Below are 72089 nucleotides of genomic sequence, written 5' to 3'. Positions count from 1 at the left end.
ACAAACAACTTCTTAGTGCTTTGGAGCTCATAAACTGTTTAGTAAGTGTCAACAAACCCACCATGGTTGAGGAAAATACGTCAGGTTTTGAAAATAAATGCTCGGCGAATCCTGGACCAGGATAGCGCGATATATATAGTAGATGCATATCTACCCCTTTCTACACAAAGGTAGAAAGTAGATATGTGCCTCACGTTCAGTAGAAAGCACCAGCACATCATGGTGTATGTTGGTGGGCTCAGCCGGCAGCAGAGGATCTTGCTGAGGGATACATCTTTTTGAGGGATACATCTTGCTGAGGGATACATCTTGCCGAGGGACACATCTTTCTGAGGGATATTTCCTATCAAGGGGTATATCCTGCCAAGGGATATATCTTGCTGACTGAGATCTAGATGCAGTCACCTGTTTGTTCATGCATTGTGTATGTGTCTTGATGAGTACAAGCGGTTGTCATTCGTGTGTCGGCAGATCCGTACGTGAAGATCTGTCTGATTCAGAACGGAAAGCGGCTCAAGAAGAAGAAGACAAGCATCAAGAAGTGTACTCTCAACCCTTACTATAATGAATCCTTCTCCTTCGAGATTCCCTTTGAACAGATTCAGGTGAGTTGACCTTGTTTCGTGATGGTTGATTATATTTGCTTATATCACCCAAGTCCTCCCACACTGTGTCACCCAGGCTCACCCACACTGGGGTCAACCCAGCCTTTCCACACTAGGTCACTCCCAGTGGGATCACATGACCACCCCTCATACACTAAGTCACCACACAATGTCATCCCCACTAGTCAGCCCAGCCCTCTCCCACTTAGTCACACCAGCCCACCCTCATTGGGATACACTAGTCATTCCCCAGTGGGTCACTCCCACTGGGCCAACCCATTCTTGGGTTACCCAAGCCCTAAGTCGCAGTGTTATTAATTAGGGTCTTCTATTCCGGCCTGCAGAAGGTGAATTTGCAAGTGACGGTGGTGGACTACGATAGGATTGGCACCTCTGAGCCCATCGGGCGGTGCGTGCTGGGCATGAACGCCTCGGGCACAGAGCTCCGCCACTGGTCTGACATGCTTGCCTCCCCGCGTCGACCTATCGCGCAGTGGCACACGCTCAAGGACCCGGAGGAGGCAGACGCCATCTTAACGCAGAAGTAAACGGGTAGGTTATGGCAACACTGTTTTATCTGACCAAATAGCACACTAAAAGATTGGTTGGTCCTAGTGGCAACTAGAGTTTAAGTGCATAGTGTTAATAATTGTAAGTTCATAGTAACAAAACTGGTTGCTGCGAGTCAGGAGTCCTGATGCAGGCTACTGAATGGAAGAGGAAATCGTCCTAGAATCTGTGAAAATGCCTGGAGGTTTATATCACACTGAACCTGTCTCCTGAAGCCAACATCAAATGAATCATGGCATTTACATTGCAGGCGATGAGTCACAATAACATGGCTGAAGTATGTTGACCAGACCACACACTAGAAAGTGAAGTGACGACGACGTTTCGGTCCGTCCTGGACCATTCTCAAGTCGATCATCGACTTGAGAATGGTCCAGGACGGACCAAAACGTCGTTGTCCCTTCACTTTCTAGTGTGTGATCTGGTCAACATGGCATTTACATTCTTCTATCATATTTCAGAACTTTTTCTCGTGTTCAGAATCAAATAGAGTTGGTCAGTTCTATTGGAACTTCTATTGTTGGAGTTCAGTCTAGGCCTACTCTTTCCTCTGTTGTTTTGCCCAAGTCAAACATATTTACATCTTCCACATGCTCCATTTCAAACATCTTAATAATTGGATGTCATGTTGGACATTTTGACCTCCAGTCCAGGTTCTTTCTGCACTTGAGTTGGGTTGGTGAGCTCCATGCTCTCCTTCGGTGTGCCGAGTTTTCAACGTTTGACTCGGGTGACAATTTTGTACATCTACAGCCCCGGTTCTTGTTATTCTGGTTTAATTTATCTGGGAATTAACTATACCTTATACTGTACTTTATGACGGCCTTTCACAGATTTCTTCAGGTATCTTGAGCTTCTAGCGTTAATGTCTGTGTGTTTGTTCTCATTTATTAGTCACATCTCTCGGCTGTTTCATCGCGAGCAGAGATTCAGCCACCCTAAGAGCTTACCCCTGTGCCCATAACCTCAGGAAGTACGCGATGATAGCAATGTTCTTCTCTTCGATGACATGTAAGGAGATCCTGTCATGGCAGTTTGGAACTATAACTGAACATTTACTACTCGCTTCCTCATTGCTGTGCCCTATCCTCATCTTCCATGTAGTGGACCTATGCCGCCTCCTTATCATTGGATTGCATTTCAGCAGTTGGGTTAACCAGTCTTTGGCTATCACACCCAAAGCTGTTATCTATTATTATTTGTTTCATTATTTTTCCATATAACGGATTATTTCTTTCATTATTCTTTCTGAATAATGAAAGAAATCACTTGTAAAGGAGTAAAAATCACAACCCCTAACCAAAACATTGTCATCATCATATACTATAAAACAAAGAAGACCTCTGACCTCCTCATTAAAAACAGGCTGAAACCAACTAAGAACCCTTTACAGAAGTTGAACGTGGTATACATGTCCACCTGCCCCCACAAAGGACAATCTTCAATCTAAGTACTGTACATAGGTATGACATCAACCAAGCTCACAATGTGCTTGACCTGTCATCTTCAATCAGGTGCCCCTAAAAATCGCATGAGAGAAACCAAATGACATCACCCTAACAAGAGAAATGCTTAATAAAAACACCTGCATATTAGACAAAACACAAGATGTAAGAGGAAAGAACCTTCTTGAAGCCCATCACAGAAAAGTTAACCAACCCATCATATACAGTATACTCAAATAACATAGTATACTTTACCACCGTGAGAGCGAGAGCAAGGCCGGAACACGAAGCTGCCAATGATTATGTCGCTGCCCAAAACGTCATGCCCACAACACCTGACTAATCTTTGTAGGTATAGATTATTGACCCATGCTTCTTACTTTTATTACTCACCCCTCACCTATTTGTATGTACCTGACCTCCCAGCAGTTTGGGGACTTGAAGTGGGGAGAATTTGTTAACAGTATGTGTTAACAGGTTGTTGATTGCTGGTCTTGACTTTTTGATGTGTAGACTGCCCTCGCTGAAGATTGGACATTAGCGTGGCCCAACACATCAAAAAGTCAAGACCAGTAATCAACAACCAGTTAACACATAAGTACATTCTACCCACTTCATGACCCCCAAACCAACACACAGACAGTAGAAGCACGAACATAGGCTATTAATAATGGCCCTAATAATATCCATTATGTTCCATCCACCTGTTCATCTCAATTATGTCCTGTACCACCTCACCACAAGAGAATATAAGCTCTTGCTAAGGCATTGTAAGTTTGTCTTTGAGAATGTAAGGCGTGCCTTGTTAAATGCATCGATAGGTGTCAGACCATAATGTGAAAATGAACTTTGTAGACTTTATTTTTCTACTTCCATCGACACTGAAGAAAAACGTAAGAAATATTGAGAAGATTCGTGTTAGAATCATTAATCTTACCCCTTTCAGTTATATTCAACATTATATATATATATTATATATACAGACACACATACTGTACTGTATATATTTATATATATATATATATATATATATATTGTGAAACTACTTTTAACATCATTGTATGTTTATTGCAGTTGGGTGTCACCGGTAGCCTGAGAGGGAGCAAGATGGCCTCTACAAAACCCAGAAGACTGAGCAAACTCTTCAGAACTGAGGATATAAACATTATAACAGTGCTGGATCTACAAAGCAGGACCGAATTCCTCACTTTGTTCAGTGAACTGTGGTTCTTGATAAACGTTTCCTGTTATTAGACCAGGTTATAGTTGTATAAAAGCCCTTTCATGATATTTGCAACAACATTTTTTGTGTATTAAGATAATCAACAATTTATAGTTAGGATGAAGAATAAGGTAGAGCTATCAGGCTTAGAGTGTCGACAGTGAACTTAATGACTCTGTGTAAAGAAATATAAAATATTCTACTTATTAATTAAGTTAAATAGTCCAGAGATCATTTTTTTTAAGTGAATCATTCCAGGAGCTTTATAGGAATTCGGTCGGACGTCATCTTGCATGTTGAAGATTATAAATTAATGGAAATGACAAAAATGTCAAATTTGCAACAAATTCCTAATGTCTGCGAGAGAAGTGGGCCGCCATGTTATACAGAATAAATCTAGCGTAAATGACCAGAGCCACAGCCACAGGAGATTCCTCAGAGCAAATCAAACTATTTCCTACACCACTTCTGGATGTGCTCCATCTGGCTGCACAAGGTTTAGGCTACTACAATGTACCAAACAACTAAAGAGAGTCTCATGTCATATTTTAAATTACATTTTTTTTTATGAAAATGAATCAATTATGAATTTGTTTTGAGAGATCAACAGTAATCCATAAGGCTTAATCTACTGAATCTCTATATGAAGTTTGAGTTCGAGCTCTTCAACAAGCTCAACAGAGAGCTTGGGGAGGGTGCATGCAGCCAGGTGGAGCTTGCATCTCTTGTCTTCTACTGAGGTTGTTGCCACACTTGGGTTTCCATAGATATCTTGTATCGTATAATGCCTCAACCCCTTTCGGGGGGTACCAATATCAACCTGTCGCCTTTCTCACTTCCAAGACGCTGTCTATAGTATGGCTGCTGAAGGAGCTAGCTCAAGAGACCCTCCAGAATAGTCTTCTAGTTAGTCTTCAGGCCCACCTGACTAAGGAACCAGTTACTAGGCTAACTAGTGCACCAGCTAGATGTTAAAGGTAAAGACCTGATAAAGAGAGAGATGTCTTACTAGGCCAGAAACTAGCAGGGATTTTTTTTTAATAAAATGTTAACTAATACTAGCTTTGGGCTGTGTTAACTAGCTCTTGGGCTGTGTTACCTAGTACTAGCTGTTGGGTCCAGGTTAACTAGTACTAGCACTTAGAGCCAGGGACTATTGAGAGAAACAACTATAGCACTCGAGCGGTCCCAGCGAGGAAGCGGCAGAAGCTGTTCTGTTAATTAGTGAAGATTAGTAAATGTTGTTGTCGTTTATGATTTCGAAGTTACTTTTGAGTGGTGACTTTCCTTGATGCACAAGGTATGTGCATCCTGGCTTCAACCAAAGATTATTATTAAAACTCTATGGTGGTACAATGTAGCTGAGTAAAGAGAACCACTTCATCAGGGGGCAAATGTGGGGAAAATGATGCTATGTAACGCAGGATCGACGTTGTTCTAAGGTTGATTTAATGTTGGGCTAAGGTGATCGTACATTGTTCAAAGGTTGAAGCAATGTTGATCCAAGGTTTATTTTAATGTTCCAAAGTTGATGCAATGGTGGTCCAAGATTGACCTCTAGTTGTTCCAAGGTTGATGCAACATTAATCCAAGGTTGAGCAAACGTTTTCCATAGTTGATGGAACGTTGGTCCAAGGTTAATTTATCATTGTTTGAGCATGTTTTGTCCCCTGGGGTGCACCAGAAGGGCAAACTCTGTCTGGTCCAGTCAGACTTTGCCCATAATCTAATATTCAAAATGTCTCACATCATTTCTGGGTCTGTAATTGCCTTAGGAAAATTAAGAACATTTTGATGAAAAAGCAAAAAAAGTTCTGTATAAGGGTATAAAGGTGTATTTTTACCCCCTTCCCCCATCTCTCCCTCCCCAACTCACCCCTAAACATAAATAAGCTGAAGCATTTGTATACTACATATACATATGTATTACTTAATACTGGATTCTCCAAAACATTGAGCTCGGCAGTGGTGTATATTTTATCTGATAAAATATATTTCAGCATTTATGCGTCTATATTTCAGTTTACATGTGTATTGTCAATATACTCGTTTATACTTGTATATTTAACTGTTTTATTCATTTATTTATTTATGTAGATGTAGGAATTATGATTTACTGCCTTGAATAAGTAAAGTTTTGGATAATCAAGTGACATCATCATTCATGCTAGCCAATGAGAATTTTAATCTGCATTGTGTTTGCAAGTTAGCATTTGCAGTAGTGTTTTCATTAGGCTTTCATCAAATATTTGAGTATAGAGAAATCATTCATTTTATATATCTGCTATGTTTCGGAAAGTAAATGTTTATATTAAAGGATACGTAAACATGTATAAACATTGACAATGTTCCATTATAAACATGAATGTACAGTAACCTAATTAGGTCTATCTATCTACTCTCACATGTTCTTCTCTAGACACCAGACATAATAGGTATAAATGAGGAAACCCCCAATATTATTATAGTCCTTTCTTGTGTTCACAAGTGTATTTCTTACCTTGTGTAAGCTGACCGTGGGTTCAAGGTGCCATATAGACTTTATATATATATATATAATTTATATGTTCATTGAGTATCTGCTATACCTTGTATGTTTTATCAAAGCCCTGTGAGTCATTGCATCATTCATTATTGCTATTGAGCCTTTTTAACTACTTTTTTGATAGGAATTGTTGAACAAAAATAGTTTATAACAGCATGGAAACTTGAGTAGGGTCTACTGAGTGGAGTCTAAGATCTGAGAAAGTATGTACCCCCCCCTATGTATGATGTATGTTTGTACGTTGAAGCCACTATAAACAAACCTAACCAAACCCAATCTAACCCATTCTAACCAAACCAAACTTATCTTAGCCCAACCCAACCTAACCTAACTTATCCTAGCAAAAATAAGATACAAAATGTTGTTTTATATATGGTGTTGATGGTGTGTGACATCACTATGGTGTTCTAATGTTCATGCCAGTACAGGTTTTACACTACTGGATTACTTAGTGCAGGGAGGGTAGAGGTTCGTGTAGAGTTATGTCTCGCACTGTAGCAACTCCTTACTGCCCCATATCGCTACTTTACCTCAAATTATTTTAGCTTAAAACTATTGTAAATTAATTTTATAAAAACTGAGTCCATTTTAATCTTGTTTGAATTAGGATGAATATATTTGATAGGCCTGTAGACACAGGAGGTTGCATATAGGAAACGTGTTGGCTAAGATCGGAGGCAGTGAAACCTGGTATGACCAATGGCCTTCGAGTGGTCATGAAATATACCCCAATGATGATGTGGCCTCTGAGAGGTGTTTAACACTATGGTCAGCCCAGATATAACACATCAGTCTGTGACTTCCGTCAACTCTTTATTTTTGTCTTGGGTGTGATATCTTACTGGTGGAGTGTGAGGCTATGTTGTTAAAATTATGTGCACATTATCTCATATTAGATGGGGACAGGGTCCGGCCTGTTTCTCAACAACAATCCTCATCCATTGCCACATTTTGGTGTATTGTAGACCAGTTCCAAGTCCAGTCCAGTTGATAATGTTCTCACAAAGCAAACACACCCTATACGTGTGCACACGCACACATTCATTCACTCTTGCTTATTAATACTCAAGAATTCAGAAGAGAAGACTCGAGTAGGCATGACCAATCTTCCATCTTCATCTCACTTCTTCTGATCTTACTTGCACTCTCATCTAAGGAAAACATCTTCTCTGGGATCATCTAGGAGGCTTTTTTGCAGGGCTCGGTTAAGGAAGTTTCTTTTTTTTTTTTTAGGGATCATTTATAAAAAGTATCTATGGGACCCAAAATGAATGTTTGTCTCCAGGGCTAACGTACAGAGGATTGATGTGGAATTAATTTAGTGCACTTTTCCGGGGTTCATCAGATGGGGTTGCTCTGGGGTTCATCAGTGTTGTTCTCTGGGGTTCATCAGACAGGGTTGCTCTGGGGTTCATCAGATGGGGTTGTTCTTTGGGGTTCATCAGATGGGGCTGTTCTCTGGGGTTCATCAGATGGGGTTGCTCTGGGTCTCTCCAATGTTTACCCTCTAAGGAGGCTACAACAAGCTTCATACAAAAAGAACAAATGGGGTCTTCCACAGACCTTATTTAAGGAATATGCCTGATCGAGGGAAGGTTTGGGGAGGGGGGGAGGAGGGAAGGAGGTTTAATATGAGGGGTATTATTCAAAGGGTAACTTGATTATGGTTCATATGAAAGGTTTATTCTCTGGGACTAGTAAATGGGGTAACATATCTGGGGATGGGGTATGAGGGAGCTTGTTCTATGTATTTTCAACTGTGAAAGGAACACAAGGCAACACAACCCAACTTGGGGGGAAGACTGTGTTAGGCTCGAGTCAATGGATAGCTCTCTTGTCTACAATATAATCAGGGACTCCCAAGAGCTTTCTAGCGGGGTGCCGTCCTTTGTCTTGACCCAAATTGATCTCTCTCTCTCTGGTTCCTTTTGCTTCTCTTTATCCTTAAAAATATTTTCATCTTTCACTTTATTTGCAAATGTTCTTTTGCTCCCTATTGTTGAATGATTTATAACACCATTTCAGGTGTTATATTGACGTGGTGCAAGAGTGTAGCTGCCCTGCACTCCGCACTGTACCTCGCTCACTCCACCCCTCCACCGGCCTTCACATAACCTCAGTTTTTTGCATTATTACTGATCATTGACATTTTCTATTCTGCATTCCAGCTTCCTCAGACTTAGCCATGGAATTAGCAAACTGGTATATGATGCTGTCTGTCGCAATCTCTTCAAATTTACCTGAAGGTATATATTACAACCTTACGTGCGTCATTGCTTTGTATGTCTATATTTCTGTATAAAAGTGTATGTATGTATCCTAAACAAGAGCAAAGCAAAGCCTGAAAAAAAATGAATCCACTGCATTATAAATATATTATTTTCTGATACTGTTTGTGGCATAAATGTAATGTATCGCAAAAATGTGATGAAAATGATCCTGATGTTGAGTACTCAAGAGTGACAAGCAAAACATGTGGCAGATGATATTTAAGAATCTAATAATATGGTAAAGTTTTAATCATTAATGGCATAACTTTTTTACTAGGCCGGATCCTCTATGCATGATGAGATGAGCTTTAGATCCTTTTAAACCTCTTTATATGGCATTCCTGCGACAGAATGGTGTATGTCGTATCAAATTTCTAGTATAGTAGAGTTGGCACTTTTAAATTATTGTTTCTTGTGGTCACAACTAATTATAGTAATTCGTAAGTAATGTAATTAGAACAAATATTTATCTTGAGGGAAAAAGCATCAAAATAATTTATGAATAGGTTCACTCAGACAGTGGACCGAGAGCCTTACCGAAGAAGGGCTTAGAAGGTTGAAACGAACTAGTCCCGCCCTGGTTGATATGCCCCCCCTTCCTCTGTGTCTGGAATCACCCACACTCTTCTCCCTCTCTCAAGTAAAATAACAAAATATTCCCCTGCAAACTCCACCCTTGATCTTATTTCAGTTTGGGATTTTTGTTTGCCTTTATTTGAGAGCTTATTGTTTATATATCACCCAATTATAAATAATTTCTTTTGTGGCATTAGTCCTCCCCAGATAATGTTTAATGTAGATATATAAATGATCACGCGAGGAGAGACTAACTTAACCAGCACGTAGAGACAAAATCAGAAAGTGAGATGTGATCAGGTGTGGAGTTAGTGGGTGTGTGTTGTGTCATGTGGATGGTTGTATGTACAAGTCCGTCAGTTTTGTGCTCACGTGAGGAATGCATCATAATATATTAAAATCATGGCTGTCGTGCACGCCTCCGACCTCGTCCTGGGTGCTGAGGGCTCCTCTTGCACCAGAATCATATGCTGTCAAAGACACCCGTTGTTAACTTGTACATATACGAAGCAAAAGATATGTCACACGTGTTTATAAACTATACTGCGAGCATCACACGGCACCAGGCGTCATGTTGGGGGGCGTCGCATGACAGCGCTGGCAGCAGCAGCAGAGTCTATATAAAAACTGTGAGAGCGAGTGCACTCACACATCCAAACACATCAACAAAAATGGACAAACCAGTCCCGATGTTTGCTTGGTTGTTTGGATTTCAAGAGGTGGATAAAAGTGTTGTTTGTTTAGATATGTTAAATATGGATTAGGCGCGTCAACTACCTTCTTACAGAGCGGCAAGTCCTAACCTGAGTTGTGTAAAAATATTAGAAATAACAAATAATAAAATGTAATAAAATATTGTATTTTGTATGCCTATCCTATTTTTTTCTTTTATTATAATAGACCATTATTAAGGAAAATTTGCCCACCTACTTGTGCATAATCTTGGAAAAGGAAGAATACCAGCTCCTCCAAAGGATGGAATACTTCCTTCCTGAAGGCATTATTTACAACATCACTAATATGGAAGTCCACTTGTCCATCTCCTTCAGTCCTGGGCTGAGAACGTCCGTTACAGTACATGCCTGATATAATATACAGTACTGTAGCAAACCACATTATCTCTTAATGTGCCAGTTACTTAAATTATCAAAAAATTATTTCACATGTCAAGAAATTCTATTGCAACTACCTATAAGTTCTCCATAATCCCATAATCGCTAATAACACCTGCAATCTATTCACTAATCATTATTGATATCTGTAATTACATTAATACATGTTCCCCAACGTTTCCACAAATTATTTAGGACAGCTAAAAGCAAGCAGTGCATTTCCCCATCAGACCAAATGATGATCAACCTACCAAGTGAACAGCAAGCTGTGACCGACACAAGGTCAGGTGGACACAGATAGAGCATGGTTGGGAATACAGAATCATTGGTCAAGTTTCCAACTCTCACACAAGAGGCTATAAGCCTTTTTACAGTGCATACAGTCAATCCAGGCCTTATTCCTGCTTCCCGCCCTCACCCACTAAATTCCAGCCTCACTCAAGCTCTCTACCCCCACCCCCTCCCCACCAACCAGGAGATACCTCTTCATCCTTAGGGTCATATACATCAGGACAAATTGGGGATGTTTGACAAGCCACCGGTTTCCTGTCCTCGTCGAGGCCACTATAGTGAGATAGTGGTCCCCTCAGGCTAAACATGTCGGCACAAGAAGAACCCTTACCATCACTGTGCCTCTTCAAAATCATTAAACACCAGTCTACCCACATAGCTGGGGTATATTCCCTCCATGCTGGATTTGATATTTACCAGGAAAAAGGAAGAGATATTTGACATTCAGTACCTTCCTCCCTTGGGTAAAAGTGGCCATGCCTTTTTGGGAATAAAGTATGCAATGCATTATAATTTAAAAGAAAATGAGGAGGTTGAAGCAGTTGAAAAACCTGATTTTAGGAAAAAACATTTTTGGGAACTTAAAAATTTCTTTAAGGAATTTCACTGGAAAGACTTGCTGTTAGGCATTGAAGTAAATGAGATGAGTGTCAAGTTTTGTGAAATATATGATAAAGGCACAAACAAATTTATACCAAAGGAGAGATGCAGACCTAGAAAACAGGATTGGTTCAACAGAAATTATGAGAGGGCCAGAGACCAAAAGACACAAAAATGGAATCAATATAGAAAGAGGTCAAACCCTCAAACATACCAGCGATACAAAGATGCGAGAAACAACTACACGGCAGTGAGGAGAGAGGCAGAAAGAATTGTGGAGAAAGGGACAGCGGACAAATGTAAAACAGAACCAGGCCTATTCTATAGATTCATCAACAACAAATTGCAGGTAAAGGATAATTTTCAGTGGTTGAAAAGGGGAAACAGATTCATGGAAAAGGAAATGTGTGAAACATTAAACAAAAAGTTCCTAAGTGTGTTTGTACACAATGAAACCTTCAGAGAACCAGGCACAATAAGAATTCCAGAGAACAACATTGAGCACATACAGATGTCTAGAGACGAAGTGAAAAAATGCTCACGGATCTTAGTAAGAGCAAAGCAGTTGGTCCAGATGGAGTTTCACCATTTGTTCTGAGAGAATGTGCACCTGAGCTCAGCATTCCATTTAAACTGATTTTTCAGGCATTCCTGTGTACAGGAGTCCTATCAGATGTGTGGAATAAGGCTAACATAATTCCAATCTACAAAAGTGGCAGCAGGGAAGACCCTCCTCAATTATAGACCTGTACCATTGACAAGTGTAATAGTCAAAATATTGGAAAAATAATTAAAACTAAATGGGTAGAACACCTGGAGAAAAACAATATCATAAGACAGACAGTATGGTTATCGATTTCGAAGATCCTGTGTAACGAATTTACTAACTATCTATGATAGAGCCACAGAGATTTTACAGGAAAGAGATGGTTGGGTTGCTTGCTTCTATCTGGACCTAAAAAAAAGGGCTTTCAACAGTTCCACATAAGAGGTTGTTCTGGAAACTGGAACATATTGGAGGAGTAACAGGTAGGCTTCTAACATGGAAGAAAAATTGTGTCAGAAAAATGAGGACAGTAATCAGAGGCAATGTATTGGACTGAAGAAATGTCACAAGTATAGTGTTACAGGGTTCAGTTCTTACACCAGTACTGTTCATTGTCTACATAAACAATCTACCAGATGGAACACAGAATTATATGAACATGTTTGGTGATGATGCTAAGATAATAGGAAAGATAAGAAACTTTGATTTCTTATTTCAAACATGCTCTTGCTGAACATTGACAACCTGTTATTATACATACAGATTCGAAAACTGCCATTGAAACCTTGCAACAAGAACACATACGTGATAACATCCATCTGATCACAAATGTCATATCATTAATGCAAACACTCAAACATCAAGGCTGTCGGGTACGTATCAACTGGGTGCTAGGTCATGTGGGAATAATAGGAAATGACATTGCAGATGAAGCTGCAAAACTTGCAACTAAGATAAGAAATGTAAACATTTACATACCACAGAGTCTATCACAGATTAAGAAAGTAATTAGAAACAGAGCAATGCAAAAGATGTACAGTGACCACAACACAGCAGTTGCAACATCAGGATCTGCAGGTTGGTACAAGAATTCAACCAACTATGAACCACTTAGTTTGATGAAAGGGAACAGTAGAACAACAGAAGTACACTTACATCGTATCAGGCTTGGATACCCATGTGCATGCGAAATAGGCTTACAAGTACTGGAAGATGAGAGGAAATGTCAGCACTGTGGAGAAATGCCCGACAGACCACTGGAACATTATCTAACACAGTGCAGAGTTACAAATCCATTAAGATTTCAACTTGGATTCAACAGAGCAGAAGAAGTTGTTAAACACATGGGACAAAATCTTACTGAAGCGACCATACGAGTCATAAATACTCATACTCCGCCCCAAATAAAACAGAAACAAGCAACACTTAGTACGCCAGCCAGAGGCTTAGGGCCCGTGCAGGAATATCCCTGCAAAAACAAATCTTATTTCCTCTGGGGCCTGACAGCTGAGTGGACAGCGCTTGGGATTTGTAGTCCTAAGATTCTGGGTTTGATCCCCGGTGCAAGGTGGAAACAAATGGGCAGTTTCTTTCACTATGATGCCCCTGTCCACCTTGCAGTAAATAGGTACCTGGGAGTTAGACAGCTGCTACAGGCTGCTTACTGTGTGTGTGTGTAACAAAAACGAGGACACTAAGCCCAAAAATCATCTCAAGAGAACCTTAAGATAAATAATTGTCATGCCCTTCAAGAAGATCTGGACAAAATAAGTATATGGAGCACCACTTGGCAAATGGAATTTAATGTGAATAAATGCCATGTTATGGAATGTGGAATAGGAGAACACAGACCCCACAAAACCTTTAAATTATGTGAGAAATCTTTAAAGAATTCTGATAAGAGATCTAGGGGTGGTTCTAGATAGAAAACTATCACCTGAAGACCACATAAAGAACATCGTGTGAGGAGCCTATGCTACACTTACTAACTTCAGAATTGCTTTTAAATAAATGGACGGAGAAATACTAAAGAAATTGTTCAGAATGTTTGTTAGACCAAAGCTGGAATATGCAGCGGTTGTATGGTGCCCATATCTTAAGAAGCACATCAACAAACTGGAAAAGGTGCAGACATGCAACTAAATGGCTCCCAGAACTAAAGGACAAGAGCTATGAAGAGAGGCTAGAGGCATTAAATATGCCAAAACTAGAAGATAGGAGAAAAAAAGGCGATATGATCACCATGTACAAAATAGTAACAGGAAACGATAAAATTGATTGAGAAGAATTCCCAAGAACAGGAGGTCAAAGATTTAAACTAAAGAAAGCTGCTGAAGAAATATAAGAAAATTCACTTTCGCAAACAGAGTTGTAGACGGTTGAAGGTGGTGGAGCCCAAAACCGTCAGTAGTTTCAAAGCGTTACATGACAAAGAATACTTGGAATATGGGACACCACGAGCATAGCTCTCATTCTATAAACAAATCCACAAGGGCCGTGATGAGGGTTCGAACCTATGCAAGAGATGTTACCAGATGTGCCTTAGTCAACTGTAGCACGACATGATAAAAGAATTGCAACCTGGAGTGCTACTGCCCTCTGGAGGATCCCAAAGCAGAATCGGGGTTGCGCTTCACAATTGTGTGAAACCCCGATTGTGCTTCGGGATCCTCGTGAGGGCAGTAGCACTCCAGGTTGCAATTCCTTTACCATGTCATGGTACAGATGACGTAAGTCGCATCTGGGAACATCCCGTGGGTAGGTTCGAACCCTCATCACAGCCCTTGAAGATTTGTTCATTTGATATATCACACTATTGTGATTTCTGTGTGTATCTCATCCTGTAACTACACTTAGGTAATTACAGCTGAACCACACTGGGTCTGTCTCTCCAACCACTCACACTCAATGGCCTTACTTAAGCCATTCCGCCTCTTTCTGCCTCAATTTACGGCAGTAGGTCGTGTGGTCATGACCTTGTCGACCTATCTGTCACCCACTGGTGTAACCATGCAGTTACATCAAATGTGCCGCCTGTTAGAATTTAACCTCTTGTTGCCCCTTGCCACAGGCTGCGTGTACCTGCACTTGTTGTTGTTATGGTAGAGAAAGATTCACTATAAATTATATTCACTCACACAATTAGTGGCGCTCACCAATAAACTAGCCCTCCTGGGCATAATGAAATTAATAACTCGTTGTATCTTCTTATATATTAGTAAATAAATAACAAATAACAAATCAATAACTAATTAACAATGTTATATACGTAATCCTTGAAATGTTCGGTGCTTTTGTTTTACGGCTGTGACGTTGGCTTAAGCATAAGGAATAACAGTATATGAATATTTGAAATTAACTACTCTGTGCTACAAAGAAATACAAGTCAATACTTGAAGAACATTGTTATTTTTTTAATAATGCAACATTCATTAAGACATACGAATTATACTTCTATTGTTGTTAAGCCAAGGGACAAGTTACGGTGTTTGGCGTCTGTGTTGTGGTGGAAGGCGGCGACTCCTTGTGGCACTACAGCACCCACCACCCACAACCCACACCCCGCCCACACCCCGCCCACAGTGTTCAGGTGAGTCCTGCCCCACGCCCTGGCAAGGGTCATGGATGGTGAGGAGGGTGGGCGAGCCTGTGTGGTGGCGGTGGCGTCCACAGGGATAACAGTTTCCATGGGCCCTGTAGCACAGTTGTCTACGTCCTCGGATTACACTCCAGGGCCGCACGTTTCTTGAAGGAATGAAACGGCTGGGCTTCCTTTCCCCTGATGCCTCTGTTCACCTAGCACTAAATTGCCTTCTGGGAATTAGATAGTTGCTGTGGGTTGCATCCTGAAGGTCAGTATACTTCAGTATACTGGGTATACTGGGTACAGTATCGGGTCAGTATACTGGGTATACTGGGTACAGTATCGGGTCAGTATACTGCCCAAAACGCTGCGCGTACTAGTGGCTTTACAAGATTGTAAATACTATGCTATGTATTCTCACAAACCCAATGTACCTCCTTGTATATAAATAAATAAATAAATAACTTGGCCAATGAGAACCTTGATAAGCCTATAAATTATGTAAAAGTGAATGATGGACAGGTTGGTGGGGGGGGGGTTGCACTTGGCTTTATAACACTTATTAATAACACCTAAGAGCAACTGTTAATAAGTGGGAAGAGTTATACTGTGGGCACATTAACAATGGTAACTAGCATGTATAAATTTTTTGTGTCCTCCATGGACAGGGTTATTGATCTGTTATACATATAGTTCAGTGATATTTGAACAATGAACTGCAGGAGGTGATTGGAGTGCTTTTAAAAATTGTAATATAACCTACATACATATAACCTATGATGAATATAACCTATTCATCACAAACTACTGATTTAGGATGGTAATAGCTCATGCTATTGAAAGGGATATTGTAAATTGAATTAGGGCATTTTTTTATTTTTTAAAGGAAATAGAGGCAATGAGTTGTGCTGTATATCCAGGTTTCCAACTTAAACTGTACAGAGAAGTGACAGGAGGAGTGATGTGGCTTACAGGTGAAGTCACGACATAGTGACAACAGGTGTTGTTTCCATGTGGGAGTTACAGCAGCATCAGTGTCTCCAAGTAACTGTTACTTATGAAGGGAAAGGGAGAGCTGGAGTCCTAGCCAGGAGTCCCTATTGCAAAGAAGTCCCAGGCAAATGTTGCTGAAAAAAGGGAAGATGGTGAAGCTCCAGACAGGGCAGGATCCCAGACCAATGCTAGAATCATATTTGAGCAAACTTTAAAATATATGAAAGATTGGCAGATGCAGTTTAATGCTGAGAAATATAGGGGTCTTGATATGCAAAAACATATTTATGGTCTATTAGTTGAGTTCTTGAAGTCAGTAAATCAATGAATAAATGTTACAAATAGGACAGATATTTTCTTGGATTCATATCTAGAAGTTGTAGTTAATAAAATGTCTAATGATATTCTTCAGCTTTATCTTGCTCTTGTTAGGCCCCAATTAGAATATGCAGTTCAGTTTTGGGGATTGTACCTTAGAATGAACATAAATTCCCTTATAAATTTGTAAAGGAGCATGATAAAATTAATCCTGGCCTTAGGAACCTCATTTACGAAGAGAGATGAAGAAACCTTGACATACTTTTTCTAGAAAGGTGAAGAGTAAGGGAGGACATGATTGAAGTATACAAATAAATGAAAGGATACAACAAAGGTAATAATATTAATGGTATTGAATACCATATATCAGAATTTAAAATAGTTCTGATACTGGATACAAATTTAATGAAGTTTGATTCAGAAAAAGAATTTGGGGGGGGATACTTGTTTTAAAATATTTTGTAGATTTATGGAACAGGTTGCCAGCTAATATAATGGATGTAGGGCTGCTTAACGTTCTCAGGTGTAAATTACATAAATATACATGGGTGCGTTTCGATATAAATATGAGCTGCCTCACATAGGTCAATAGGCTTTGTGAAGTTTTAGCTATTCTGATAAGCGGATAAGCACAAAACTGCAATATACAAAAGGGTGAGCAAAATCTATTAAAGTACTTTAAATATTTCAAGTAAATTAAATATTGACATGATAAAGGGTTAAGTAGGTGATAAATAATTAGATAAAGCAAGTTTTGGTGTGGATAGTAGCGATAATTCCCGTTCTCTCATCTCCTCGAAAGGTGGTGGTTGGGTAAAGTTTGCTGCTATACACAAACCTTTTGTTTTATTACCCTTGCATGTGTGTGTATGTTTGTGTATGTGTGTGTGTGTGTGTGCAAACAATAATGTTTTTAATACAATAGATGATCTCTGTAGCTTTTCTGGGGTGTTGACAGTACTGACTTGTGGATTATTTTGCCATCCGGAATATTTATCAGGATGGCAACTCTAGTTTGTAACCTATTTAATTACTTAATTATCTAGTAACCTTGTCGAAGATGAAGTCATCTGACTAGAAGACCACAAGGCAATACTGATAACCTACAGCCACACCATAGCTTAGTGGTTCATCACCAACTCGGCTAGGCCCCCAGAACCCTCTCTGGGCCTTACTCTTATGAATGGCAAGCTTTCCCCTTTTCACCTGGCAATCATGTGTCTTACAGTTCACATTTATAGCAGTTGAGTTGTGGCCTAATTAATATTCTTCAGCTAGCAAAATATAGTTAACAAGACTAATGTTTACCCCTACTTTTGTTACTTTATTTATATTGTATATTTGTTTGCCTTTTAGAATGAGTTCTTTAACTATTTTTTTGAGCCATACAGGATCATAATTGTAAGTTTTGTCCCAGACTTTGTACCGTGTTTGTGCCAATTTTGAATTTTGTTTTTCTCATTTATCTGCACCCTGGTGGAATTGTCACACGTATGTATGAGTTTTCTTTGTGTTGAGCACTGTTTGAATCATGAAGTTTGAAATATACTGGCAAATATCACTTGCTTATATCATACTTTTGTATTACTCAAGACTAAACTACCACATGCATTAATATCTAGGTCTATTGTGTGACACAATGCATGGACTGAAACTATAGCATGAATTTAAAAATTTGGGAAATATATTCAATTTTCCCAACTCATAGTTGATGTGAAACAGTTACATCATTAAATAATTAAACCCACTCAGGCTTCGCAATGGAAAAGACTCCGTTGAAGCTGAAACTGAAGCTAGGCAGTGGAGGCCCTTCTACCCCAGAACAGAAAACGGCTTCATCGGCACACCCGACCATCATATCCAACATGGCTGATGAGGACCAGGGACAGATGGCATCGGATGAGGAATTGGAGGAGGAGGAGTGTATCGAGGATGCTCAGGTGACCAACATTCACTATTTAAGTGTCATATTCACTATTTATACATACATATGTGTCTTTTTCTTGATACACACTGTGCACTTCTAAATTTAACTAGATTTGATTTCAGATGTAAGCTATTTTTGTTAATTTAGTTCATTGTTTCTGGGTTAAATCGGTCAAAGCTGTGTTGAAGGAATGTGAAAAGTACTACTGTATTCTGTCCATTACGTAATATTAATACAGAAAACACAATGTGATGTGATAAGTCTCTTGAACCCTAACAGGCAGCTATAGTTTCTTAAGTACAGTACATTTAAGTACTAATTCTTTAAGCAATTATTCTTCACAATCTGATTCTACTTGGTAAAATAATCCATATTTTTTGTTCCTGGTTGACTGGCAGAATTTGAAACTACTGTATCACACTTTAAACTTTTAGAATACAGTATAGTACAGGGGTACTAATGTTCTATATTGTAAAAAGTTAACAGTGGTGTTGGTGGTATTACTGTTCTTATGGCACTCGCCAAAGAAATAAGTAAAAATCCATTGTTGAAATAATTGTGTTAAAGGAGGCAGGCAACCAAAGTAGCCAATAAGAAAATTGTTGGGTGTAGCCAAGTCAACACAAGGAAGTATTGTGCACGCTTCTGGTCGCATTGATCAGAAACATTGGTCTGGTCGTCCCAGGAAGATGTTTTCAAGGTCTGTGAACTTTCTAAAATACTCATTGCAGAGTTTAGACCTTGAAGTCTTCCTAGGACGACCAGACCGATGCTTCTGTGATGGTGTGTCACCAGTGTTTTCCCCTCAAAAGCAAGAACAATACTTCCTCATGTCGACTTGGCTACACCCAACAATTAACTTGTTTCCTTACTTCGGTGGCCTGCTTCCTTTTAAAGCAATGATCTGACAATGTTTTCATGCTTATTTCTTTGGTGGAGTGCCATAAGAACAATAATGCGACCAACACCACTGTTATTTGCAATAAAACATGGCAAGGTGCCAGAGCAAGAGACACAATGCAACCGCTCACTATGAATGCCCGAGGGGGGCAACTTGAGCATAGTTGTGTGGCTCCAGGGAGGTAGTGCACACCGTGAAGTCATGTGCCCCCACATACTTCTGTCTACAATCTTTTGCCCACATGATCATAATTAATTTTTTATGCATAAGTTTGTACCACCTCAAGTAGACCGGCGCATACTTTTGACTAGTATTGTGAAGGTCAGCAGTGATTTACTAATATTATCTGATGATTAACAGGGGGAGGAGGAGCCAGCTGCAGAGGAAGAGGGGCGGTCCCGGTCCCGTCACTCTCACCATGATGAAGGGGCAAGGTAAGTCTGCATAGTTGGAGCTCTGAGGGACCTTGTTCTGTCTGTCTCGATGAAGGGCAAGGCAAGACTAGCTTTCCCTGAACAGGCAGTTGCAATCCCTTCATTCTCTCTATCAAAGGGGCTAGATAAGACTGCACTTCAAGGTCGGGTTGCTTCCAGTTTTGTCATTCCTCCCCCCCCCCCTTCCTTCTCCTTGATGAATGACCTAGGTAAGGCTATGCATATGGCAAAAGGACCATTGCAGTCTTTATTTTATTTAGCAATTAATGATCTCATTCTCTTCTTGTAGTGTCTACATTTGTGTTTACAATCAGCCTAGGATGTGGAATAATTGCACTGATCATGTCATAATTTCCAGCTTTAAGTTAAAGGTTATTATTTAGCATCAAAACAGAATATACAGAGTATACAGGATTATTCACTTATTGCCAGACACTGGTCAAGGGGCCGAGGACAGCTCCCTCAGTTGGTTGTGATCTTACTTGAACTGTCTCCAATTTTCAGAGAGAAGCACAAGAAATCAAAGAAAAAGAAGAAGAAGAAGGAGAGGGAGAAGGACAAAGAAAGGCACAAGCATCGTCATCATCGGGAGAAGACAGAGGTAATTATAAATATATTAAGAATATTTGAAAGCATTTTGTATTTTTGTAGAAGCATCTGGTTTTGAGATGGATCAACTTTTTTTTTTTTTAATATGTAAACTTGTAATAATCAAAATTAGTTTAAGGCTTGGAGCTATTACTTGAATAAGTTCGCTGAAGATTAAGAAATTGAAATAGTACAGTAGTGTGTAGTGAATGATTAAATGATAGGAAACACGAGTGCATAATAACTTCAGGTGGGTGAGTGGAGGCAGATGAACAAATTTCGTTTAGAATAAACTGATGAGGAAGAATATGGGCATGTTGTGCAGTGAGAGCTGCTGCTAAGACTGGAAGAGTTGTGTAGAAAATGATGATATAGAATCTAGAAATGTATTGATATTCTCATTTTCACATTTCTAGACGCTGTACAGTATGCTCATTGACTTCATGTAGCTTATTTGGGTCTTTTAACAAGCATAGTGTGTGTGTGGATTTAAATCTGTTGATTGGTGTTCAGTGAGTGAAATACACGAGTTTCTTGATTGCAGATACACAGTGTAGTTTAAGTATCTATATTTAGTAAATATCTTCATTATTTGGCAATTTTTTTTTTTTGTGCTACAGATAAGAGAGTTGTTCTGTATACATACCAACTGCAAGAATATTGTTGGTCTTAGGTCATGACTAAAGAGGACTCAATTCTTAATATTGTACATTGTCCTTTGGTTGTACATATCTTTAGGAGCATCTATAGATGATTAGAGAGTGATAATGGGAAGATACTTGTGTACAATATTTGTTTGTAATGAAGGATGTGGTTTGTTGTAATGTCATCAGGTGCAAATAGTCTCAATTTGAGAACCTTCTGAGCACCATGTAGGTTAAACATGGTAGAATCTTGGTTTTGCACCATTTTGTATGTCATTGTTTGCTTCTGGCACTACCAGTGTTCCATTGTTCTCCAAACTTTTTGTCATAAGTGGATTAATTGGGTAAATGCTGAGTTTCATAGGAACATTTACTCCCTAATTGTAGTTATATGATGGTGGTTGTCAGACACCATATTGTCTGACAATATATGATTGTGATATATGGTGCTAGAAGCTTGAATGTTGAAGTATTAATAGCTAGGAGGCTGGGCAGAGAGAGCGAGATCTGGCTTTCCTGTAATCTGTGACAATTGTGTATCTTATTATAACTGTAGCCAAATGATGGTGATGGCTTAATTTTCCACGTGAGTGACATGACTAGAGTGCTCTCTCTTTTCATACCCTTGTTTCCTTAAGTTGAAAACAAACTTGTGGAAATGAGGCGATCTTCATTATGTTTAATATGTGGAGATGTAATTGTTTTATTACACAAGTCCTGTGTCTAATTGTCAACTTGTATTTTAAGCCTTGGTTCTGGAGGGATTTTGAATAATAATGATTGTGGAAAGAATATGTTTAAGATTGTAGTGGGTCACTTGACAAAATATTTATTATATAGTTTTCACTTAATGATGACTCCACCAGAAGAGCCATTAAGGATAGGTCAAATGAAGCCTTCCCTTTTTTATATATGTTTAATGGGACTATTCCTGATTCTAAAGCTTCGTTGAATGTGTGTCCATGTGGCTTATTTATGCAAGAATTAAGTGTTTTGGAGAGAATTCATCACAATAACATAACTAAAACAAATAACTTGGCCCACTCTTCCTTGTCATTCCTTGATAAGCGTCAAAGACACACCAAAAGTGTTATTTATTAATTATATAACTAACTTTTTTCCATTGTTAGGGTGAGGACACGACGGAAGAGCCTCCCCTAAAGAAGCAGCATCTTGAAGTTGGCCCTCAGTTGGCATCACCATCCAAGGAGTCCACTTCTCCACTCCCCAAGCCCAAGGAATCCTCATCTACACTTGAAGCAAGTGAAATTTCAAGATTTGTATTTTAAAATTATATTACATAGAGGAGAGTGTGGTTGGTCACGCATGTAACATAGTGTTTGCCCCTGAAGAGTATCAGTTTCAAATAAGTGAATTGGTCCATACACCATTTTGTAATCATTGGTTTAGACTATAACCCTTCCTGTCCCTGCCCCCCTTTTCCCCCCAATACAAAAAATTAGGTCACTGTTTCATAAAATCTAGGCAGGATGCAATGGAAAAATTTCCTTTATGTTCAGTGAAGTAGCCCTACCTTACAATGTGGTCTTACTTAACCATATTGTGCTCTGCTTAACCAATAATAACTGTGATACACAGATCATTTCTGTGTCTGTAAATCACACACAGATGTGCTGGTTGACCACTATTCAGTTGAACAGTTTGACTGTTCAATTGTGTGTCCAACTGGGTTATCCTCTGTCTTCCTGGTGTATTCACCTAGTCCATTAGTTTCTGCCTGGTCTGGGAAGTGAACCCGCACCACAGAATTATGAGTCCTGTGCGCTGTCCACTCGGCTATCAGACCCCCTGAGTATATGCTTATCTTTGTGACAAGAGATCTTGTTTGGCTGGCCATGCCACTACTGATGGTACTGTTGTGGCCTTGTCTCTTCACTCGAGCCAGCTTTGTTGTTTTTCTACCCATTGAGGATTGTTGCTCCTCCTATTCTGTTGTATTTTACTGAAAATCTGCAACATCCTGCCACCCTGGCTTTAAAAATTGCAGGAAATGTATCATCCACATCTTGAACTAGAAGCTTAACATAAGAGAAAACATGTTACAAATTTTTAGCAGAAAGTGTAACTTACAGAGGAAGTTAAATCCGGATGTACCGTGAATGTAGTATGCATTAAATTTATCAATACCCCACCAATGATGTAAGGGATTGCAGCATTATTTCTAGAGTCGTCTCATTGCCAGGCAGCACAAGGGACTTCTCCCTGCAGAGCCGCTTCTTGGAGAGACAGTCTTTAGCCTGTGTGCATGTAAATAAGACCTACCACAATCGACTTGAGAATGGTCCAGGACGGACCGAAACGTCGTCGTCCCTTCACCTTCTAGTGTGTGGTCTGGTCAACAAGACCTACCTATTGTACTAGATCATGCTTTTGGTGCATGTTGAGGGTGCATTTGGATTGTTTTAAGTAATTTTCATAGTCTGTAGTTGTACTGTACATGGCCATCTTGGGGAGGAGTCTAGGTCAGGGTATGATGTCTACTTTACCTGGTCATTTCAAATGGTGTCTCGAGAGTCTTTGGTGAGTTCCTTGCCTGTGTTTTGAGGACATACTTGGCCATCTTTGCCACAATGTGATTTGTGATTTGTTGGACAAGGGACCAATATTCTGTCAGATGGATTCAAGGCCATCTCATGCCACTTTTGGACTCGACAGTTTGCACTCTGTATGGCTTAAACTCTCTTCACCAGATTGATTTGTGTGGCCCTCTGCCATCATCTTTGGAGGATCCATGTTCTGATCTTCTGACCAAATCCCTGGCCAGCAGACAACTCTGATGACTTGGGGCCAGATTCACGAAGCAGTTACGCAAGTACTTACGAACGTGTACATCTTTTCTCAGTCTTTGACGGCTTTGGTTACATTTATTAAACAGTTTACAAGCATGAAAACTTCCCAATCAACTGTTGTTATTATTATAAACAGCCTCCTGGTGCTTCGGAACTCATTAGCTGTTTAATAATTGTAAACAAAGCCGCCAAAGATTGAGAAAAGAAGTGCAGGTTCGTAAGTGCTTGCGTAACTTCTTTGTGAATCTTGCCCCAAGTCATCAGAGTTGTCTGCTGGCCAGGGATTTGGTTCTTACAAAGTTTGCTTACCTCAGCTATTTGGTCAACTGGAGGACATCCAGTTAGTGCTTTCTCAGGTTCCAACTTAACTGAGGATGGTCTGGGATACCAGGATGGCCTCCTTTTCTCCCTCGTCGGTCCTGTTGTGACTGCTTTCCGGTCTCTGAATGGTGTAGGGAAGTTCTCGGCTTTACTATGGGATCTCTAGTGCCTTTTGAGCAGCATAAACTTTGTACGTGTGGTGTGCCTACTTGGCTATGTATTGCTAATGGCACTTTACTGCCATTTCCTGTGGTCATACTTTCGTCATTGCCAGAATAGTGAAGAGTTTGAGCTCAATTTCACAAGTGGGTTCTGCATCTTCATTTTTAACTGAAGACTTTTCAGTGTTAAGTTATGTGATCCTCTCCTCCTCCTCCTCCTTTATCACTATTGCTGGTCACAGGTGTGTTGGACCTTGGCTAGGACTGTTCACTACATTGGTCAAGGGCAGTGGTCGCCTTGCCTGCAGCAGATGCACATGTTTTCACAGACTGCCTTTTTTGCTTCCATCTGATGTTGACGGATTGGCGAGACCTCCAGCCTCTGGCTTTGCAAGGCATCCAGTCATCCACAGGTAAACCTGTTTGCCTCAGGATTGGCATGGTAGCTATCTGCTTACTTGCCCGGGCCCAATTTAAAAAAAAAAAAACCCTAAGTGATTTAAAAACTTGTTTTTGGTTTAATATGGGCCAACTTAATTACTTCTAATTAAATTTAAACTTGCATTTTTTATTTATTGATTAAATGTATACAAATTTTAGTTTTTTTTTCAAATCCTGCTAGTTTGCATAGCTTTCAATTAAGGTAGCATTCAATCTGTGGTGCAATTCCCAGATCATGAAACATTTTCAGTGGATACATTTTTCCTGGACTGGGGTCATTGGTCTTGCTTTCACCTCTTTTTCACTAGTCCAGGTGTTGTTCAGTTCAGTGTGTCAGCTGTCTTCACTCTCATGATGTGTGTGGGGAAGTTTGCTGTTTTGGTAGCTTTCGTTTACCAATACAGTATGTCCGTGGCTAATATCTGGACCAAAGATTTCCGGTTGGCCTCTCGTTACATATTGAATGTTGCTTGGCCTTGCCCTACTTGTGTTGTATTTTGGCCTTTGGTATACAGCGGGCATATTTGTGCCTCGGGGCTTCCTCTCTGGCCATTCTTCTGTGGATAAACCCAGTCTTCCTTTTCTGGTTCACTAATCCTTTTACCTTTCAAGAAAAGCCAGCTTCTTCTACCAAGGCTCTATTATGAGTAAGCTCGAGGAACTACTGAGGGATCCATCCTAGATATCGAGTATTCTCCCCATCCCTGCTCTGTGAAGTTAGAGGGTTAGGTACAGGCATTTCCAGAATAAAGTGGCAGGCAAGCTGCGACCCTGAGTGACCTGAGTTGCAATCTGCTGGCTGCTGGGCACATCACAGTTAGGGTATTTGCCCTGCAGCAACGATCGGTTGCCTTGTTTACCATGATGTGCCTAATTTCTTTAAAGTGGTCACTTTTTGTTGTTGTACCTATGCTTTGTGGTGGAATTTTCATTGCTTATGATTTATTGATCAATTTCTGATAAAGCTCCTCTCACCTTGTAGAATGAGTAAGATTTTGTTCCTGGGGCCAGATTCACGAAGCAGTTACGCAAGAACTTACGAACGTGTACATCTTTCCTCAATCTTTGACGGCATTGGTTACATTTATTAAACAGTTTACAAGCATGAAAACTTCCCAATCAACTGTTATTATTATTATTATAAACAGCCTCCTGGTGCTTCAGAACTCATTAACTGTTTAATAATTGTAAACAAAGCCGCCAAAGATTGAGGAAAGATGTACAGGTTCGTAAGTACTTGCGTAACTGCTCTGTGAATCTGGCCTCTGGTTTCTGATAGAATAGGATTAGTCTTGGAGGCCTGGTGCAACTAGCTTACACTTGGCAATACTAAAGCTAAGCTTGGGGGGGCTAATGAGGGCCCCCATAAATGGATATTGCATTAAATTTAACTTTATTTATGATGATTTTTACATCTTGGGCTAGTTCAGAAAATGTGTGCCAGATATTTGAAGTTAGGCTTTGTGGTACACCAATATAGAACCTTCTGTATCCCCAGGCACTCTGATGTGTTAGTCCCTGTGTGTTTTTGGCTCCATCTGTCCTCTCTGCTGCTTTTATCCTTTAAAGTGTTGATCTTCCACTATGTTTACATTAACAGTGGGTATTTTCCCATTGGTGCTCTTACTTCTCATGTTTCTTTTTCCTCTACTCTTTCATCTGCATCCTCTCTGTCATATGACTTTTTCTGCTTGCCCTCTTATAAATTCAATGTCTTGTTTTGTGTGTTCATATTAGTTTTATTATGATACATTAAAATGTTCAATCGTGCACTTTGCTTTGCCTTAGTTCTGTTTTAAGCTCTTTTGCAGATGTCTTTCGCTACATTAGTTAATTTTCTTGTTTCCACTTATGAGATCTATTCATGGCCTTATCAGCAAAATTAACTAATTTGAATGACCTTTATGGAGAAAGGATGTTTCATATTTTAGAAAAAGTTTGTTGTACTGTATAGAGTTCTTAACATGTTTGGTTAGGGATGCATTGTTGTACTCGCCTAGATATGCTTGCGGTGGTTGAGCTCTGGCTCTTTGGTCCCGCCTCTCAAATAACACTTTACTGCCATTTGCCTGTTGTGCTATTACACATTGAAGGAGTTTGCTAAAGAACTGTAATCATGTATTTTTTTTCTGTGGTCTTAGGAAGAATCGAGTCATGTTTATAAAAGTTGTAACCAATGGCAACAACTTCTGGAACACCTGCTGATAATCCTGGAGAAGAAGGACCCTCAACAGTTCTTTGCTTGGCCTGTCACCGATGCCATTGCTCCGGGTTACTCCTCCATCATCTCCCAACCCATGGACTTCTCTACCATCAAGTTGAAAATTCAGGAAAATGCCTACTCAAATCTAAAGGAGTTTCAGGTATGCTAGTTTTAAACCTTTTTTTCATGCCATTTTAATGAGAAGTGATAATCTGTGGTACAAGACACTAACTTCTAATCACCACTTCAACATTTAAGTCTTCCATGTCTATATTTAGCATTTGCCCATCCACCATTCTTTCCCGTTTTATGAATAATTGTGCGTGCGGCTACGAGTGTGTGTTTGTCACAATGATTAGGGTGTCTGAAATATTGAAGTACTGTACAGTATTTGCATCGTGGAAAATGTTTTGTTTAATTGCTGTAAATTAATATTTAAGAAAGACAAGGGTGTAGCAACAATCTTTGGTGTGTGAGACAATAGCAACAATAGTGTAGTATTTTTAGAATTGTAATTCTAATTTAATTATCATTTCTTTATGTAGTCAGATTTTGAGCTTATGTGTAACAACTGTATGACCTACAATCAACAAGACACAATTTATTACAAGGCGGCTAAAAAGTTGCTGCACCTTGGACAAAAATGCATGATTCCAGAGAAGATACTGGCCCTGAGGCGTGAGTTGCCTTCAATGACTACCCTCTCCAAGGAACAGGTAATGTTCAAGCCTTAAATTACAGAATTTGTTATTTATTGAACTAGACAATATGCGTCAACAGTGATTTTGTTTAAATTGGGTAATATTGCTAACATTATGCAGAAAACCACAAAATGTTGCACTTTACATGAGAATTTGTCCAGCTACAGGTCTTTCAAATGACTTGCTGGAAAGTGCTAAAATAGTGTTTCTTTTTCCTTTTGGTTCTTTCTGTATATTGATTGTTACTGAACACAAGAAATTTATGCCTGAGAAAAACTAGCAGTATTTGGAAAAGTAAATAGATTGAATATCATATTTTTGTTGTAATATTTTAAATGGTAGCAAATGTTGGAGTGAATATTTTGAGAATGTTGAACCTGGAGAAATCGTGATACTGTATAATAACTTCCTTCCACTTATTAGGAATATGTTTTGTATGTAATTGATTGTTTGGGTTCCTACAGCTTGGTTTTGATGTCATCCCTCCGATGTCTTCTGGTGGAGAGATCGACGACACATTAGATACAGAACCTATGGAGTCTATGGATGAAGATACTGACAGTAAGGAGCCGCACAGGTGAGATACTTGTTAAGTGTTGCTCAGGGTTCAAGAGTTGGAAAAGTTTTGTATTGTAATAGTTTAATTACTTTGTTTTTGAATAATAGGATGAGACAATAATCGTACACTTTTGTTTTATTTCAAGCAAATTTGAGGCAGTGCAAGATGATATGACCTCTGAAGAGATCCTGGAACAAGTTCAAAATTCTGCTAGTGAAGCTGCAGAAAAACTAACACTAAAGAAACCAGCTAGTACAGTAAGTTCCATTATATTGCATATCAGTACAGTGAAGTCCAATGCATGAATAAATACATGATGTATATTTTCCGTTAAAAAGAAAAAATGAAATTATCATAAACGATCGAGCCTGTGCCGGCACAATTAAAGCGTTAACTATGCTGTATTTTTGTCTCCAGCTTGGGTTCTTACGTCAGCGAGGAGATGGCACCACCTCCCTCAGTTTCTTGACTGGGTGTGAGGGTAATGATCCCAACCTGAAAGAAAAACCTGTTAGCCTAGGGCTGCTCACAGGAAAGCTCACCCAAGGCTCTGCCATGCTCCATAACTTCAGAGATGATAAGCGAAGCATGGCTAAACCAAGTATGTATTTTGCACACCCAAAAATATATGTGACTGTTTCTTAGCATGGGGATGCATGTGCTTGTAAGATTAATGCATGCAAACTTATCTTCTCTCTTGGATAAGTTTGTGTTTGATGCATTTCCAAGCATGGAGAGTGAATAATACAGGATGTCTCGGAATTAGCTATCTAGCTCTATGAAATTGAACAAATTAAACAAAAAAAAATCATGTTTATTGATGTTTATCATGTTTAGTTTGTGTTATACATGTAAAAATATAAGCTATTTAAATTGTCAATCAACACAATTGTCATATCTGTTCCGATGAAAAGCCATCTGAATCTCGATAGGCACTCTCTCCAAAAGTTACCGTGTGGCTTAGAATGACTAAATCCAAAATGTATGGCCCATTCTTCTTTCATGAAGCATCTGTACAGCCAACATCTTTCTTAATGTGCTTCAGGAGTTACTTAAACTGCAGCTTCTTTGTTACAAATGGATTATATGTTGCAAGTTATCAATAAAAATTTGACTTATAATGTATCCTGTGTCAACACGTGCATCTTGCAAGTATTAATAATGAAGTACATGGGTACATTACCAATTCCCACATAGATGCAGCAATGTAACCATGAAGAACACTTCTATATGATATTACCAGTCATTTCCATATTTTGCAGAGCAAAAAAAACATAATGTGCATGGCTATCTGAATTGACCAGGTAACGTTTTTCCAGATGATCCTAAAGGTGACCACATTTTTCATGTTTTTTTAATGTCTGTGTTGAGAGAGAGAGAGAGAGAGAGAAGATTAAGCCACCCAAAAGGTGGCTTGGGCATGAATAGCCCATAAGTGGTGGCCCTTTTGAGCCATTTCCAGTATCAATAGATGATACTGAGATCTGTGGAGGTGCGACTGCACCCTGCGTGACGGGAGATGTCTCCCGTGTGTCTGTGTTGTATTAGTTTTGTTGGTGCATATATGGATGTACTGGACCAACCTTTAGGATAATTTTAGGCCACTATACCTTTAGGTATAGTGGCCTAAAATTATCACAAATTACAACAAATATTTAGAACTATTGGGGCTAAGACTATGATGAACTTTATTTAATAGTAAAGTCACAGGCCTGAATCTCTGTAATTACCTAAGTGTAGTTATAGGATGAGAGCTATGCTTGTGGTGTCCCATCTTCCCTGTTCTGTCATACAACGCTTTGAAAATAGGGACAGTTTTAGCCTCAACTACCTTCTCACTTGACTTATTCCAACCAGCTACCATTTGGTTTGGAAAAAAAAAATCTAATTTTTGGGGCACATTTTGGTCCCTTAATTGAATCTGTGACCTCTTGTTCTTGAGGTTGCTGGTGTCAGGAATTCCTCTTTTGTCAATTAGGTCGATTCCCATTATTATACAAATACAATACAATACAAATACAAATATTTTTTCAGGTAAAGTACATACATTCAAGGTGAGATACAAAAAGTTGATGGATTTATGATAGAGCTAGTACATACAATGCCTAAAGCCACTATTACGCAAAGCGTTTTGGGCAGTATTATTTTGTAAGTGGTGATCATATCACCTCTTTTTCTATCTTCTGGCTTTGGCATATTTAATACCTCTAGAATCTCTTCATAAAACTTGTTTTTCATTTCTGTAAACCATTTTGTAGCATGCCTTTGCAACTTATCCAGTTTATTGACACGCTTCTTGAGATATGGTCGCCATACAGTTGGCATATTCCAATTTTGGTCTTGCAAAAGTTATGAACAGTTTCTTTAATATTTCATCATCCATGTAATTAAAAGTGATTCTGAAGCTGGAAAGTGCAGCACATGCTTCTCGCACATTGTTCTTTGTGTACCTCTGGTGACAGTTTACTATCCAGAACCACCACTAGAACTCGAACCATTCTTTGTTAATTTTTTTCTCTCCACATACATTTATAGAGAGTGTGGTCTATTTTTTCCTATTCCAAATCCCATAACATGGTATTTATTCACATGTTAACACTCACATGTTACTGTAATATAGTAGTTTTGATTGTATGGAAAAGCTGGTTAGTGTGAAGAATATTGTGCCTTTTTTTAGTTTTTCCCAGCAATGCTCTTATCTTTTTGTCCCTAAGCAGGTACCTCCTTCACATAGCAATATGTGATGCAGGCAAATAATGATGATTATGATGATAAAGCATTAGAGAAATTATTTTATGCTATTCCCATTGATTTAGTTTCTAACTTTTTTTCACAGTTAAACCACTGTACTATGGCTCTTACTCATCATTCTGTCCCTCGTACGACTCGACGTTTGCTAACCTGACCAAGGAAGAAAGTGAGATGGTGTATGCTACTTATGGCAATGAAACGGCTGTCCAATATGCTAAAAGGTAAGTGGTGTTCTATGGAAAAGTTATGATTCATTGAATGATTTGTTTATTATGTGGCATAAAAATGTGCTGGCCTCATTACTCATCACTGTGGCAGCCCCACCCCTCATCACTGTGGCAGCCCCACCCCTCATCACTGTGGCAGCCCCACCTCTCATCACTGTGGCAGCCCCACCCCTCATCACTGTGGCAGCCCCACCCCTCATCACTGTGGCAGCCCCACCCCTCATCACTGTGGCAGCCCCACCCCTCATCACTGTGGCAGCCCCACCCCTCATCACTGTGGCAGCCCCACCTCTCATCACTGTGGCAGCCCCACCCCTCATCACTGTGGCAGCCCCACCCCTCATCACTGTGGCAGCCCCACCTCTCATCACTGTGGCAGCCCCACCCCTCATCACTGTGGCAGCCCCACCCCTCATCACTGTGGCAGCCCCACCCCTCATCACTGTGGCAGCCCCACCTCTCATCACTGTGGCAGCCCCACCCCTCATCACTGTGGCAGCCCCACCCCTCATCACTGTGGCAGCCCCACCCCTCATCACTGTGGCAGCCCCACCCCTCATCACTGTGGCAGCCCCACCTCTCATCACTGTGGCAGCCCCACCCCTCATCACTGTGGCAGCCCCACCCCTCATCACTGTGGCAGCCCCACCTCTCATCACTGTGGCAGCCCCACCCCTCATCACTGTGGCAGCCCCACCTCTCATCACTGTGGCAGCCCCACCCCTCATCACTGTGGCAGCCCCACCCCTCATCACTGTGGCAGCCCCACCCCTCATCACTGTGGCAGCCCCACCTCTCATCACTGTGGCAGCCCCACCCCTCATCACTGTGGCAGCCCCACCCCTCATCACTGTGGCAGCCCCACTCCTCATTGCTATATGGTGGCCCCCATTCCCCACTGCTGTGGGGAATGGGGGGCCCATCTCCCTTTACTATGTAGACTTCCCCTCCCACCTCCACCACTATGTGGCAGCCCCGTTCCCCACCGCTTTGTTGTAAATTCTGCTCCAAATTCTCTGTGATATAGGGAACGAAGATTTTTTTAGCTTTGAAGTCATTTTTGCAAAATTATTTCTACTAAAGGCAAAAAAATTTAGCCTTGGATATGGATCTTGCTGGAAAACAAAAGGCAGATTCTTGTATTGTGTAAAATGTTAGAGAATCCAATGATGAGCCAAAGATGTTGGAAGTAGATGTGTATTCATTAGCAGTATGCTTCACATTTTGACCTTTCCTATTTTATTTAGTGTGACAACTCATTTTCAATGCTTGTTGTGATTGCTTTGCATATTTAAAAAAAAAACATTCAGCTTTATAAAACTTAAACAACAACGTTGCTTCCGGGTAATAAAGATGTGTAAATTATATTTTGAAGGGCCCACTGTACATAATTTATTTCATGTAACTGCCTGATTTGAACTGATACAATTGTATTATTGAAATATTTCCTGTATTTACATTTTTCGTATAAATGTGATTTGGAAATTGAAATATAATTTAACCATCTTGATATATTACGTTTTACAGCATATGTGACTTTTCTCAAGACTGTGATATGGCCATGCACCTAGTGGATCAGCTGTTAAACTTGCTGACACATCAGCAACACTCACGAACAAAGAGTATTATTGAGGAACGCCGAAGAATGCAAGAGGAAGAGGAACGCATCAACTCTATTCTCTGTCCTGGGTTAGTTAAGTAATTATCTCATGGTAGTATAGAATAATAAGAACCATTTTTATGTGTGTGTGTATGTAAATCATGAAAATAATACTTGATGAATAATGTGAAAATATTTAACCATGGAGGAAAATGGAAGCAGAATATATTAGTTATTAGGGATCTTCGTAAGATTATTAATATACAGATATCCCATTAGGGCTTCTAGGAACGCATATGGATTTGTCATTAGGGATGGTGCTTCCAAGACCTGCAGTTTCATCTTGTTCATATGTATTGGCCAATAGGCCTTCTACAGTTTCCTCTTGTTCTTATGTTACAAAAGACATTTATTTAATTTATAGTACATAGATTTCAAGTAATGTGTATTTGTTTCAGTGACTCTGGAATGTATCCTGCATCTACAGATCAGAAAGGTCATACAACGATAGATTTTAGTTCACTTCGCTCTCTAACTGAACTTGGTATCGACACTAATTTCATAAATCACTTTGGTAAGTCTCCTTTTGTTTACTTTGTGTATTTGCAGGTAGTAAACTCTAGCTCCTGGGATCCACCTCTTAGCCATAAATAATCTGATAAGGTGATTCCTTGCATAGGTTATATTATATTGGCATTTTCATTTGTGTATGGAGCTTGCCTCCTCCGTTTTCTCTTTTAGTACACTTCAATCTACTCTCACGTTGAAGAAGCTTGTTTTTATATATCGAGGTCATTTGAGTGTTGTGTGCCATCATCCTTAGTATCTACCATCCTTGAAACAGCTTGCCTGTGTCCACCTCATGGAGGCCTCCGAGAGTTCTGTTTGTCTATCCTTCTCCCATGACTTCTTTAGTGACATGAGGCTCAACTCTCTTAGCATATCCTCATAGTTATCTTCAGCTTCATGACACTGTACAGTCCATGTTCCTCTGGACCATACTTCTATCTTCTAGTTTTGGCATATTTAATGCCTCTAACCTCGCCTCGTAGCTCTTGTCCTTCAGTTCTAGGAGCCATTTAGTTGCATGTCTTGCACCTTTTCTAGTTTGTCATTGTGCTTCTTAAGATATGGGCACCATGCAACCGCTGTATATTCGAGCTTTGGTCTAACTAAAGTCGTGAACAATTTCTTTAGTATTTCACCATTCATGTATTTAAAAGCAATTCTGAAATTAGAAAGTGTAGCATAGGCTCCTCGTATGATATTCCTTATGTGATCCTCTGGTGATAGATTTTTATCTAGAACCACCCCTAGATCTCTTTCTATCCAAATTCTTTAAAGATTTCTCGCATAATTTATAGGTTGTGTGGGAGTCTATGTTCTCCTATTCCACATTCCATAACATGGCATTTATTCACATTAAATTCCATTTGCCAAGTGGTGTTCCATATACTGTACTTATTTTATCCAGGTCATCTTAAAGGGCATGATAATCATCTAAGGTTTCTTATCTTCCCTATTATCTTAGCATCATCAGCAAACATGTTCATATAATTCTGTATTCCATCTGGTAGATTGTTGAGATAATGTTCATTATCTACATAATGTTGAAATCAGTGGTTGAATGTTTCTATTACACTTTGGGTTCTGTTTGTTAGGAAGTTGGAAAATGATGTGTACACTCCTCTCACCATGTTGTGTGTGTTCCTCTGACGACAGTTTACTATCCAAAACCACGCCTCGGTCTCGTTCTTTATTAGAGTTCTGTAATTCCTTTCCACATAATTTGTAAGTTGTGTGTGGTCTATTTTCTCTAATTCCACATTCCATAACATGGCATATATTCACAATGAATTCCAGTTGCCACTTGATGCTCCAAGCACTTAACTTTATTTAGACCAATTTGAAGGTCATGACAATTGTCTGCCTCGCCTATCTTCCCCAGTATCTTGGCATCATCTGCAAACATGTTCATATAATTCTGTATTCCTTCTGGTAGATCGTATGTGTAAATGATGAACATTACTGGTGCAAGAACTGAACCCTGTGGTACTCCGCTAGTAACTCTCCACCAGTCAACCAAATATGGTGCCAACCTATACTTGGTCTTTGCTGATCTAAGACTTATTTATCAACTTTATGTACTTTACTGTCCTAGATTGGGTGTTTAGATTTTACTGGCAATTATTTGTAGTATGTGAATGAATCTTTACATAGGTATGATTCAATTAGAGGACATAAGCGAAGCTCTTGGGGAAAAGTTTGAATTTCATCAATCATGAGTCAAGTGTAAAGCGTTTTTCATTCATAAAGCTGGTTTGGCGGCAGGATTAACAAGGATTTAACTGTTGCTTTTGAGGATAAGCTGCTGGTGGTAATATTGTGGTTCATGAGTTGGTGAGGCTAGGCTGCTTTTCCAGTCTCATTATCAGTCCCTTTCATGAAGTGTTTCATTTTCAGATTTGTTAAACTATAATTCATATACTCTTTCAGAGGACTTGGATAGGCGTGAGAATCAGATCAACACGCAGCTGGAAGAAAATGCAGTTCTTCTGGAAAATTTGGCAAAGGAACAGAAAGATCGTTTGTCTCGGCAACGACCTACCAACCTCAACAATTTACCTCACCCATCACCGCAAGAGCTGAAATTGGGTATGGAAATGGATTAACAGTTTTATTTAGCTTTTAATTTTTTCTTAAGGTCTTTCTTTCTTGATTTCCTTTTCCTAGTCATTTCTGGCCCGTAATCCATTATCACGTGGGAAGGCAGTAATCGGGTAAAGAAAAATACATTAGGCTTACAAGAAAACGTAGTTTTGAATATATACAGTACAGTATATGAATCATTGCATATCCCGAATATTCTGGACATCTCTGTTGAATTTGTGGCTGGAAAATATAAAATAGGTGTCTTGTTGAATAAGGGAACTATCAAGAGAAAGTGCCACGCCATAATGACTATATAGCACTTGGAAGAAAGGGAACGTTTGGAGGTGTCTAGAACTCGTAAAAATAGTCATACATAAATTAAGATTGATGAACAATATAAGCAAATATTTGTTTGGTGATAAAAAGATTTTAAGAGTCAATATCCATGTGGCCCAGTTACCATAATTAAAGCTAGCAAATTAGTAAGTTTTAAAAATGAGAAAAATAGATCTTGAGCCCATCTTGAGATGATTTCGTGGCTTTTAGTGTCCCCGTGGCCCGGTCCTCGACCAGGCCTCCACCCCCAGGAAGCAGCCTGTGACCGCTGACTAACACCCAGGTACCTATTTTACTGCTAGGTAACGGGCATAGGGTGAAAGAAACTCTGCCCATTGTTTCTCACCGGCGCCCGGGATCGAACCCGGGACCACAGGATCACAAGTCCAGTGTGCTGTCTGCTCGGCCAAAAATGATAATAGACTCGAATAAGAACCTGCCAAATATGGGCCAGTTTCTCCATTTTCTGACGTGTGGTTTGGTCATCATACCTTCAGCCAAATTATTGAGACTCGTCAGCACATCGGCCTGTAGGTCTGTTGTAGTATTCTTTGCTTGTGTTTATATATTATTAAAATAAACCATTTGGTATCCCTTCTGAACGATAATTGGGATCATCAGGATGGTCAGTTATTGGTTTGCAAAATCGCACTACCAAGTTACTCATCACTGACCACCACCAGGTGGAAGCACAAGCTGCTCAACATTATCAGGTTCTGGTAACTTGACTTAAAGGCCAAGCCTCCCAACAGGCCCTTTTTGTAATGACTTCAAGGGCAGGGACTGATGCAACTAAATGGCTTCTTGTAAAGTATACTTCCATATCACAGGTTGCCCTATTTTTTGGAACTACTGTAGATTCCTTGGTTGTTCTCCTGGCTAACTCCCCATATAGCAAACCTGGTAGAGAGCCTGAAAATGCTAAAAGCCATATCTAGAAACTGTGACAAGAATGATGATGATAGACTGCATTGGGGAAGCCAAAACCCGTACATAAAAGGTTATGTTATGACAGAAGTGATGACAAAACATCGTTGTTTCCATTTATTTCATACTGTGTAAGTGTGGGTTTCATAATTTATTTGTTACATTATTATGATGTATTTGCTGCATGTTATTCTTGCCATAATTGTACAGTACTATTTATATATTTTCAATTGTTTGTGCATTTAGTTATTTCTCATTCTTGTCACATTGTCCTGAGGTAAAACTAAACTGGCATGAGGAATGCTTTAAAATGAACTGCATTGCCAGGTGGTCAATATGTTGGAAAGATTCTACTACAGGCACCTGGTCTCTGTAAGCGTTCTCTCTCAAAAGATAGTTAATATTTGTTGACTTAGGAAAATTGCTCTACTTAGTAGATATGCTTATTTATACATATGGTTTTGCCTTTCCAAGAGTAGTAGTAGTTTCCTACATTGTTTACAGTATTTTGCACTTGTTACCTTATTATATTTACTGCATGTATCTTTACTCTGAACTTGTTTACTTCATCAAAAAGTTATTGTGCAATTGAAAACAAATTAATTATATTATTTGATGATAATTTGTATTCGTTTTGCAGTGGAGAAAGTAACGGATGGCTTGGCTATGGTAGCTAAGCAAGCAACCCCTGGGGCCCTAGCTCCAGTGCCCATTGTGCGCAGGGCCATGGGCATCACCATGCACCCGGTCGCTTCCGAACCCAGTGAGCAGATTGAGGTATGATAGATTCCACATACAAATATTTCATTGAAAGACATTCATCATGAAACTATAAATAACGGTTATGATCACGTTAAGCTGCTGCCATATGGAGTGGTGAATGCACAAGAACACGGTACATGTTGGCAAGAGGAAGAGTGCTACCGACTAGTCTGTCCAGTCTCGTAAATCACGTGTGGACCAGAAGGAAGGAGATGTTTCTTGTTTCATGTTTTTGTGTCTTTTGTTATTTTTACAAAAGCTGCATTTCATTTTGAATTATAGTTTTGGCCATAGAAGTTTGATGGTGTGAAACTAAGAGTGAGCTTGAACTTTAATACCTCAGGTGGATATAGAGGGAACCTCGTCCCAGGAGGAGGCCACTCCTCCTCCTCCGCCTGGTAGCGGTGGCACGGAGGTGGGCACTAAGGGCAACAACACTGATCTCGAGTCACAACTGCGGCACATTCTTAACCAGGCTGATGCCGCCTCTCCTCCGCCCGTCATCCACACCCCTTCTGATATGACTGATAAAAAGCTAAAGGAGATCCTTGGAAACTGATGATAGAAATGCTTGTAGATTTTTGATATTACATATCAGTGTATAGAATATTGTGTGTATGAATATTGTGTGTTGTACTAGGTTACTTGTAATGCATTTCATGGTGTAAGTGCTTTTTATCTAGATGCATACGTCATGTATTGTTTCTTTCAACAATAGTGTTTATTGAAATTTTATAAACTTTTATATAAATATGCCATTTGTGCTTTTTATCCCATTTTGTATTATGAAAAACGAAACTTATTATTTATTAACCAAAAATCCTTGCTTGGATAAGGCTTACCAACTTCTGTAGGTATTAACATTGTATTGCACATGAAAATGTTCAAGGTTGAGATCTGAGATGGTTGAGTGACACTTAAGCTTTTATGAAGGTCTTGAAAGATCATATTACACAAGCACTTGGCTTATGTACACACGTTGATGACTCCTGCTTAAATAATAACAAAAATATTAACCTTGTTTATAAGCATTTTCAAAATTGTATAGAAGAGTTCAGATTGTTATGGTTTTGAAATTTAAAATAGCCAAAATGTGAATTAATATGCCAAAGTGCTCCTTGTTTAGGTAAATACCATTTTTGAATAATTAGAATTCCCTTCTAAAAAATAAACTGCAAGGTATGTTTTGGACATACTTCATGCATAAAAGCTTGGACATCAATTCTAAGCTGCATCTTGTAGTTGAGACCTCTTTAAATCATATCAAAATTATATTCACATTCAAAGGGGCTCTTAAAATCTTGTATGGTCTTATATGTGATGCATAGTATTGTATTTTCCAGGAGTGTGTACACTGTCTCTCCTAAACTTGAACTGTCATGTGGAGCCTCCTGACTTGGGAACATGCTTTCTATGGTTGCCTAGTAATAGAGTTGACATTTATGATATGTCATTATGAGCCAAAAAAAAAGTACGCTATACATATATTGTCAAAACTTCAGAAACTTTCATAGTGACATGTTAGTGTATTACTTAAAAGTTGGTGACGAATTATCAAGCTTTCTATGTCTCCTTATTGCATTTACATGTAATTATAATAATAATACAGTAGTGTATAATAAGTGCATATAACTTTTTGCTTCATTGACCTTGATACCAATAATGCATCTTATTATAGTGTTTGTCAAATACCCTCTAAAATCTACCATATGAATAAAACTGTGTGTGTAAAAGAAAAGGTACAGTAATAATAAACATTTCTGGTAAAGTTCATACCAATAAATTACCTTATGTTTTATTAAATACCAATAAGGGTTTCAGGCACCAGCAAAAGCAACACTTTGTCATCAGTAGCAGCCGATGTAACCTTGACCGTCAACACCCACTAACCCATAGGTAGGTTTGTAGAGTTATGATGATCTTTGTGGTGGTGGGAGAACCAACATAAAGAACTTTCATGTGGCCGAGGAGTTCCAAGATGTGGGTTTGATTCTGTTGTATGGACTTGATATTGATTAAACTACTATTGTAATGTGAAATGTAAAATATGATTAATATATGTATACTGTATGGGTTTGTGAGCCTTTTGTGAGACCTTATATAGACAAGGGTAGAATATAGAATAGCCTAAGCTACTCTATCCTTTTGAGATGCATTTCATTTTCTCAATAAACTTACTTGAACGGTTCATCCTCAACCTTTCCAGGTTGAACTAGTTCATACGTTGCCCCTCCTTCCAGGTGATCACTTCGTCCCAGGACTGTTTTGTGCTGAAGGCTGATCTTGATCAGCCTTGAGATCATTTGGATGATCTCCCTAAACGAGTTCAGGAATTGGTTAGGCATTGTCATGGGGCTCCAGACCTAGTACTGTCTAAGCTCGCTTATCCGGACTATATGAGAAAGGCCCCCAACCAAAAAAGCAGAATTCCTACCAGGAAAGAAAAAAAATTAACGTACAGGGTATCTGCATTTTTTTTTTTACCTCGACTAACAATTTGCATTTTCTCCACACACAAATCAGTTATTTTTTTCTACAAGGTGATAGGGGTAGGTAAACCAGTGAAATGGTGCAAAAAGGCAAACCAACATAATCACTAGAGAAAGTGGTAGTGAAGAACAAGGGGAGAAGGAACATGTTCCAGAAAATTTTTACCAACATAGATGGAGTGAGATAAAATACTGTATACTCAAGTTAGTGGCTCTCGTTGAGGGCCACTAACACACTCGGTGGCACACACAAATCACAATAGCGTAATATATCAAATGAACAAATCCACAAGGGCCATGATGAGGGTTTGAACTTACGTCCAGGATGATCCCAGATGCGCCTTAGTCGATTGCGCCACGACATGGAAAAGATTTGTTACTGCCCTCACACGGATCCTGTAGTCTCTCTGAGATAAACTGGGGTTTTACACAATTCCCCCATGCACCCAGGCTCTGTCAACAAGCTGTTCTAATTGCTCCCGGTTGCAATTCTTTTCCATGTCGTAGCGCAATCGACTAAGGCGCGTCTGGGATCATCCTGGACATAAATTTGAACCTTCATCACGGACCTTGTGGATTTGCTCACACTCAGTGACTTCGACAAGGACAGGAATCTGGCTGCTTGTTAAAGGTCCTCCCCCCCCCCCCTTCCTTCACCATTTGCCCTAATGATTATTTCAAGTGGATTTTAAAGTTCAAGTTTTTAAATTTACGGCTTCGGTGGGTAGGCGGTTCCATGGGTTTATAACCCAGTGGGTGAAAAACCATCTTTTATTTTCAGTCCTACACTGGCTTGTTGAGCTTGAAACTGTTACTCCTTGTTTGAATCAACATCCTCCAAATCGTAGAGCATTATAAAAGCTTCAATGAGATCCACCGCCATGTCTGGTTTGTAGTGTTGTTAGCCCTGTGGCCCTCAACCGTTCCTGGTATGAGAGTTGACTTTGTTCTGGAATTATTTTTGTTGTTCAGTGTTGCACCTTTTCTAAAGTAGCTATGGCTTTTTGAAGATAAGGTCTCCAGGTTTGGATACAAAAATCCAAGATGCTTATCAATCCTGAGGTCGAGTAATTATACAAAAAAAAAAAAAAGGCATCCTGGAAGATTTAGCTGCTTCTGTGTTGCAGGATATTCAATAGATGGTAAATATAATTAAGGACGCCAATACAAGCAACACATTGGAAATAAGATTTACGATCATCCTAAAAGTAAGACATTTTACAAGGTAGTGCATGACTAATGGGTAAAGTGTTTAATTTACAATTTTCTATGCAGAGAGTAAGTCAAATAAAATCTTATTACCACCGTGAAAAGCCCCGTACCACAGGGTATAAAGTCCCTAGCACCACTGCTTTTGTTCATTCTCATATCAGATACAAAAGTACAAGTCACAATTTCGTGTCATCCTTTGCAGATACAAAAATCAGCATAAAGTTACTTCTGTAGAAGACGCTTAATAACTGCAAGCCGATATCAATAATCTTAGATTGGGCAACGGAAAACGTGTTTAAAATTGATAAATTACAGGTACTTTGGTATGGTATACATAAACGAAACACAGGGTACAAGATACCCAAACCTACTTATAAAGGGAAAACTAAACTCCCAGATACCCACGATCGTCGTCGCCCCTTAATCAACACAACTACTCCCAGATATTTTGTCTGACGAACTGACATTTAGTAAACATAACCGAGCTAATACAGCGTCAGCCAGAAAAATGATAGGATGAATTATGAGAACCTTCAAATTCAGTGGTTCCACCACGATGCTAATGCAGTTATTAAGATCACCTTTGTTGTCCCGCCTTGTGTACTGCTCGGTACTCGCCTTCCCTGTCAGTGCAGGAAAGATGTCTGAAATACGAGGGAATACAGAATATATATACAGCACGCACACGATAAAGCACCTATATTATTGGGACCGTCTCAAACCTCAAAATGTAGTCTGGAAAGGAGACTAGAAGTGCATCAAATAATGTACACACAGGAAGGCCAAATTTGCACAGTAAAATAACATACTGGAGCGTACAATATGAAAGGAAATGCAGAAAGAACCAGTGAGGAGTAAAGGTGCCATAGGCACAATCAGAGCACTATGAACATCAGTAATCCACGGATATTCAATGCCCTCCCAACATGCATAACCAATTTTGTCGGAATAAATATGGACAAAGAAACAATTAAGTTCTTACAATAGCCTGTTTGACCAAGTTCTCAAGTCAAGCCTGGCCCCGGACGGCAGCCCGTCCTCCAAAGACCCAAAAACCCATTCCATGCACCCGCCAAATCCTGTTTATGAATGAAAAACGGTTTACACACTCAACCCGTCCTCGACTCAAGTCCATTACATCCAGCGGTCGACCTCAGACATTCATAAATTTTTACATGCTATTCATTCAAAATGGGAATTTTCTCAAATAAATTAATATTATATTATTATGCATATATAGGCATAGGTTAGGTTAGGTATTTAGGCTCCGTTGGTGATTGTTTGCATTTGTAGTACGTGGGTGAAGCATTTACAGCGTTGTGGTTCGAACAAAATTCGTCAGTGAAGCACTTGTTCCGGAAGTGTTCGAACGAAATCAGTTTAGTCTCGTTGCGAAATCAGTTGCGAGTCTATACAAATAATCGCCAACGGAACCTAAACACCTAACCAGTGCTCAAGTATGCACAATATGCTAATATATAATATATTACTTTATATTTGAGCTCTTCCATCAGTCTAGCCGCCACCAACTAACTGTAACGACCGGACAGCCGTCACACACTGACACCCCCCCCCCTCCACACCCCTTTATATAATTATGACCAGTACAGCAAAACTTAAATATTTACACGGGAAATATTACCCTTATATGTAATACAACTGAAATATTAGGTTGTAGCGAGTAATATTACTAGTGTGGCCATGTAGTGATCTGCCATTCATAAGTTAGTTACTTTAATTTTCTTCCGATATCCATTCATACAAATTATGAACAGTACACACACAGATCATACTAACGTGATGCATCAAATGATCAAATCCACAAGGGCCGTGACGAGGATTCGAACCTGCGTCTGGGAGCATCCCAGTCGACTGTCGTAGCTCGGTCGACTGTAGCTTAATCGACTGTCGTAGCTCAGTCGATTAAGGCAGTGTCTGGGATGCTCCCAGACGCAGGTTCGAATCCTCGTCACGGCCCTTGTGGATTTGTTCATATGAACAGTAGTTAAAGAGATGAATTTAGTGTACTATATTTTCCTGCTGGTTGTCACCAATATTTAGCATAAAAGGTATATTTCACGACTGCTTTGCCAACTTAAGACTTTATTTTTACAAAACTATTGTTATATTGGTCAGTATTATCCCTACTTGTCTACATCAATGGTGGGTATGAAATTACATACGTGCAATTTTTATCAGTAAACGTCCCGTTTGTCCACGTTTCACGCCAGTTATGTAAAAAACACACACGAGTTTGTGGCATCATGTCATACATTTGTTAGATTTGTTGTTTAAAATTCAGTTTCTTTCCTTATTATGCACCCCATACTCATCCCGTGGTGTAAAGGATTACAGGCAAGGAAACCGTTTTACAAAGGTTCCTTCGAGTCCTGTGCGAATAATACTAAGCGATATGAATGCAAGTCTTCACGCTTTTGCAGATTTTTTAAATTTTTGCCTCGAGGGGAGAGTTTATTGGGCAGCGCCACCATCTTGTGAGTGGACACCATGTAACAGGCAGCCAGCAGTGGTACTTTACAAGAATGAGAGGTTACCTGGGCGGTGTATCACTGCCTATGATCCGCTCACTCACTACTCGCCTGGTTTACTTGGCTGTTAAGCCCAGCAACTTTCCTTCCTACGTATTATTAAAGCCAATTTGAACGGGTATCCTTTAGAGACTTACAAAATTCTTTTGAAACATGGGTCGGGAAGTCAGGTATCATGTTCAGAGAGCGTGTCAAGTTGTGGAGTCCTTAATGCGAATCAAATTGCCTCACCGTAACCATTTCACAGTTTTGCATATTCTGCCATGCCCGTTTTCTCAAGATAAAAAAAATGTAGATATTTTAGTGTGCAGACTTCAACCAGCACACACATTTAAGTACATTAAATTAATATAGCTTAATGAAACTACATTAATGCTCCGTAAGCGAGACACTAACCAGTATTTTTCAGAAAGACATTGTTTAATCTGCAGATTAAAACAAGTCGAGAACATGCCAATCTAATAATTGGTGGTTAGACAGTTTTATGAGGGTGGTTCAGTTTTAAATGGCAAGGTGATGTTCCAGCAATGTCGTCGTGTACACTTTTCATGGATCAAGTTTTAAGAAAAAGCGAGATTTTCTTTTAATCGGTTTTATTAAACAGTTTGAGGTTGGTGGGTGGAGCCGGAGTAGAGCAAGGCGCTCACTCCGCCCTCGCCTATACAAGCTTAACATTAATGTTGATCGATACACCTGCAGGCTTATATAATATTTAAAATATTTATACAAATTTTAAAATTACGGAATTACTATAATACAATTTTTACATTAAAATTCAGAATATACATTAAAACTTAGCAGGCTCCGTTAAAGCTTCAATATCACCGCGAGCTAATGGTATGTACAGTAGTCAGAAATGCATCCCCCCCCCCCAGGCCATTTGGAAAGGGCATGGGCCAGTAGTTAGAAATGGCCGGACCCATGGCGGGACCATGGGTCGGGCCACTAGGAGGAGTAATGGTCATTTCCAAATTCTTGGACAAGGATCGATTTAATGGCTAGACTGGGCTATGGGCCGGAACCCAGAGAAGCCGCGGGTACCGTCTGGACCCCGCGGGACGCGTGTGATGCTCAGGGGGGCGACAGTCTCCTTTCGCCGGGAGGAGGCCGGGGAGGACGGCACGGACCTGCTGCTGCCAACAAGATTTTGGCTAGTCCGGTGTGGTAGTGGCTGGCGGTTGTCGGGACGTGACCCATGGCGCCACCTCTTCCGTCCACTGGCTCCCTCATCACATTCAGAGGCACTGGACTCCACTATGCGTCTCTGTTGGTACTTAACCGGCCCTACCTTCAGCCGCTCCCGCAGAGCCTCGGCACACACCCCACCATCAGACTTTCGTCGCCCCTTCGGAGTGAGAGTGGGTGTTGGTGTGGTCAAGGTCCTGTTGACCTGCGCGGAACTGCGGCGTGAACGATGCAAGACGTGGAGGGTCATGGGTGGGTCGACCACCTCGTGGAAAGCACGGGCAGCACCCCATACGTCTTCGTACTCTACCACAGCGCAGGTAGTACTGGCCACCTCGGACACGCGAGACAGTAATGACTGCAGCTCCGGGGCCACGCCGCCACCGTCAGGCTTGGGACGGAAGACCTGCAGGGAGGCAACAGTACCGTAAGTGCTGAAGAGTGTGGCCAGGCTCGCCATAGAGGCCTGCGGAGCGGGAATATTCACGGCCACTATGGTGCGCGAAGTGAGCACATCTTTGCGCAGCGTGAGTGGCAAGGGCACCTTCCGCTTGACCTTGGTGCCCTCTGCATTAACATGCAACACCGTAGAAGTTCTCAGCGCCGCTGCCAACACTCGCCAGTCACGCGAGATAGTCTTTATCCTCTTGTAACCGGCGAGCAGCTTTAGAGAAACAAATCCTTCTCGCTGACGTTTGACATGCTTTAGCAAGAACAGGTCCTTGGCGAGGCTGCAGTCGCTGAAGTAGGTCTCTACCTGTTTAACAAGCGCAGCGACCAACTCCGGCGCCAGGGACGATACGTCCACCGCCGGCAGTGGCTCGCCCCCTTCACTAGTGCAGTCCGAGCCCACGTCCGTGGAGGCCAGCGACTCCATGGTCGTCACTGAGACCGCGGTGGCCCGACTCGCGCCTTCATCCTCGTCCTCCTCGCTGGTGCTGTGGATGAGGAAGTGCGGCCCGTCGCTCTCAGACGACGTGAAGTACACCTCATGCTGGCGAGCCTCGCTGCTGTCTTCGGTGTCGGCCTCTGACATGACTAGCGCCGTGCGTGACTCCTGACGGTGCACCTCACCAGGGGCTGGCCGCGCACACACTGGCTCCCGCCCCACCACCGTCCACGTTGTGGGCGCCATCCTCAAGCCTTACAACCGCCCTCGCTGCTGCTTGCTTGTTACCACACACCTAACACCACTTGCAGTGTTTCAGGGGCGTTGTGCGCTGCTTTTGGCCCGGCTGACTGTGATATTGTGACGACGACACTTGCTGACACATGTATATATATACCCCGTCACAGTCTTCCTCACGGTGGCGTCAGCCAGGTAGATAAGATGCGTACGTGTAGTGTCATGAGCACTACTTCCGGTACTGGCTGGCGTCCGGGCCTCGAGGTCACGGTGGTCTGGGGGGGGAGGGGTTGAAGCGGGGGCCTGGGGGGTGTAGCGGTGGTGTTGCGCTACACCCCTCCCCCCCCCTATGTATACACCGATACATTACATAGTCTTGGGTACAGGTCCACAATATCAAGTGTTCCAGTAGTCACATAATAATTACAGAGTTTAGTATATCTTAACCCAGGGGGGGGGCGGAAGTGTGACAATATCAGACATTCTACAATACAACCCTGAAAATAATACCATAAACCCCTGGGAATAATACCATAAAACCCTGGGCATAATACAATACAACCCTGGGAATAATACAATACAACCCTGGGAATAATACAATACAACCCTGGGAATAATACAATACAACCCAGGAAATAATACAATACAACCCTGAGAATAATACAATACAACCCTGGGAATAATACAATACAACCCTGGGAATAATACAATACAACCCTGGGAATAATACAATACAACCCAGGAAATAATACAATACAACCCTGAGAATAATACAATACAACCCTGGGAATAATACAATACAACCCTGAGAATAATACAATACAACCCTGGGAATAATACAATACAACCCTGGGAATAATACAATACAACCCTGGGAATAATACAATACAACCCTGGGAATAATACAATACAACCCTGGGAATAATACAATACAACCCAGGAAATAATACAATACAACCCTGAGAATAATACAATACAACCCTGGGAATAATACAATACAACCCTGGGAATAATACAATACAACCCAGGAAATAATACAATACAACCCTGAGAATAATACAATACAACCCTGGGAATAATACAATACAACCCTGAGAATAATACAATACAACCCTGGGAATAATTAAACGTGTCTTTGCCTTTAAAGAAAAGAATGTAGTCATTTAGTTGCATGTAAGACTGTGATGCATGTAAGACTGTGTTGCATGTAAGACTGTGTTGCATGTAAGACTGTGTTGCATGTAAGACTGTGTTGCATGTAAGACTGTGTTGCATGTAAGACTGTGTTGCATGTAAGACTGTGTTGCATGTAAGACTGTGTTGCATGTAAGACTGTGTTGCATGTAAGACTGTGTTGCATGTAAGACTGTGTTGCATGTAAGACTGTGTTGCATGTAAGACTGTGATGCATGTAAGACTGTGATGCATGTAAGACTGTGATGCATGTAAGACTGTGATGCATGTAAGACTGTGATGCATGTAAGACTGTGATGCATGTAAGACTGTGTTGCATGTAAGACTGTGATGCATGTAAGACTGTGATGCATGTAAGACTGTGTTGCATGTAAGACTGTGTTGCATGTAAGACTACCTGTGAAAGTCTTCCTTTCTTCAGAAAGACGCAGCTTCACTGGAGAAAGTTCAACACCGAGCAACAACAATAACACCAGAGCCAAGTCAACTCTCGCATCAGGAACGGTTGAGGGCCACAGGGCTAACAACACTACAAGCCAGACATGACAGGGCGGCTCTCGCCGAAACATTCAAAATACTGAACAATTACTGAACAAACTAGCTCTATCTATAAATCCATCAATCTTTGTAAAATCTCTTGTATGTATGTACCTTACCTAAATAAACATTTATTTATTTATTTATAATATGGAGGATGTTGATCCAGACAATTTCTTCAGAAGATCAGACGTAACACAAACAAGGAGCAACGGTGTCAAGCTCAACAAGCCACAATGTAGGAGTGAGAAAAGGCGATGCTTTTTCACCCATACGGTTAGTAACCTATGGAACCGCCTACCCGCCCAACCTGTAAATGCCAAAATTCTGCCGAACTTTAACATCCAGCTGTTGTGCTTGCGGGGGGTTGAGCTCCACTCTTTCGGCCCGCCTCTCAACTGTCAATCAGCTGTTACTAACTAATTTTATTGTTCACACACCCAGGAAGCAGCCCGAAACAGCTGTCCAACTCCCAGGTACCTATTTATTGCTAGGTAACAGGGAGGGGGGGGGATCAGTGTGAAAGAAACTCTGCCCATTGTTTCTCACCGGCGCCGGGAATCGAACCCCGGACCACAGGATTACGTGTGCAGCGTGCTGTCCACTCAGCCACCAACTCTACCTACCTGGCGTGGAGGTGACACAGGTGACACGTGTGACATAGGTGACACATGTGACACAGTATCAAGGATAGGTCAGTGGCACGCGGCCCCGCCATCACACTGGGTTATCTTGAGGTTATCTTGAGATGATTTCGGGGCTTTAGTGTCCCCGCGGCCCGGTCCTCGACCAGGCCTCCACCCCCAGGAAGCAGCCCGTGACAGCTGACTAACTCCCAGGTACATATTTACTGCTAGGTAACAGGGGCATTCAGGGTGAAAGAAACTTTGCCCATTTGTTTCTGCCTCGTGCGGGAATCGAACCCGCGCCACAGAATTACGAGTCCTGCGCGCTATCCACCAGGCTACGAGGGTGTTGATACATTGGATACAGCTGCCCTCAGGGGCGAGGTCCAGCACGTGTCCTCAGGCCACACGTCACGTGTTTGGCAGTCACCCGGTACACATGTGTACCAGTGAGGTGTGCGTCACCCGGTACACATGTGTACCAGTGAGGTGTGCGTCACCCGGTACACATGTGTACCAGTGAGGTGTGCGTCACCCGGTACACATGTGTACCAGTGAGGTGTGCGTCACCCGGTACACATGTGTACCAGTGAGGTGTGCGTCACCCGGTACACATGTGTACCAGTGAGGTGTACGTCACCCGGTACACATGTGTACCAGTGAGGTGTACGTCACCCGGTACACATGTGTACCAGTGAGGTGTGAGTCACCCGGTACACATGTGTACCAGTGAGGTGTGCGTCACCCGGTACACATGTGTACCAGTGAGGTGTGAGTCACCCGGTACACATGTGTACCAGTGAGGTGTGCGTCACCCGGTACACACCCAGACGTCACACTGACGTAGTACAAGATACAGAGAGCACCAAAAAGATATGGCATGAGAAACCACCAGATGGGACGTCTGGTATATCTTATCGCTCCTCACTACTCTCCCTCTCCCCATCACCCACCCCACACTCCTCTACCCATCTCCCCTCTCATCACTATTTCCTCCCTGCGTCGCCCCCCGTCACCACAACACTCATTCACAACTATGGGTGTGTGGGTGTGTGGTTGGGGAAACCCTTGAAATACTTGAAGTCTCAGCCCCACCGTGCTGATGTACACATTGAGGTCAGCAGGGCTAAATTACAATATAGACGTGTCACCAATAGAGTTAACAAATATTAATTCGTACTTCTTGTGTAAAATATTACAAGAGTATTTATTGCATATTTTTATTTTCTAATCTGTTAATAAAAATGACAAACATTTCCACCTGACAAGTAAACATAGTATATATTTCGCATCTTTGAGAGGGACAGGTTCGTGGACTACTCTAAAGCTTGACCAGACCACACACTAGAAGGTGAAGGGACGACGACGTTTCGGTCCGTCCTGGACCGAAAGTCGATTGTGTGTCGACTTGAGAATGGTCCAGGACGGACCGAAACGTCGTCGTCCCTTCACCTTCTAGTGTGTGGTCTGGTCAACAAAAAGAGCAAAGCGTCGTCCTAAGCTGAAATGAATCTGACTGGAGAAATGTGGTGAGTGGGGTACCGCAAGGTTCAATCTTGGGGCCATCGTTTTTTGTCAAATACGTTATAATGACATATATGAGAATATTACAAACCACATCATCAAATTTGAAGATGACACTTAAAGATTTATGATAAAGTAGGAAGTGAAAATAGCATTAAGGCCTTACGAACAGATCTACATTAACTTTAGAAATTCGGGAGACTGGCAAATGCTTCTTAATATCGAAAACTGTAAGACGTTGCATGTGGGGCATAACAATGCACGTTACAACAACTAAATTAATGACCTATTAAATCATGACCTTGCAGTATATTGATGAAGAAAAGGAACTTTGAGTCAAATTCCACCAATCATTGAAGATTCACAATAAGTAAAATCTGCATTATAAAAAAAAAATTATAGGAGGAGTCACACGAACTTTTATTTAAAGGAAGAGAAGGTTGCTATTGAACTGTGCCCATCTCTGGTGAATCCACATTTCAACCGTCCTCGACTCGGGTCCATTCCATCCAGCGGTCTACCCCACAGACGTATTCATAAATTTTAACATGCGGTTCATTCAAAAATGGAATTTTTCTCAAATATAAATTAATATTATAATATATTAGCATATTGTGCATATATAGGCATGGGTTAGGTTAGGTGTTTAGGTTCTGTTGGCGATTATTTGTATTTGTAGTACGTGGGTGAAGCATTTACAGCGTTGTGGTTCGAACAAAATTCGTCAATGAAGCACTTGTTCCGGAAGTGTTCGAACGTTAATAGTTGTGAGTCGTGTGTAAACCGTTTTCATTTATAAACAGGGGGTTTGGCGGGTGCATGGAATCACTTTTGGGTCTTTGTTTGGCCGCCGGGCTGGCTGCTTCAGCCCGTCCTCCAAACAAAGACCCAAAAGTGATTCCATCCACCCACCAAACCCCCTGTTTATGAATGAAAAACAGTTTACACACACGACTCACAACTGATTTCATTCGGAATACTGATTGGAATACTTTCACACTCAATTCTCGCCACAGATCTCTTTCTCAAACTTAATTGATTTGATACATGCTGATGTGTTTTTGTGCGGCCTGAAGGTAAATAAAAACTGAAACGTTCTGGAATAATTTGAATTTCGGCGTGTAGTCACGAGTCAAAATGCATCATACTTTTCTCAATTAAAAAATAAAAAAATACGTAATTAACATTATTTCATCAATTTTACTCACATTTATTAACACAACTTGGCAACATGTGTTTTGCTGTTGCTGTGAACGTTAAATACAATATTGGTACTATTGCTAAAGGTTACTTTATAAATATCACCGATTTGTTAAAAATAACTTATAAATCAATTTAACAATTCAAATACGTTCTAACTTGTAGTTTAGGTGTAAGTGTTACCACATTACGCTTCCAAATAAATCTCTTAATTATGTTAATTATTTAGCTGTGTATATTGTTCAGTGTTAATCTGAAAATTCTCTGTATCATGTATAAAATTTATGCATTTTATATACTAATAATATTGAGCACACTATTGCCATACATATATATATATATATATATATATATATATATATATATATATATATATATATATATATATATATATATATATATATATATATATATATATATATATATATATATATAATTTATATATATAATTCTAACACGAATTTTCTCGATCTTTCGTACGTTTCTTTTCACTGTTGGTGGTAATTCAAAAATCAATTCTCCAAAATTCATTTTTATTTTTATTTTCTAGACTAGAAATAAAAATGAATTTTGGAGAATTGATTTTTGAATTACCACCAACAGTGAAAAGAAACGTACGAAAGATCGAGAAAATTCGTGTTAGAATTATTAATCTTACTTTTTCGGTCATATTTAATAATAATAATATATATATATATATATATATATATATATATATATATATATATATATATATATATATATATATATATATATATATATTAAGGCGTCTTGTACATACCAGTTGCGTTGCTCCTGGGAGTATGGGTTCGAGTCACTTCTGGGTTGTGAGTTTTCAGTTGCATATTGTCCTGGGGACCATTCAGGCTTGTTCGCATATATATATATATATATATATATATATATATATATATATATATATATATATATATATATATAATAAATATATATATATATATATATATATATATATATATATATATATATATATATATATATATATATATATATATATATATATATGCGCAACTATATCATGACTATATTTACGTGATTTACCCGAACCCGAGGGTCTCTAACACCAGTAGACTTAAACGAGAACAGGAAGCCGGCGGCTTGTCGAAAGTCCCACCGATTTGTTCTAGGTCTTGGGTGCCAAGGACAAGGGGCAGTTCCTAGCTACAAGGACCGCCGAGAATCAGAGACCTTGCTGGAAGCGACGTGTTCGCTCTAGCGACCAGTTCACGCGGCTGGTTTACCAGCACATATACTCGCTCCAAACTGTCCACACCTGACAGGGGTGTCCGGGACGACGAGCCTCCAGTAACAAGGCTGGCTGAGGTGTGTACACTTTCCCCAAGCTTCCACAGTCACATGTTATGCACACACACACACACCTGCCTTTACATATAACTAATATAACATAACTCACGGATATATTTATGCAATACAAGAGGCAGGACTCCGGTCTGGAGTCTGTGATGGCGGGACATGGCTTCACTGAAGCACTGTCTCTTGATTTGTATTATATACTAGACAGTGATGCCCCGGCGGTGCCCGGGTTGACCTGGTGGTGCCATTTAACTGTCTGTCAGTCTATCTGTCTTTCCGCACATGTCGATCACAAAAGAGTGTGTCATTAAGTGACAGGAGTCCGCTAGGATGCAAATCTCTCCATAATATTTTAAACAGAACCAATTTCGGAAAAAAAGATATTTGACTCTGGGAGAGTTATGGGGGTCGCAATGTACTCCTACTTCTCTTAAAAACGGGAAATAGGGCTGACCACTGATTAGCCTATGATAGTCCTCTACCACCCTCCTTCCCCCCCAACCCCTTCCCACAATTCAGCCTGTACAGTTGGGTGATGCTAGCTCCTGGCCTCCGACTTTGGATATAAATTTCCTTTTAGAGGCATAGAACTGTGGGTTGTGTTATTTGTTCCGACCAAGTTATTATGACATTCTCTGCATACGTAACTTCCCTATATCTCCCTTATAACTTCCCTACAACTTCCGTATAACTCCCCTATAACTTCCCTACAACTTCCCTACAACTTCCCTATCTAAACAAAAATAATAATAATAACAATAATAATAATAATAATAATAATAATAATAACAATAATAATAATAATAATAATAATAATAATAATAATAATAATAATAATAATAATAATACCTGTCACAATAGCACAAATACATTTAGGACAAAATAGTGCAGGACACATTAGAGTGTAGCAGACACTAGAGTGAAGGACATAAAAGTGTATACGATATACTAGAGTGTAGGACATACACCAGAGTGTAGGACACATACACCACAGTGTAGGACACATACACCAGTGTAGGACACACAGTGGTGTGTCTTACACTCACGTGGTACTGTGTCCGGGTCACAGTTGACACAGTACCACATAAGAGACTAGTGCTCAAGCTGGAGATGCAGGCAGGAGTGAAAGGGAAGGTACTTCATTGGATAAGGGAGTACCTAAGTAACAGGAGACATGCGAGTCACTGTGAGGGGTGAGGTCTTGGAGTGGCGAGACGTTACGAGTGGAGTCCCGCAGGGGTCAGTCCTTGGACCTGTACTGTTTCTGATATATGTAAATGATCTACCAGAGGGTATTGTATCGTTCCTCTCATTGTTTGCTGATGATGCAAAAATTATGAGGAGGATTAAGACGGAGGAAGATAGTACGAGGCCACAAGATGGCCTAGACAGAGTGAATGAATAGTTCAACAAATGGCTAGTAAAGTTCAACCCAAGTAAATGTAATGTAATGAAACTAGGCGGTGGAAACAGGAAGCCAGACACAGGATACCGAATGGGAGAGGAAATCCTTTATGAAACGGACAGGAAGAAAGATCTAGAAGTTGATATCAAACCAAACTTGTCTCCTGAAGCCCACATAAAAAGAATAACATCTGCGGCGTATGCGAGGCTGGCTAACATCAGAACTGCCTTCAGGAACCTGTCTAAGGAATCATTCAGAACCTTGTATACCACATATGTAAGACCAATCCTGGAGTATGCGGCCCTAGCATGGAGTCCGTACCTTGTCAAGCACAAGACGAAGCTGGAAAAAGTTCAGAGGTATGCCACTAGGCTAGTCCCAGAACTAAGAGGCATGAGTTACGAGGAAAGGCTGCGATAAATACACCTTATGACACTGGAAGTCAGAAGAGTAACGGGAGACATGATGACGACCTACAAAATTCTCAGATGAATTGACAGGGCAGATAAAGATAAACTGTTTAACACGGGTGATACACGAACAAGAGGACACAGGTGGAAACTGAGTACCCAAATGAGCCACAGGGACGTCAGAAAGAACTTTTTCAGTGTCAGAGTACTTAACAGATAGAATGCATTAGGCAGCGATGTGATGGAGGCTGACTCCATACACAGTTTCAAATGTATATATGACAGAGCCCAATAGGCTCAGGAACCTGTACACCAGTTGACTGGCAGTTGAGAGGCGGGACCAAAAAGCCAAAGCTCAACCCCCGCAAGCACAACTAGGTGAGTGTAAGACAAGAGAGCGAGTGTAGGACACACCAGAGCGAGTGTAGGACACACCAGAGAGTGTGTAGGACACACCAGAGAGTGTGTAGGATGCAGCAGAGTGAGTGCAGGACACAAGAGAGCGCAGGACCCAGAAGCATGGTGTAGAGACTGAAGAAGAAGCTGGAGAAGAAGGAGGAGGACGCGCCCTGGTGACGGCCGCTGACTTCACGCGTCAAACGAAACCATGAATACACATATTACCCCAGTGAGGTGTAGGCAGATGAAGCAGGTCTCCCGCTCTCCACCACCACCCTGCCATACACCACCACCCATATATAAATATATACACCTACACACACACACACACACACACACACATTCATTATATATATATTTGTATATATCTCAAACAAAACACACACGCACAAACATTATACACAAAGAACAACCAAGTGAAGAAGTAGGTTTAAAATATTATGTAGTGAACTTGCATCCTCTTGTGGTGAATATGACCGGACACAATAGTGGAGAGTTTTATCCACATTCTTATGAGAGGTCTGGAGCTGTTAGTGGTAACTGTCCATGTTACCTGGGTGATGACCAGTCCATCCTGTCTTGTTGATGACCTCCAGTGGTGTGTGTGTGGTCGTGTTGATGACCTCCAGTGGTGTGTGTGGTCGTGTTGATGACCTCCAGTGGTGTGTGTGGTCGTGTTGATGACCTCCAGTGGTGTGTGTGGTCGTGTTGATGACCTCCAGTGGTGTGTGTGGTCGTGTTGATGACCTCCAGTGGTGTGTGTGGTCGTGTTGATGACCTCCAGTGGTGTGTGTGGTCGTGTTGATGACCTCCAGTGGTGTGTGTGGTCGTGTTGATGACCTCCAGTGGTGTGTGTGGTCGTGTTGATGACCTCCAGTGGTGTGTGTGGTCGTGTTGATGACCTCCAGTGGTGTGTGTGGTCGTGTTGATGACCTCCAGTGGTGTGTGTGGTCGTGTTGATGACCTCCAGTGGTGTGTGTGGTCGTGTTGATGACCACCAGTGGTGTGTGTGGTCGTGTTGATGACCTCCAGTGGTGTGTGTGGTCGTGTTGATGACCTCCAGTGGTGTGTGTGGTCGTGTTGATGACCACCAGTGGTGTGTGTGGTCGTGTTGATGACCTCCAGTGGTGTGTGTGGTCGTGTTGATGACCTCCAGTGGTGTGTGTGGTCGTGTTGATGACCTCCAGTGGTGTGTGTGGTCGTGTTGATGACCACCAGTGGTGTGTGTGGTCGTGTTGATGACCTCCAGTGGTGTGTGTGGTCGTGTTGATGACCACCAGTGGTGTGTGTGGTCGTGTTGATGACCACCAGTGGTGTGTGTGGTCGTGTTGATGACCACCAGTGGTGTGTGTGGTCGTGTTGATGACCACCAGTGGTGTGTGTGGTCGTGTTGATGACCACCAGTGGTGTGTGTGGTCGTGTTGATGACCTCCAGTGGTGTGTGTGGTCGTGTTGATGACCTCCAGTGGTGTGTGTGGTCGTGTTGATGACCACCAGTGGTGTGGTGTGGTCCTCGTCACAGTCATCAAGTGGTCATCAACGATAGTTTGTTGTGAGCCCCATATTCATCCTGTGAACAGCTGGTACACTAGGCTCCCCATCCTGTGAACAGCTGGTACACTAGGCTCCACATCCTGTGAACAGCTGGTACACTAGGCTCCCCATCCTGTGAACAGCTGGTACACTAGGCTCCCCATCCTGTGAAGAGCTGGTACACTAGGCTCCACATCCTGTGAACAGCTGGTACACTAGGCTCCACATCCTGTGAACAGCTGGTATACTAGGCTCCACATCCTGTGAACAGCAAATATATTAGACAAGGCACAAAAGGTTTCGGAGTAGGTAAAAAGTGTAATATTCAGTTTAACAATGACTATGTACACTGTATATTTGATTATACCTACATCTGGTAACCGAACACTGCAAGCGGTGTATAATATAACGTATGATTATACAATATTATACACTAGAGTCCAGGCAGTTAAGTAATATTTAATACAATTTTAACCGCTGGTGTATTGGTAACAAGAATTGTTTCTGTCAGCTGTTTATACCACTACCGGGGGTACTGGTATGGTAACTGTTTACACCAGTACTGGGGTACTAAGTGTGTTAGCTGTTTACATCAGTACCGGGGTACTAGTGGGTTAGCTGTTTACACCAGTACCGGGGTACTGGTGTGTTAGCTGTTTACACCAGTACCGGGGTACTGGTGTGTTAGCTGTTTACACTAGTACCAGGGTACTGGTGTGTTAGCTGTTTACACCAGTACCGGGGTACTGGTGTGTTAGCTGTTTACACTAGTACCAGGGTACTGGTGTGTTAGCTGTTTACACCAGTACCGGGGTACTGGTAGTAGCATAAACAGCATGTTATGATTGTGAGAGACACCACAATATTCACACGCACCAGGTACCGCAGGAGACTCGGTCCGATTGAGCCCGCGCATCGCCCCTGTACATCTTTTCTCAATCTTTGGCGGCTGTGTTTATAATTATTAAACAGTTAATGAGCTGCGAAGCACCAGCAGGCTGTTTATAGCCATAACAACAATTACCTGACAAGTTTTCATGTTTGTAAACTGTTTATTAAGAAGTGTAAACAGTGATGTCTCTAGTTCCTTCCATTCTGCGTATAGTTGGTGGTATTCGGTTGATATGCGCGCGCACTGTTGATATATATATATATATATATATATATATATATATATATATATATATATATATATATATATATATATATATATATATATATATATATATATATATATATCCTCAGGTTTCTCTGATCGACTCCAAGAGTGGAAGAGACTCGATCCTGTCAACCCGGGGCCCATTTTCATTACTATGTTTATGCGAGTGATGGATTTTCCTGGGAGCTAGGAGCGTGCTAGGGGTGGCTGAGCGCCCCTAGGACACACAAGTGGTGCGTGTAGGCACAAAGCTCGACCTATTCTCTCCTATCCCATGGGGAGGGATGGCTAGGTATATACCAAGTGGGAGGTGGGTGAAAACTTTACTGGCCTGGGCCTGGAGCAGTAGGGACATGCTTACTACATTCAAAATACTGAATTAATCCCGCTCAGCCTGCCACCCATACTGCATGCCATAGAACACCATCCACTCAGCCTGCCACTCACCCAGCCACCCTGTCAGCCAACAACCCAGCCAGTCACCCACTCAGTCAGCCAGCTACCCAGCCAGAAAGCCATCCATCCAGCCAGCCAACCACCTACCCAGCTAGCCAGGCACCCAAAGCCAGCCAGCCAACCACCCAGCCAGCCAGCCAGCCAGTCAGTCAGCCAGCCAGCCAGTCCGCCAGTCAGTCAGTCAGTCAGCCAGCCAGCCAACCAACCACCCAGCCAGGGAGCCAGCCAGTCAGTCAGCCAGCCAGTCAGCCAGCCAGCCAGCCAGCCCGCCAGCCAGCCAGCCAGCCCGCCAATCAGCCAGCCAGTCAGCTAGCCAACCACCCAGCCAGCCAGCCACCCAACCAGCCAGCCAGCCAGCCAGCCTGCCACCCAACCAGCCAGCCAGCCAGCCAGCCTGCCACCCAACCAGCCAGCCAGCCAGCCAGCCAGCCATCCAATCAGCCAGCCAGCCTGCCACCCAACCAGCCAGCCAACCAGCCAGCTAGCCAACCACCCAGCCCGCCAGCCAGCCAGCCAGCCCGCCAATCAGCCAGCCAGCCAGCTAGCCAACCACCCAGCCAGCCAGCCACCCAACCAGCCAGCCAGCCAGCCAGCCTGCCACCCAACCAGCCAGCCAGCCAGCCAGCCAGCCAGCCAGCCACCCAATCAGCCAGCCAGCCTGCCACCCAACCAGCCAGCCAACCAGCCAGCTAGCCAACCACCCAGCCAGCCAGCCACCCAACCAGCCAGCCAGCCAGCCAGCCTGCCACCCAACCAGCCAGCCAGCCTGCCACCCAACCAGCCAGCCAACCAGCCAGCTAGCCAACCACCCAGCCAGGCAACCAGCCAGCCAGCCAGCCTGCCACCCAACCAGCCAGCCAGCCTGCTAGTCAGCCAGCCAGCCAGCCTGCTAGTCAGCCATCCAGCCAGCCAGCCACCCAACCAGCCAACCAGCCAGCCTGCCACCCTTCCAGCCTGCCAGACTCCTCACTGCTAATATCGAGTGCATTATACACGGTTGATGGCATCGTCTTCCTGCTGTTGCTGTTACTGCTGTTGCTGCTCCAGTTGCTGCTGCTACTGCTGCTGCTGCTGCTGCTACTGCTGCTGCTGCTGCTGCTGCTGCTGCTGCTGCTGCTCCAGTTGCTGCTGCTACTGCTGCTGCTGATGCTGTTGTTGCTGTTGTCATTCCTTTACCTATAGTTGATGTCTTTGCTGGTACGGTTGCCGTCAAGCAGCAGCAGCCATTAGAGCCCAATTGTTTGGTTCCTCTGTGACCCTTCCGCGCGCCCGCCCCCCCCCACCGTACACCAGAGGCCAGCTGGTCTTGTAGCAGGAACCATGGTGGCAGTTGGTCTAGCAGGCAGGAACCATAGAGGCAGCTGGTCTAGCAGGCAGGAACCATGGTGGCAGCTGGTCTAACAGGCAGGAACCATGGTGGCAGCTGGTCTAACAGGCAGGAACCATAGAGGCAGCTGGTCTAGCAGGCAGGAACCATGGTGGCAGCTGGTCTAGCAGGCAGGAACCATGGTGGCAGCTGGTCTAGCAGGCAGGAACCATGGTGGCAACTGGTCCAACAGGCAGGAACCATAGAGGCAGCTGGTCTAGCAGGCAGGAACCATGGTGGCAGCTGGTCTAACAGGCAGGAACCATAGAGGCAGCTGGTCTAGCAGGCAGGAACCATGGTGGCAGCTGGTCTAACAGGCAGGAACCATGGGGGCAGCTGGTCTAGCAGGCAGGAACCATGGTGGCAGCTGGTCTAGCAGGCAGGAACCATGGTGGCAGCTGGTCTAACAGGCAGGAACCATAGAGGCAGCTGGTCTAGCAGGCAGGAACCATGGTGGCAGCTGGTCTAGCAGGCAGGAACCATGGTGGCAGCTGGTCTAACAGGCAGGAACCATAGAGGCAGCTGATCTAGCAGGCAGGAACCATGGTGGCAGCTGGTCTAACAGGCAGGAACCATAGAGGCAGCTGGTCTAGCAGGCAGGAACCATGGTGGCAGCTGGTCTAACAGGCAGGAACCATGGTGGCAGCTGGTCTAGCAGGCAGGAACCATGAAGGCAGCTGGTCTAGCAGGCAGGAGCCATGGGGGCAGCTGGTCTAGCAGGCAGGAACCATGGGGGCAGCTGGTCTAGCAGGTAGGAACCATGGTGGCAGCTGGTCTAGCAGGCAGGAACCATGGGGGCAGCTGGTCTAGCAGGCAGGAACCATGGGGGCAGCTGGTCTAGCAGGTAGGAACCATGGTGGCAGCTGGTCTAGCAGGCAGGAACCATGGGGGCAGCTGGTCTAGCAGGTAGGAACCATGGTGGCAGCTGGTCTAGCAGGCAGGAACCATGGGGGCAGCTGGTCTAGCAGGTAGGAACCATGGTGGCAGCTGGTCTAGCAGGCAGGAACCATGGGGGCAGCTGGTCTAGCAGGCAGGAACCATGGGGGCAGCTGGTCTAGCAGGCAGGAACCATGGGGGCAGCTGGTCTAGCAGGTAGGAACCATGGGGGCAGCTGGTCTAGCAGGCAGGAGCGGAACTGGTCTCATTAAAGGACAATTTTCCAGAGGTCAGCCTTTGAGAGCTGGTCGCCAAGGAGCCGACGCCTCGCGAGAGAATTATCATATATTTATTTTACATTTTTTGCGGAGATGTCCCCCACCTTGGGACTATAGTTGTGACGAGGGCAGGCCCTGGTAATATTAATGAGGTCTCTGTGGCTGTGGCTGTGGTGGTGGTGATGATATTGACAGTGGTGGTGTTGGCAGTGGTGGTGCAAATTTACCCCCATCAAATTTATCCTAACAGAACCTAAATTTAACTAAATCTTGCTAAATTAAATTTACCACCATCCAAATTTATCCTAACAGGAAGCCAACTTTGAATTTGCTATATCCTTCCAAAACTGACAGGACCTCCCAGTGATTTCAGTTGAGTTCCGGGTTGGTCAACTCTTGTTCCACCGTGACCGAGTCGGTTAAGGTCTTCGTTATTCTCCTCGGGAGAGCATCAGCGTCAGCCATATGCCTGCCATGTGTCGTTAGTTGTTCTCTCATCCTGAAGTGTTGGTGGTGATTTTGAATTTGAATTTTGAATTTTCGGTTGGAGTAAAGCTGCGCGCGCCTCCTCCCTGCGCCATGTTTGTTTTCTCACCAGAGCTGCCAATTCAATTTTCCGTTTTACGCCCATAAATGACATATAGAACATGTAGAAAGATCTAGATTTGGCATATATGCATCTAAAAATATATTATGTATTACAAATACTCCAGCACAGTTTATGAAAATATTAGATGTTTCAGATTCAGATTCAGATTCAGATGTTTATTCAGGTAAGGTATATACATACAAGTGATGTTACATTAATGGATTGATATATAGATAGAGCTAGTACATACAATGCCTAAAGCCACTATTACGCAATGCGTTTCGGGCAAGAAAACATTAATATCTAGAACTTAATACTAATTGAGCATAAAGAATAAAAAGTGTTGAGAACAAATACAAATAAAGATAAAAAAAGGGGGAACATGACTGAAAAAGCAGCACAAATACAATAGGTTGACAAACAGTGTTGATTAAAAAAAAAAAAAAGAAAATAACAGACATGGGTTGACAATAGAGGAGTGAGGTAGATTACAGGGAATTTATTAGGTAGTGTTTAGTTTTTATCTTAAACTGGTTGAGAGAGGTACAGTCTTTAACATGGTTGGGAAGGTCATTCCACATTCTGGGCCCCTTGATTTGCAGAGCATTTCTAGTTTGATTAAGACGTACTCTAGTTAATTAATAAATAACACTGACATTTAATGAAATAAAGGTTACTTACCTTGATATTTCTACTTTGAGCAAAAAAAAAAAAAAAAAAAGAGTCTTCATCTGCTGCACAAGCTGGGCCTGGCTGAGAAGACATTTCAAGATCTTTCTTTGTCTCCAGCGAATGTTACAATGTCATTCAAACACCTTGAATGGAAGTTTATAAGAGTTGCAACATTGTAAAAATCATTAATTATATCATTAATCAACTCCTGCTCAAAATGGCTACACAAAACATTCTTTATGATATTCTTTGTGCGATGTGTCTTCAGATCTGACACAATTGTCACCAATATTGTTCTTGCACAGATCAACAAGATGGTCGCAGTTCCTTAGAGCAAAGTGACAACGTGAGTGGATGGCAATTGCTCCTTCCAGCGTTGATGATTGACGTTTAGCGGTGTAAACATGTTAGTAAGATGTGTATAATTCTTGAGAAGACTTGAATCTGTTTCTTTCACCGAGCTTGATTTTTAAAGACTTGATATGTTCCGTTTAACTCAGTTTTGCAGTACTTACAGTGTGCTCTTGTAGCCTCGCCTGGAACATTTGTGGGAAAAATACCTGGATTGATAAAAAGAGGAGAATTACATAGGACCAAAATGTGGTCACTAGAACCATAAATTTACCATTAATTTATTACTGTAAATATTTAATAAAATGCAACACAAATAAGCTCTCTCTTTGCTGAAGGCAAAAAGGTTCCTATGCTGGGTTGTAAGGCCCACTCCTCTATATCCTTGAAACTTTTGTTTTTATCTATATTTAATAATATACATGGTAATAGGCTGTAGCAGGTAGGAGGCCTTAAGACTCAACTGGCTCATTAAATAGCAGAACCACACTATACCTGCGAGTATTCCAACACGTTTAGATTGTATATTTTACAAGGCTAAATTGATAAAGATAATTCTATAACTGCAAACACTGGTACGGTTCATGACCAAGGATCTGAACTAGGTACATGGTTTAGCCTAGCTATACCTGACGGTCCTCGACCAGGCCTCCTTATAGGATAGGCTACTTCCTGGATAATCCTACGGTGAAGTAAGTGGTATATTACTCTTCTTCTACAACCGCTAACTATCATATGGCCATATTCCTCAATACTCTTCATTATTCTATACCGTGAAGTCTAACAAACTAATAACTCGTTACAGACCGCCTTGAGACCCGTATGTCAATTAAAACAGTTACCAATCACCTTACAGTCTCCTTCACACTTTATACGTGTGGAAAATTAACAATAAAGTTTCCTTGATAATCTACAGACATTATCGACTTGAGAATGGTCCAGGACGGACCGAAACGTTGTCATCCCTTCACTTTCTAGCGTGGTCTGGTCAACATACTTCAGCCACGTTATTGTGACTCCTCGTCTGCAATCTACAGACAATTTGTGTCCAGATATTTACTATGTCCAACATTTCCATATTCAAGATGTTGTAACTGTGCAGACGGCTTTTCACCTTACAAACGTCTTAATTACTGACTGGCTAGTAGGTCAATAAATTAACGTACGCAAAATACGATAGGCTACTTCTACTCCGTTACAGCAAACCTAATCCATAACATGGGTGTAGGTGTGTGGGTGATAATGGGTGAATGTTGAGGATGTGGGTGGGGTCAGTGGCTGGGTGTTGAGGGCGTGGGTGGGTGTTACGGGGTGTGGGTAGCGACTGTGGGCGGGGTGTAGCGAGTGTGGGCTGGTATAGATAGTGTTACAATGACAGACTGGTGTGAACAAACACGACCACACTGATGAGACACATGCCACAGGCAAATAGACTAGCGCTCACAGAGAAAACTACCAATTATATACGTAGTGTGTGTGGGGAAGGGAGGGGAATAACACTGGATGGCGAACAGACCGAAGGAATTGATAGCTTAGAGTCACAACAACAGTGTGGAAGGACAAAGTGTTGACGAATACAATAATAACAGCAATACAGAAGAGCCAAACGGTCATATCAATATTGAGAACCATAGTGGGTGGAGAGAATGCATAAACAAAGAAAAAACATGAACAGGAAACACAGACGGGTTTAAAGACGAGGCTGTAAAGTCAAGCACAGAAATAACTTCTTGAAAAAAGAACCACAAATTTATATATTTGCAAATATGGATACAAAAGCACAACATACAGTTTCCTATATTGAAGTCCTGTAATTCCCTGACTTCATAATGGTTCAGGAGGAACCAAAACATTGTTGTTTCTTCATTTTCAGTCGTGGGATATGAATGAAAAATCTTTAATATTTGCAAACATACAAGGCCTAAAGTCAAAATCAAGAAATAAATTTAAATTCACAAATGGTCTCCTAACAGAGTTGGACTCAATATTTGGAGTAGTGACAGATACCCATACTAGAGATTACATGGATAGGGAAATTTTGATACCAAATTAGAGGTCAAATAGAGGAGCAGGACAGTATATTAAAGGGGAACTTGTATGCACAAAGATCTTGAACTTCACCTATGAGGTGGTAGATGTACTTGTTATGAAAGTAGAACAAATAAACTAATTATTATTCAAATATTCAAACTACCAGAAGCAACAGTTTAGGAATTCACAGAGCAGATAGACAAAATAGAGAAGAGCTTTAATAATCTATCAAACCCAGTACCAGATATTACCATCCTTGGGTACTAAAATCTTTCCAGTCTAAGACAGAGAAATACTAAGGTCAGCGAACAACTGAGATTCTGTGACAAATTCTCGCTCAACCAGCAGATAAACAGAGCAAACCAAACACGAAAATAATCTCGATCTGATCTTCAGCAACGATGAAGAAATAATCAGAAACATTACAATCTCAGATAATTAACATACACACACCACAAGCTCATTAACTCTAACATCAGTACTCCTAATAGATTCAAAAGCATTAACAAGAGATAGATGGGTTATTGAATCAATTCATTTTTACCAATACTAGGATTGACTGGGGAAAATAACCATAGAACTTGGAAAACAACCAATGAGAAACAGTCTTAAGTAACAATACTCCCACGCACCGAACAAAACAAATGACTGCTGAAGGGTACAAAGTCTGCTTTGTGGACCCAAGAAAGAGAATGCAGACAACTCTACGAAAAAAGGAAAGAATAAAGGCAATGTTTCAGCAGACACGACTATAACAACAAAGAAGCCTAAATATAATTAGGGAGATGGAAGTAACAGAGCAGACGTTGAAGCGATCATACCAGTCAGAACCAATCCCTGAACTATATGTTTAACACATCTCTCACCCTGTCCATGGAGGACAGAAGAAAATGTATATATGCTGGTTAGCATTGTAAATGTCTGGCCACGTCTGTGGTAGAAAAATAATAATAAAAGAGTCAAGAAGAATTGTAATTGGAACAGAAAGTATTACATGGGATATAGAAATATACTAAACAAATATTTACTTGTGAAATAAAAAAAAAATGAAAAAAGCTTGTCCATTATTGGATCTATAATCACAAGTGAAGGTTCATACACAAGAGGATGATAAAGAAATTAGTGAAATCCTAAAAAACAATAAGTATGAGGCTATGTTTAGCACCCCAGTGACCTACATGAAGGGTGAAGATCTAGACAGCTTCTTTATGAACGATATCCAAAACTCTGACACTATAACTGATATAAACATGAACACAACATACTTTAACAGATAAATGGACAACATGCCCATGCACTCAGTCCCAGGTGAGGTTATCTTGAGATGATTTCGGGGCTTAGCGTCCCCCGCGGTCCGGTCCTCGACCAGGCCTCCTTTTTGTTACACATCCCCAGGAAGCAGCCCGTAGCAGCTGTCTAACTCCCAGGTACCTATTTACTGCTAGATAACAGGCGCATCAGGGTGAAAGAAACTTTTTGCCCATTTGTTTCCGCCTCCACCGAGGATCGAACCCGGAACCTCAGGACTACGAATCCGATGCGAAGTCCACTCAGCTGTCAGGCGTCCAGGTTTATTTATTTATTTATTTATTTATTTATTTATGCATATACAAGAATGTACATAAGGAATGTGAGGATACAAATATGGTAATTACAGTCTTGTAAAGCCACTAGCACGCGCAGCGTTTCGGGCAGGTCCTTAATCTAAGAAAATTTTAAGGAGGTAAATACATGCAAAATTTATAGACAAAAAAATGATAACAGATTACATGAAATGAAAAAAAAAAAAAAAAAAAAGAAGATGAGAGAAAATTGTAGGTACAGTATATTAAAGCACATAGGTAGCTAAGATTGATTGCAATGACAGCTTAAAATGGTAGTTGACAACAAATTGGTAGGCACAATACAGCAGAAACAATATAAGATTGATTGCAATGACAGCTTGAATGGTAGTTGACAAAAATTGGTAGTCACAATACAGCATATGGCTAGCACATAAAAGAAGACAGCAATGAACACAATGATAAGGTTGTTTGATATTACATAAAAATTAGGAGATTGGGTAAATAAATGAAAAGTACCATGAGCTCTCAGTGTGATATGGAGAAAAAAAAAGCTAGGATACAGGTGAGATACCAGAAGTACCCAATTCAGCAGATAGTTCCATTGTACAAGAGATGTAGTAAAGCTTTGGCTACAAACTTTGTACCAGTCGCATTAACATCAGATAACATTAAAGTTTCTGAAAGAGTGATTAGGAATAAAATGTCCAATTTTATGGAGAACAATGAATTTCACAGCCCAAGTCAACATGGATTTAGAGCGGGAAGATCCCGTCGGTCGCAATTACTCAACCACTATGACAAAATCAAGAAAGCATTTGAAGAAAAACAAAATGCAAATGTATTCACGAGCTTTGCAAAAGAATTTGATAGCAACCATGTAGTGATAGCCCATAAAACGATATCAATATAAATAACAGGTAGAGAGATCGATTTCCAATTTTCTGTCATACAGAACGCAAAGAGTAACAGTCAAACAGTTCCGCGAGTGCTATGTCATGGGTTCGTATCCTGGCCGGGGAGGATTTACTGGGCGCAATTCCTTAACTGTAGCCTCTGTTTAACGCAACAGTAAAATGTGTACTTGGATGAAAAAACGATTCTTCGCGGCAGGGGATCGTATTCCAGGGACCATAGGATTAAGGACTTGCCCGAAACCCTACGCGTACTAGTGGCTGTACAAGAATGTAACAACTCTTGTATATATCTCAAAATCTCAAAAACAAGTCCAGGCGCATTGAAAAAGTCAGTACCTGAGGGCACAGTCCTTGCACCACCGCTTGTCCTCCTCCTCATATCAGATGATAGACAAAAATACAAGTCACAGCTTCGTGTCATCCTTTGCAGTTGACACCAAAGATAGCAAGAATGGAAGGGAACTATCAGGAGAGAGCGCCAAGCCATTAGGACTATATAGCACTTGGAAAGGGGTCAGGATAAGGATTTGGGATGGGACGGGGGAAAGGAATGGTGCCCAACCACTTAGACTGTCGGGGATTGAACGCAGACCTGCATGAAGCGAGACCGTCGCTCTACCGTCCAGCCCACGTGGTTGGGAAGACAGCAAGATTACTCAAGTTGTAGACTGACAGACTATAAGCCGATATTAATAAAGTCCTCAATTGAGCAACGGAAAATAACATGATGTTTAACAGTAATAATTTCCAGGTACTTTGGTATGGTAGAAATGAATTACTTAAACGAAATACATGGTACAACCAGACCCCATACAAGTCTGGTTGTACCATTGTTGCAATGGTACAACATTGTACCATTGCAACAATGTCACAATGTTGTACTCATAGAAGGAAAACAACACGTAAAAGATCTGGGAATTATGATATCTGGCGACCTGACATTTAGTGAACATAACTGAGCAAATATAGCGGCGGCGGCGACGGCCAGGAGGATGGATTATGAGAACCTGCACATCCAGGAACTCCACAACAATGTTAATACTATTTAAATCCCGCTTTGAGTACTGTTCGGTACTCACTTTCCCTTCCACAGTAGGAGAGATTTATTAAAAGAGGGAATACAGAGAACGTAACCCATTGATACGATAAAGCATCAACATTATTGGGACCGTCTCCAAGCTCTCAAAATGAACTCACTCTCAGGAAAGGAGACGAGAGAGAGTTAAAAATAAAAGATACTATAAAACCAGGTACCAAATTTTCACAGCGGAATAACAACATACTGACTAGCACCAGTGACGAGTAGAGGTGCCACCTGACTAGCACCAGTGACGAGTAGAGGTGCCACCTGACTAGCACCAGTGACGAGTAGAGGTGCCACCTGACTAGCACCAGTGACGAGTAGAGGTGCCACCTGACTAGCACCAGTGACGAGTAGAGGTGCCACCTGACTAGCACCAGTGACGAGTAGAGGTGCCACCTGACTAGCACCAGTGACGAGTAGAGGTGCCACCTGACTAGCACCAGTGACGAGTAGAGGTGCCACCTGACTAGCACCAGTGACGAGTAGAGGTGCCACCTGACTAGCACCAGTGACGAGTAGAGGTGCCATAGGCACAATCAGAGAACACTGTCTGAACATCAGAGGTCTGAACACAGCTGTTCCACACCCTCCCAGCAAGCATTAGAAATATTGCTGAAACAAAAAATGAAATTTTTCCAGAAACAACTAGACAGTTCATGCTGGAAGTGCCGGACCAACCAGGTTGTAGAGGATCTGTGGGCCTCCGGGCCGGCCGCTCCAAGCAACACCTCCAACCAGTCCACTACTGGCTCACCATAGCCCGTGCTACTTGGAACTTTTTGTTCCAGGTGGCGAATCTTTAACAAGAACAACAACCTCCAGCCACAGGTAGAAGTTCTACTCTACTCGGGTAGTAGAACAACACCCAGAGCCTACACTAAGTGTACTCCAGCTTGTTGGGCACGGAAGTCGGGTGTTGCGGGTGTGGGTGTAGAGGGTGGGCGGGTGTTGCAGGTGTGGGTGTAGAGGGTGGGCGGGTGTTGCAGGTGTGGGTGTAGAGGGTGGGCGGGTGTTGCAGGTGTGGGTGTAGAGGGTGGGCGGGTGTTGCAGGTGTGGGTGTAGACGGTGGGCGGGTGTTGCAGGTGTGGGTGTAGAGGGTGGGCGGGTGTTGCAGGTGTGGGTGTAGAGGGTGGGCGGGTGTTGCAGGTGTGGGTGTAGAGGGTGGGCGGGTGTTGCAGGTGTGGGTGTAGAGGGTGGGCGGGTGTTGCAGGTGTGGGTGTAGAGGGTGGGCGGGTGTTGCAGGTGTGGGTGTAGACGGTGGGCGGGTGTTGCAGGTGCGGGTGTAGAGGATGGGCGGGTGTTGCAGGTGTGGGTGTAGACGGTGGGCGGGTGTTGCAGGTGTGGGTGTAGAGGATGGGCGGGTGTTGCAGGTGTGGGTGAAGACGGTGGGCGGGTGTTGCAGGTGTGGGTGAAGACGGTGGGCGGGTGTGGGTGTAGAGGGTGGGCGGGTGTTGCAGGTGTGGGTGTAGAGGGTGGGCGGGTGTTGCAGGTGTGGGTGTAGAGGGTGGGCGGGTGTTGCAGGTGTGGGTGTAGAGGGTGGGCGAGTGTTGCAGGTGTGGGTGTAGAGGGTGGGCGGGTGTTGCAGGTGTGGGTGTAGAGGGTGGGCGGGTGTTGCAGGTGTGGGTGTAGACGGTGGGCGGGTGTTGCAGGTGTGGGTGTAGAGGATGGGCGGGTGTTGCAGGTGTGGGTGAAGACGGTGGGCGGGTGTTGCAGGTGTGGGTGAAGACGGTGGGCGGGTGTGGGTGTAGAGGGTGGGCGGGTGTAGGTGTAGAGGGTGGGCGGGTGTTGCGGGTGTGGGTGTAGAGGGTGGGCGGGTGTTGCAGGTGTGGGTGAAGACGGTGGGCGGGTGTTGCAGGTGTGGGTGAAAACGGTGGGCGGGTGTTGCAGGTGTGGATGAAGACGGTGGGCGGGTGTTGCAGGTGTGGATGAAGACGGTGGGCGGGTGTTGCAGGTGTGGGTGAAGACGGTGGGTGGGTGTGGGTGAAAACGGTGGGCGGGTGTTGCAGGTGTGGATGAAGACGGTGGGCGGGTGTTGCAGGTGTGGGTGAAAACGGTGGGCGGGTGTTGCAGGTGTGGATGAAGACGGTGGGCGGGTGTTGCAGGTGTGGGTGTAGACGGTGGGCGGGTGTTGCAGGTGTGGGTGTAGACGGTGGGCGGGTGTTGCAGGTGTGGATGAAGACGGTGGGCGGGTGTTGCAGGTGTGGGTGAAGACGGTGGGCGGGTGTTGCAGGTGTGGGCGGAGAGTGTGGGCGGGTGTTGCAGGTGTGGGTGAAGACGGTGGGCGGGTGTTGCAGGTGTGGGTGAAGACGGTGGGCGGGTGTTGCAGGTGTGGGCGGAGAGTGTGGGCGGGCGCCCGGGGTGGCAGGTAGTATATAAGCCAGGCAGCGAGGGCAGGGGGCCTCACACACTCACAGGACGCTGCTGGTGGACGACACACACCTGCTGCTGCACCTCAACACGACCCCCGGCCCACACAGGCAAGTCCTTACCAATTCTTCACCCAACCATCTGCCAAACGTCACATATGGAGCGGTTTAGGGCAGTGAAATTCGTACGATTTTACACAACTGAAGTCGAAGACACATCGAAGTCGCCTAGCACTGCGAAGTCGATTTTCGTTAGCACGCTGAAGAGTAAATTTTGTAAGACTTTTTATTGCTTTAAAACAACAGATTTTTGACACTGTGATTAAAGTCTTCCACACCCTCACTGTACTCCTCCACACACTGTACTCCTCCACACACTGTAGTCCTCCACACACTGTAGTCCTCCACACACTGTACTCCTCCACACACTGTACTCCTCCACACACTGTAGTCCTCCACACACTGTAGTCCTCCACACACTGTAGTCCTCCACACACTGTACTCCTCCACACACTGTAGTCCTCCACACACTGTAGTCCTCCACACACTGTAGTCCTCCACACACTGTAGTCCTCCACACACTGTAGTCCTCCACACACTGTACTCCTCCACAACTGTACTCCTCCACACACTGTAGTCCTCCACACACTGTAGTCCTCCACACACTGTAGTCCTCCACACACTGTACTCCTCCACACACTGTAGTCCTCCACACACTGTAGTCCTCCACACACTGTAGTCCTCCACACACTGTACTCCTCCACACACTGTAGTCATCCACACACTGTAGTCCTCCACACACTGTACTCCTCCACACACTGTAGTCATCCACACACTGTAGTCCTCCACACACTGTAGTCATCCACACACTGTAGTCATCCACACACTGTAGTCCTCCACACACTGTAGTCCTCCACACACTGTAGTCATCCACACACTGTAGTCATCCACACACTGTAGTCCTCCACACACTGTAGTCCTCCACACACTGTAGTCCTCCACACACTGTAGTCCTCCACACACTGTAGTCATCCACACACTGTAGTCCTCCACACACTGTAGCCATCCACACACTGTAGTCCTCCACACACTGTAGTCCTCCACACACACACTGTAGTCCTCCACACACTGTAGTCCTCCACACACACACTGTAGTCCTCCACACACTGTAGTCCTCCACACACTGTAGTCCTCCACACACTGTAGTCCTCCACACACTGTAGTCCTCCACACACTGTAGTCCTCCACACACTGTAGTCCTTCACACACTGTAGTCATCCACACACTGTAGTCCTCCACACATTGTAGTCATCCACACACTGTAGTCCTCCACACACTGTAGTCCTCCACACACTCACTGTAGTCCTCCACACACTGTAGTCCTCCACACACTGTAGTCCTCCACACACTGTAGTCCTCCACACACTGTAGTCCTCCACACACTGTAGTCCTCCACACACTGTAGTCCTCCACACACTGTAGTCCTTCACACACTGTAGTCATCCACACACTGTAGTCCTCCACACACTGTAGTCATCCACACACTGTAGTCCTCCACACACTGTAGTCCTCCACACACTGTAGTCCTCCACACACACACTGCAGTCCTCCACACACTGTAGTCCTCCACACACACTGTAGTCCTCCACACACTGTAGTCCTCCACACACTGTTATCCTCCACAAACTGTAGTCCTCCACACACACACTGTAGTCCTCCACACACTGTAGTCCTCCACACACTGTAGTCCTCCACACACTGTAGTCCTCCACACACTCACTGTAGTTCTCCACACACTGTAGTCCTTCACACACTGTAGTCCTCCACACACTGTAGTCCTCAACACACTGTAGTCCTCCACACACTGTAGTCCTCCACACACTGTAGTCCTCCACACACTGTAGTCCTTCACACACTGTAGTCATCCACACACTGTAGTCCTCCACACACTGTAGTCATCCACACACTGTAGTCCTCCACACACTGTAGTCATCCACACACTGTAGTCCTCCACACACACACTGCAGTCCTCCACACAC

The 72089-nt window shown here is 42.2% G+C and overlaps 4 protein-coding genes and 1 long non-coding RNA gene across 6 annotated transcripts in view; 3 read left to right on the top strand and 2 right to left on the bottom strand.

Annotated features, from left to right (window-relative positions):
* LOC138364674 (synaptotagmin 1-like) overlaps positions 1-10089 on the top strand; it is a 10161-nt gene extending 72 nt beyond the window's left edge. Inside the window, exons 2-4 of the mRNA XM_069324648.1 lie at positions 472-605; positions 950-1157; positions 3695-10089. Coding sequence (XP_069180749.1) covers positions 472-605; positions 950-1153 — 338 coding nt within the window. The 3' untranslated portion in view covers positions 1154-1157; positions 3695-10089. The remainder of the gene's footprint in view (positions 1-471; positions 606-949; positions 1158-3694) is intronic.
* A 5165-nt stretch (positions 10090-15254) lies between these two features.
* LOC123772158 (Bromodomain containing 7/9) lies at positions 15255-39408 on the top strand. 2 transcript variants are annotated; one of them, XM_069324281.1, is made up of 16 exons: positions 15255-15372; positions 18447-18617; positions 19866-19939; positions 20444-20540; positions 22302-22430; positions 27046-27267; positions 27653-27823; positions 28273-28385; positions 28513-28624; positions 28785-28968; positions 31204-31339; positions 32873-33034; positions 33404-33519; positions 35442-35600; positions 37501-37637; positions 37966-39408. In XM_069324281.1, the coding sequence occupies exons 2-16, from the start codon at positions 18543-18545 to the stop codon at positions 38179-38181; spliced, it is 2103 nt and encodes a 700-aa protein (XP_069180382.1). In that variant the 5' UTR covers positions 15255-15372; positions 18447-18542; the 3' UTR covers positions 38182-39408. The 2 variants fall into 2 exon arrangements, with proteins under 2 accessions (XP_069180382.1, XP_045621139.1); XM_045765183.2 differs by having other exon boundaries at positions 15263-15372; positions 18430-18617.
* Positions 39409-44448: 5040 nt separating this feature from the next.
* On the bottom strand, positions 44449-46358 carry LOC138364582 (la-related protein 6-like). Its single transcript, XM_069324280.1, has one exon. It carries the CDS (start codon positions 46190-46192, stop codon positions 44864-44866), a length of 1329 nt encoding a protein of 442 aa, XP_069180381.1. The 5' UTR covers positions 46193-46358; the 3' UTR covers positions 44449-44863.
* Positions 46359-54144: 7786 nt separating this feature from the next.
* The window catches only part of LOC138364581 (uncharacterized), a 26633-nt gene continuing 8688 nt past the window's right edge, over positions 54145-72089 (bottom strand). Inside the window, exons 3-4 of the long non-coding RNA XR_011228445.1 lie at positions 56240-56604; positions 54145-55400 (exon numbers count right to left, since the gene is read on the bottom strand). This is a non-coding gene — a long non-coding RNA (uncharacterized lncRNA). The remainder of the gene's footprint in view (positions 55401-56239; positions 56605-72089) is intronic.
* The window catches only part of LOC138364580 (uncharacterized), a 29136-nt gene continuing 27051 nt past the window's right edge, over positions 70005-72089 (top strand). The window contains exon 1 of the mRNA XM_069324278.1: positions 70005-70161. The gene's annotated coding sequence lies outside the window, so the exon portion shown is untranslated. The remainder of the gene's footprint in view (positions 70162-72089) is intronic.

Source organism: Procambarus clarkii, chromosome 14, assembly GCF_040958095.1.
Source record: "Procambarus clarkii isolate CNS0578487 chromosome 14, FALCON_Pclarkii_2.0, whole genome shotgun sequence".
NCBI lineage: Eukaryota > Metazoa > Arthropoda > Malacostraca > Decapoda > Cambaridae > Procambarus > Procambarus clarkii.
This window is presented reverse-complemented; position numbering and strand designations above follow the sequence as displayed.

Excerpts from the sequence above, each read along its gene's own strand:
- LOC123772158 (XM_045765183.2), top strand. The coding sequence starts at position 18,438 with ATGGAAAAGACTCCGTTGAAGCTGAAACTGAAGCTAGGCAGTGGAGGC. Across the intron at positions 28,969-31,203 it reads GCGAAGCATGGCTAAACCAA|TTAAACCACTGTACTATGGC; the intron begins GTATGTATTTTG and ends TTTTTTTCACAG. Across the intron at positions 33,035-33,403 it reads AACTCTATTCTCTGTCCTGG|TGACTCTGGAATGTATCCTG; the intron begins GTTAGTTAAGTA and ends TATTTGTTTCAG.
- LOC138364582 (XM_069324280.1), bottom strand. The coding sequence starts at position 46,192 with ATGGCGCCCACAACGTGGACGGTGGTGGGGCGGGAGCCAGTGTGTGCG.